The following is a 54762-nucleotide window of genomic DNA, read 5'->3' as shown; positions in this document are numbered from 1 at the left end:
ACCAAACTTCGCCAAAACTTTCTCTTCCACCAAGGTTCCAACTCAATCAGTGCACAGGCTGGATGGTGCCCAGGGAGTGAATCAGGGATGCACAGTGAAAGAGGCTTTTGTCTGTAGGCCTCAGCCTCATTTGTTGCAGCAGCGGCATCACCATGATCAGCAATCCCTCCATTTGAGGATGATCTCTACCATAGGTTTACATATGGGTCCCGAGATGACTCAGGAATCCGATCCTGGAACCATAGATCTGCCTGCAGTTGGTACAGGTGTTTCCTGACGGGTCAGATGCCTGATGGGAGAAAGTTCTTTTTCTTTCCTTCCTTCTCTCTTTTCAACTTCAAGGCAAGACACTTCTCCTCAAAATGGGCCACCGTCTGTTGGAGGATGTGGCATCACTGAGATCAGTTGGTTCCTTGCTCCTCCCAGCTTGTGATGTCCGCATGAGTTTTCTTGAGATATGCTTTCAGTGTGTCTTTGTAGGATTTCCTCTGACTACAACGGGATCTCTGAACATGGGTGAGCTGAGAGTAGAGGGCTTGTTTTGGAGGTGAGAGTTTGGCATCGGCACACAATGTCCAGGCCAGTGGAGTTGGTGAGTGTGGATCATTGCTTTAATGTTGGTGGCATTGGCTTCAATGAGGATGCTGGTGTTACTGGAACAATCTTTCCACTTGGTGCAAAGGATCTTCTGTAGGCATCATTGGTAGTACCTCTCCAGGCTCTTGAGATGCTGTTGATAGGTCACCCAGGTTTTGCATCTATAAAGGAGTGTAGGAATAACAATTGTCTCATAGACCTGGATCTTGGTGTCCTTCCATAGGTCACGGTCTGTGAAAATGCGCAAGAGCAGTTTCGCAAAGGAAACACTTGCACAATGGATCTTGTGCTGGATCTCACTGTGAATGTTTGTATTTTGAGAAAGTTGGCTACTGAGGTAACAGAAGTCCTCAACTCTCTTCAAGGTCTGTCCCTAGATGGTGGTTTCTGGTGGGTCATGTGCAAGGCCTGAAGCAGGCTGATGGAGCACTTTAGTTTAGTTTTCTTGATATTGAGTGAGAATCATAGGTGTCGATAAGCTTGTGCAAAAAAAATGCAGTGTGGACTGAAGGGCATTCTCAGTGTGTGTGACGATGACACAGTCATCAGCGTACTGAAGGTCAGTAATGGACACCTTGAGGACCTTAGACTTAAAGCGGAAACATCAAAGATTAATAAGCCGCCCATCCTTTCTCTACTGAATGTGAACTCCGTTAATAAATTTTGGAGGGCAGCCAAATCTGTCCAGCACCTTCCAAAGAGCTTCGTGATTGATATTATTATATCAAATTTGAAGAAAAATGAAGCTCCCGACAGCATAGCTCTCAGGATCATTGGAGCACACAAGCCCCTTTGTCACAACATGGTGACGGTCCCCAAAGATGGGCTGCAGCAGTGGCAAGATGTGTAACCAATAAAATTATGCTGAAATTATGCTCCTGGCTGCTATGGGCTAGCGAGGCACCAGGCAATAGAACTGAAATGAGGGAGACTGTTTCCACCTATTGGGCTGAGGCAGTGTGGGAAGGAAGCTGCCGGAATTGAACACAGACCGAGGTGAGAGGGGAAAGTAGATGAGGATAAGGATGCAGGGGGAATATTCTGAGCCTGGAATCTGGTGGATGGAGAGAAACTGGAACTGGGAGAGAAAGCGGGAGATGGGGACTGGCTGGGCAAGGAGACTGGGACCAGGAGGAGAGGGAAAGAGGCTCGGACTGGCTATGCAGGGTCATTAGGACAGGGAGTGGGTGGGGAGAGACTGTGACTTGCTGATCAAGGAGATTGGGAGCTGGGGAAACTGGGATTGACTGGGTGAGGAGTCTGGGACTGGGAAGAAGTCGGGAGGAACTGGAGGTGAGTAAGGAAAAACAGATCAGATCAGGAACCAGAGTGTCGGGGGAGTCTAAGAGTAACTGTGCGACAAGATGAATAAGCAGCCAGAGTGACGGGGGAAGACTGAGAGAAGATCTATGTGAACATTTAGTTTGTGGGAAGATGGGGTGTAAATCTACCCTGCACTGTCCTGCCATGCACCAAGTGTCCATGAGGACAGTGTGGCTGCACACTGAGGCCTTGTCTACACTACTTCTTAAGTTGATGTAAGTTACGTGGCTCAGAGTGTGAAAAAAAAACTACCCTACCCGGAGTAATGTAACTTACATTGACTTAAAGCAGTGTCTGCATCACACTATGTCAGCAGAAGACACGCTCCCGCCAGCAGAGCTTCTGCCTCTCAATGAGGTGGACTAATTATGAAGACAGGAGAGCGCTCTCCCATCGACATAATGCGTCTTCACCAGACGTGGTAAATCGGCATCGCTTTATCGATACAGTGACACTGATTTAGTGTGGTAACGAAGAGAAGCCCTAACAGTTCCCTTGTGTGCATTGATCTATCCCATTTCCAAGCACTAGGGAAATGTTAGTGCGCAGCAGCAAGCTCCACATGGACACTCAGTGTGCAGCAGGCTCGTGCAAGGTGAATTTACACCCGTTTGCCACAAACTAAGTGTGTGTAGAGAGAAACCCTGAGACTGGATGAGGCATCCAAGGAGGGAAACTGGGGCTGGGAGCAAACAGGACAACCCAAGGCAAGAGTAAGAGTGAGAAACAGAATAGATGAGGGTCCCAGAGGGGTGGGACAGCACAGAGAACAGGGAGGAAACTGGGACTCCATGAGACCCCTCCCTCATTCAGTGCACAGGATAGATACGATGGGCATGGTTTGGAAGAGTGCAGGGGGGCATTGGCAGAGGCAAGGCATGGGGCGAGCAGGGGGCATGCAGGTTTGGTGTAGGGAGCAGAGGGATCGGGATGGAGTCACTTCTCCTGAGGTTGAGGGTAGCTGCTCCGGTTGCTACCACTGCAGCTGGACACTGCTTCCTGGGTCCTAGTGCCTGCCCATTTCCTGCAGAAGGGTGAGTACCTGCAGGGGGGCAGAGGACACTGGGAGAGCGGGATGGGGCAAGGGACAGGGGCGAGAGGAAGGGGATGGGAGGGGGAATGAGCAGCGGCAGGGGATGGGATGGGGAAGGGAAGGAGATACAGGAATAGGAGGAGGGAGCAGGAGTCCAGCATGTGGTGTCCCCAGCAGGGAGGCGCTGCCAACAGCCCAGCAGGCACCAGAGCAGTAACATCTCTGCAACAGCCAGTGCCAGAGTGGCCGTAGACTCCCAAGCTCTGGTCACTGCAACAGACAGCAGCAGCTGGGGCTCACACATTAAACTATCCCGTCACTGTGTTCCTATGGATACATAAATAATATCACTCTCCTGGACCTGGTACTATTCAATATTTTCCTTATGATTTGGATGATGAAGTAGATGAATAAACTTATAAGATGTGTGGATGATACAGACCTGGAGCGGTTACAAAGCTCTTTGGATGAGAGTATCAGAGTTCATAATGACCTTGACACACTGGAGAATTGGGCTTGAAATCAGTAAATTAAAATTCAGTAAAAAACAAGTACAAAGTACTAAACTTAGGAAGGGAAAATGAAATGCAAAAAATCCAAAACGGGGAAATAACTGACTAGGCAGCAGCACTGCAGAAAATGTTCTGGGGTTATATTGGATCAGAGACAGAAAATGAGTGATAATGCTGTTTTTGAAAACAGGAAATGTCATTCTGATTTTATTAACAGAATTGTCATATGTAAGACAGAGGAAGTAATTGTCCTGCTGTACTCAGCACTGGTGAGATCTCAGCTGGAGCACTGTGTCTTATTTGGGCTTTCTGTCTATGATGGATAGGACAAGGAGTAATCCACTTAGATTGTAGCAAGGGAGAGTCAGGTCAGATATTAGGAAAACCTTCTAAGTATAAGGTAATAAGTGGAATCCCTGTCATCGGTGACTTTTAAGAACAAGTTAGATACTAACGTCTATAGAGATGGACTAGATATATACTTAAACCTGTCATGGCATGGGCTCTATGTTTTTTGCTGCCCCAAGCACAGCAGTCAGTCCATGTTTCCTCGGTCACATGGATTTGGCGGCATTTCTGCAGGAGGTCCACCAGGGTCCCCGCTCCTTCAGTGTCCACCAGATCTTGCGCCGAAATACCGGCGGAACCTCCCACAGACATGCTGCCAAAGGCAGACTGACTGCTGCCCCTCACAGCAACTGGCAGCCACCACTCCCGTGGCTTGCAGCACCCTGGCATGCGCTTGCTGCACTGGTGCCTGGAGCTGCCGTGGTGTGGGGCGATAGTCTAGCTGACTTCGTGAGGTTCCTTCCAGCCTACATTTCATATTATTCCAAGATTTGATAAGCTATTCAGGCCTGCTGATTTTTTAAAAAAATTTATCCCAGTAGATACTGTTAACATCCTCCTTAGATGCCAATGGACTGCAGAGTGGTTCACCCTTTCACATAGTATGAAAACACATCCTGCTTCTATCCAAAACCAGAAATGTTTATTGAACACTTCTGCTTTATTGGCATCCTTATAAATATTTTACCATCTCCATTTGTAATGGGCCTACACCTTTTGTTAGGATTTGTTTGTTTGTTTTGCTTCTAATATATTTTTAAAAATTCTCATTACTGTTCATAGCCCTGCCAAACATGGATTTTTTTCCCTGCTAGCTTTAGCTTCCCTTATCGATTTTCAATAATTTCTAATGTATATTGATTACTATTGAATTCCCCTCTTTCCGTTTTTGTACTTTTTTTTTTTTTTATTTCTAATTGCTGCCTGCACTGCCCCACTGCACCAGGACGGGCTTTTGGCCAAGGTTCTAGGGCAGTGGAACACCTAACTCTGTAAGGCTCCTTTGTATTTTCATCTTCCATTGGCTTTCTAGGACACATTGAGCTCAAGCTGGTTGGAGGGGACAGTGCTTGCTCCGGACGTGTGGAAAGTAAAACATAAAACACACCTGGGCTACAATCTGTGATGCACACTTTGATCTCAAAGCTGCCAGTGTTATCTGTAACGGACTACAGTGTGGAACAGCTCTATCTATCCCAGGAGGAGCTCACTTCGGAAAAGGACGTGGACCATCTGGAGTGAGGAATTTCCAGTGTGTAGGGAATGAGTCACACCACGTGTACTGTCCCAGGGTATCACACAGGAGACCTACATGCTCACATGCAAGTGTCATATGCTCACGTAAGAATTTGGCATGTCTCTAAAATCCCAGTGTTGTGTATTCTAGAGCAGGGTGCAGCAATAAATGATTTAACTCTGTAGGGAGCTGGGATAATAGGGCTGCTACCAGCTTCTAGTAAAACCTAAACAATCCAATATAATGGGAATGGGTTCAATCCCCCCGACTTTCCTTTTCTTTATTATTTAAAATAAAATATCTTAAATGCTCCCTCTCTAAACCCCTTCTCCCTTCTCCCCTGGGCACACAGGTTTCCGGCTGGTGAACGGCAGCACAGCGTGCTCAGGGAGGGTGGAGATCCAGATTCATGGTGCCTGGGGAACCCTCTGTGACTCACGCTGGGATTTATTAGATGCCAACGTTCTCTGTCATCAGCTCGACTGCGGATTTGCTGTATCAGCCCCAGGAGGAGGGTACTTTGGAAAAGGAACCGGCTCTATCTGGACAGACACATTTCACTGTAAAGGGATTGAAACCCATTTGGACCATTGCCCTGTTACTGCCCTGGGAGCTTCCCAGTGCTCACACTACAATGATGCCAGTGTGATTTGTTCAGGTAAGTGCAGGAGAGATGAGGATTAAGGACACCTGCCCCTCAGTGTGTGACGCTGCCCCCGGAGCAAGGGAACCTCAGGGCACAGCAAGGGAAGGGGGAGCTAGATCCTAAACCACGTATAATAATAGTAAATGTATTGAAGATACAATGTAAGTAAATAATATTATCACAAAAGAATAGTTGTGACCTGGGAAAGCCCTGGATTCTCCACTAAAAACATCAACAACTCCATCCTTTACGCAGGGCAGCGGAGCAGGGGCAGCACTTTGTCCTTCAGGTTACATAAATGTCATCATTTCATTGTCCCCAGCCTTCTCCAATAGTAATTAGAGTGGAGCTGGTCATGACTCCTAATATGGAGGTTGCTTCACACTTTCTAGTATAAAATTATTCTCAGCACTTCTTGGTAAGCTCTCACACCTGCCTTGATTGCTGCAGCCTTTGCAATTTGGGAAGGGGTCAGTGCTGGGGCCAGGGAGGTGCCTTCTCCTAGTGCAAGGAGATTCCTTCCAGGTTTGTCTGAATTATAAACTGCTGAAAATCACCATCTCCCTTTTCTCACATGAGTTCCTATAGGTATTTTTGGTAGCACACCACAGAGAAAGAAATGATTTCACTCACTTGTATGGGATTTTTTGCTGGTTTTTCATTTTTTTTTTGTTACTTTCTTCACACCTTTCCAACTGAAAAAAATCCAAAGACTTTCCCCCCTGCGTTCTTACTTTTTTACTTTTTTCTAAATTTTTACAGTGAAAGAAGAGGTAAAAAATAGAAGCAGGGAGGAAGTGGCAAACCTATAAATCCAAAAAGGAAAGGAAAGGAAAGGAAAATGAATTTTGGAAAGGAAAATGAATGTTTCATTTTCCAAAAGCTGAAATGAATCAATATTTTAGTTCAACAAAAATTTTCATTCCATTTCCACGTGCCAGTATCTCAGATCCGTGTAAAAATTGAAATATTGCATTCGAAATACTTCACAGAAAAAAATTTGGATTGTTGACCCACTCTAATATTTACATTTTATTTTTAAAAAATAAAATATTAAACCACACTATTTAGTTTATTTAGTCAAAGCCAAAGGCACAAGAATTAGAAAATACCAGAGTTAAGGTTACCTGTGAAATGTTAATTCAGCCCCCCGCCCTGCCTTGTGCATATACATTATGATAGAGTCTAATTATATGCACACCTCCTATTATTCTCACCCACCCCCTGCTCCTGCCTCCTTCAGTGCACTGGGAGGATGGTGCTCAGGTGATGGGGGAGCTGTTGAATATGTCTTTTTATCCTTATCATTCATCATGTGATCTAGGGCCTTATTCACTCTATATACCATACAAACACTGCACTGAATACAGAATTAACTTCTTCATGGGTTTTTCTATAGTGGTTATCACTGTAATATGAGAATGCTAAACACAAACATTAATGAATTTTTCTTCATAACACCCCAGGAGATAGCAGAATTTTATGATACCTATTTCAAAAGTGATGTAGGCACTTAGAAGCCCAAGAATAACATTTTCAAAAATGCCTAAGTGACTTAGAGACTTAAATCCAGTAACTTAGGAGCCCAAGAACCATGCAGGCTTCTCCCTCTTGCTGCCTAAGTCACTCCTGAAGATGGCCCTTAGGCTCCTACATCATTTAGCTGCTTTTGAAAATTTTACATACAATGATTAAAGCCAAAATTCTAAACTTGGGGTGAGTGGGCAGCAACCTGAGACCCTCAGGGCTTAATTCTTCATAGTACTCACCATTTCTGCAGAGCTTTGTGTGTTCAAAGTATTCTCCAGACATTAATAAAACCTCACCAAACTCCAGGGAAGCAGGTAATAAGTAGTATTATTAACTCCATTTTACAAATGGTGAAACTGAAAGAGAAAAGCGAAGTGATTTGCCCAAGGCCATCCAGTGAGTCAGCAGCAGAGACAGGATAAAACTCGGTGTTTTTACTTGCAGCCCTGTGCTCATTTCCTCCAACCACACTGTCTGGCTTCAGAAGAGCTGAGCAGCCACATCTTGTCTTGACCCTAGCAGCAGTTGAGAGTGCTCAGTACTTCTGCAAATCACACTCCATAAAAACTGGCTTAAGAGACCTGCTCAGCATCACCTGTGAAGTCTGCGGCAGAGGCAGGAACAGAACTGAGCTCTAGAGAATGACGGTCACTGCTCTTAACAGGAGCATCCTAGTTCTTCCTGCGCTCCGCTGCTTATTCTCTACAGGCCTTCCAGTTTCTAAAGTGAATGAGGCAGGGGTCGTATAGGCAACAACCTGATGCTGCACAACCCCAATTTATCCCCTGTGGGAAAAATAATTCACTAGAAAACATAATTTTAATGGCCAGCCAATCTGGTTCTCTTGTGGCTAAATGGAGCCCGTCTTCTGGGTCTATAGATCCACAGACCTGGTAAGACCAAAAGGCCATTGGGATCGTCTGCTTTCCTCACCAAAGGATACCCCCCCTCAGGGGTGGAGTTGAACCTTGGCGAGTAGTAGTTGTGGCGAATTTGTATAATCCAACTGAAATGAAAACTGAAATCTGATGAAGAGGGTTAGAGAGACAGCATTGGGCTGAGGTATATCGTTGATTGGACCAACACCTGTGGTGATAGAGACTAGCTGCTGAGCTTGCACACACCTCTCTCTGTCAGAACAAGGCAGCTCTAGGCACACTAGCTACAGCACCTGCTTGAGGCAGCCCGATCTGCAGGGGCGGCATGAGCTGAGAACCAACAGGGACTCTGGGGAGCTGTAAGTTCTTGTTAGCTCCCATCCCTATAGAGCAGCCCTGGAACAGGGAAAGAACTACATTCTAGCATTCCCTTTGGCCACTAGCAACTGGAAAGGAAGGAGGGGGACCTCATGTGGGAGACTGCTGTGAGTGAAGAGTGGTAGGGAGAGACCCATATTTTAACATCAAAAAACAGACACTCACTCAGGGGAGGGAAGCTCCAGCCTGCCACCATCCATCCCTCTGACTGCCCCCACAGAAACCCAACCCATCAACTCCCCCTGCTCCCTGTCTCCTGATCACCCCTCCCGGGACCCCTGCCCCTAACTTCCCCAAGACCCCACCCTACCTGTCCTCTTGACAAACCCTGGGACTCCCATGCCTATCCAACTGCTGCCTGTCCCCTCTCTGCCCCCCTAATCTCTGCCCCGTTCAACCCCCCCTTCTCCTTGTCCCTTGACTGCCCCCCAGAATCCCCCGTATCCCCAACCCCCAGCCTCCTTATTGTACCACTCAGGCCAGCGTGTTCTGGCTCCGTGCAGCTCCAGAAGCTGCTGCATACATGCTGCTGTGCTCCCCCGCAGAGCCCACAGCCCCTCCTCCGCCACACACACACAGCACTGCCTTCCAGATTTGAACCACTTCAAAATTCAGGAGCGCTCAAGCTCAGTTTTGGCAGCTGTTACGTCATTTCTCCCAAATCAAAGATATCTGATCCACTGTAACTTGCTGTGAAAAAGTAGGAAAAATTGAGCAAGAAATGCTCCCAGTGGTCTATTAGGACTGGAAGGCTATTTTTCAACAGCCATTGCCTTTTGCTTGTTTGTTGTTAAAAGGAAGACAGTGATATTGCTTGGCAAATTCCCCATAAGAAAGAAAGGGTGGAACAAAAGGAATAATAAGGCACCTCACTTTTCCTCATTTATGGAGGACAGTCTTAATAATGCATCCAGATATCCTCCAATCACACAAGCTGAAAATTGCTCCACTTTATTGCAGCTTGTAACACATGGAACTAATCCTGTCTGTGTTCTGTACACATCCAAAAATCCTGCTAAATGACCCTCCTGGAAGCGAGTTACCAGTGACCCAGGGCGGGGCGCAAGAGGTGTGTGGTGTGGGCGCACTGATAGGAGGGGAAGAGGGGAAGCCAAGGGCGGGTGGCAGAGGCCTGGGAGAGGACACTGGTGGGGAGCAAAAGGGGAAAGCCCAGCACGTGGGTGGCAAGGGTTGGTGTGTGGTGAGGGGGGGGGGGGAAGGGGAGAGAAACCCAGGGCTGGTAGAGGGGGCAGCCAAAATTTTTTTGCTTGGGGTGGCAAAAAAGCGAGAGCCAGCCCTGCTTCTGCTGAATGAAGTTGCAAACCCCTTCTGTGCCCCATCTTCAAATCCATGTACAGTATCTCCATAGGGATTTCAACCTTCTTCCTAATGGACACGTAGCTTCCAGGACTGTACCCACAGAGCCCAGAGTCACTGGTTCACACCATGACTAAGCCTATAAGGCCCTGCCCAGTACTCAAAACATACATCTACTCTCCTCTTTACTGCTGATACCTTTGTACCTTGGGAGCAATTCACCTCGCAGTTCTCCTGCTTCTCACAGATGCTGCTACCTGTATTCCTAAGTGAATTCCCTGCAGCCCTGCCCTGCCTCTCCTAACTTGCTACCCAGCCCATACCCTAGTTCTTGGAGGGAACTTCTTAGCACATGAAAATGCTGATTTCTCCCTACATTTGCTGCATGGAAAATCCCTTCTAAGGAAAAACACCTGGTCCCTTCCATACGAGCTCCATCTGCTGTGATCCCATTTGACCTTCCTGATGGGCGGTGGTACCCAGTTATATCCTTGAGCCTTCTCGGAAAGCCCCAAATCTACTCTCTACCCTCACACTACACTAGTGGCACAGCTAGGATAGGAAACCTGGGTGGGCCTCAGCTTTCGGGGGGTGGGTAGTGATGAGAGGGGCAAAGGGAAGGGTGCAGGAGGGATCCAGTGTCCTGGGGAGGGAGCAGGAGAGAGGAGGGGATTGCCTCCCTCCACCCATTCCAGCCGGCCCTTACTGCTCAGCAGGTACTCAAAGCTGAGGCTGCCCAGGCCACACAGGCTGCTGGGTGTGCCTACAGTAACCAGATAGCAAATGTGAAAAATTGGACAGGTTGTGGGAGGTAATAGACACCTATGTAAGAAAAAGCCCCAGGACTGTACTTATAAAATCGGGACATCTGGTCACCTAGGTGTGCCCTTGTGGAGAAGAGGGGTCCCACTGGGGGCTCGAGCTCCATGCTCCCTTCCTGACCCTGGCTTTGTGTCAGTCAGCCCAGCTGCATCCCTTTCTTGCTGATGCTAGGAGCTGCTGCCCTGGTTTCTGGCCCCAGCACTAGCCCTGGATTTCAACCACCTCTGCCCCCACAAGGCACACCCCCCACGGAGCTAGCACTGGGGTCAGAGACCAGGGAAGCAGCACATGGCGCCAGCAGGAGAACCCAGGTTGGTGGACACTGAGCCGGGGATGGGAGTACTAGCCTGTGGATTCGGAGGCTTCGGCCTTGATCTGAGTGGGTCTGAATGCAAACTGGGTGGCTCACGGCCCACCCTTGGCTACATCCTTGCAATACAGGAGCTGCACACAGGCATTCTCCTGCTCCAGTCTTAGGGCGAACTGCTGGCTCTGTTGAAGTCAATGGAGGTTTTACCATTGCCTTAAGTGGGGCCAAGATTTCACTCTTAGCTTTGAAATGTTATTTGGCTACCAAGATCCTTGAGCTGTTTGGATCCAGTGCACACACACTGCACCCGGCAGGTTGTCATACTAGCACATACTGTACCTGACACAGATAGTGAGTGTCCCCTGCACTGACTCTACTGTTGTCTTTTACCATTGTCAGTCTCTCCTGGCTGCACCTGGGTCTGAACTCGGTGAGTAATTCCTAACTTACCACCTTACTCTAGGACTCACTGATTCAGAGACACACACAAACACTGAGATTCACATCCCAAGGAAGTCACAATATTAATCAATAGAGAACAACCCCATCCCTGCCCGCCCCAAGAAAAAAAAACAAAAAACCCCCCTGCTTAGTGTGATGTGAATTGATCAGCTGGAATCTCACATTGGGCTCAGAGATTACACCACACTTCAGAGAACAACTCCAGTCAGAGCAACCAGTGCTGAGAACTATCACACTCTGGGAGCTCCTGCATTGGACCCAGGTGAACCAAGAAGGTTGCCACCTACTGAACAAAGATCAGAGGGAACTAAGAGAATTTACCAACAATAACCTGTTCCTGACCACCATGAGCCCTGCTCTTCCATTGGCCAAACTCCCTCAACGCAAACTTGCCTAAATCACTCACTACCCACCTGCTAAGTGCTTGTGCAGACACCAATCACTGGCTTCCAGGCATTTAAGCCTGGATAAAGTGACTACAAACCTCAGCAGCCATTCCACCACCACACACAGAGACTATTTTCCCAATCAGTAACCTGCAGGAATTCCCTCTCTCCCTCATTTACAGGGGCTGCTAGCAAGCCCTTGTGTCAAGCTCAGAGTGTTACAATCCTTATAGCACCTTCCACTTATAGAGTCAAAAGAATAAGTGTCTTCTGACAGAGGCTGTTCCCTTTAACTCTGTGACACACTCTTATCACTGGCTTATACCTTCTTATTGAGAAACAGTCCATAATTTCATGCACACTCTGTATTATTTCTAGTGTATGACAGGAACGGTTTCAGTGTGTTTCCCATCTCTCCTGAGCCCAGGTCGCTTTGAATCACTCAGACTGCTGAATGGAGAGAGCCGGTGCGATGGGAGAGTTGAGATTTCCCTCCGTGGTGCATGGGGCAGAGTGCTGGATGACCAGTGGGACATGAATGATGCCAGTGTGGTGTGCAGGGAGCTCGAGTGTGGAGTCGCTGAGAAAGTTTATAACCCACCTAAGTCCGAGCAGGGAACGGGCCCTGTGGGGCTGAGAAGGGTCCAGTGTGCAGGAAATGAGACTCATCTGACTCTCTGTGACAACTCCATGTCTGAGACAGCCCAGGCAAGAATTGCTGAGGACGTCGGTGTTGTTTGCTCAGGTGATTTATTTCCAAATCTCACAAACATTCTCTGTTCAATAGGAAAATACATATTAACAGCTGGTATCTATCCCTGCAGGGAGCAGGCAGATCAGACTGGTGAATGGGGCAGGTCGCTGTGCCGGAAGAGTGGAGATTTATTACAATGGCAGCTGGGGGACAGTCTGTGATGATTCCTGGGATCTGTCAGACTCCAATGTCATTTGCAAACAACTGGGATGTGGACATGCCCTCAATGCAACTGTCTCTGCTCATTATGGGCAAGGATCCGGGCAGATCTGGCTGGATGATGTGAACTGCTCTGGGAATGAATCCGATCTCTGGTCATGTCCTTCCAGGAGCTGGGGCCAACACAACTGCAGACACAAAGAGGACGCAGGAGTTCTCTGCTCAGGTCTGTTCTGTGAAGGCTCTGGTGCGCCTGGTTTCCAGGGGATTTAATGGAAGGGTAGATGTTTAAGGTGATCGCTGAGAACGAAACTCTCCCTCACTGTCTGCTTCCCTTTCCCTTGTGTATCTACCTACCAGAGTCACCATTAGAAAGTCCTCAGCTCCCACCCAAAGGTACTGGAGATATTGCAAGATTTCTCTTATATTAGAATGGTGCATCTCAGGTATCCGAAGGAGACAGTATCATGGAAAGCAGTGACTGAAAAGGATGTAGGGTCCTAGTGCAGAAATAACTGAACATGAGCTCCCAGTGGATGTGTGGCAAACGGGCTAATGCAAATCTAGGATGTATAAACAGGGGAGGAATGAGTAAGAGGAGGGACTACATTTTAGTGTTATACCTCGTACTGGTGAGACAGATACTGAAATACTGTGTCCAGTTCTGATGTCCACAAAAATTGGAGAGGGAGCAGAGAAGAGCGACAGAAGCGATCTGAGGGCTTGAATAAAAGACTTACAGTGAGAGATTTAAGATGCTGAATCTGTTTAACTTATCAGAACAATCAAGAGGTGACTTGATTACAGTGCATAAGTTCCTTCATGAGGAGAACATACCACTTACTAAAGGGCTCTTTAATCTAATGGAGAAAGGCAGAACAAGAGTCGATGGCTGGAAGCAGAAACCAGACAAATTCACATCAGAAATAAGGCCCAGGTTTTTAACATGGAGGGTGAGTAACCATTAGAACAAACTACCAGGGAAATGGTGCATTCTGCATCTCTTGAAGTCTTTCTGTCTAGACTGGATGCCATTCTGGAAGCTCTGCTTACATCAGACTCAAGTTATTAGGCTCTATGCAACTGTTTTACAGAAGGTCAAACTGTTTGATCTCATGATCCCGGTCACGCTCTCTGGAGTGGCTCATGGCTCTGAGTGCTCACCTCAGGGCAGATGGTGAGAAACAAGGCAATTCCCTAAACTGGTGGTGTGTCTGTAAGTAGATTTTCACCAAGACAGTAGCAGATGTTAACTCCTGGACCAATGTTCCCTCTAATTTTTTACATCCATGTATGGTATGAATTTTATTATGTGCACCAGCATAGAGGTGATGTGTGGCGGGATTGGGGATGAGAGATTGAGACAGTGGGAGGCAGGTCAGGGCTGATGCAGAGAGTGGCGGTGTGCGGGTTCTGGCTAGGGGTGCAGGCTCTGGGGTGGAGACAAGGATGAGGGGTTTGGGGTCGTGAGGGGGCTCAGGGCTGGGGCAGAGGGTAACAGTGTGGGTCCTAAGGGCTCTGGTTAGGATTGAGGACTCTGGGATATGCCTGGAAATGAAGAGCTCAGGGTGCAGGAATGGGCTCAGGGCTGGGCAGAGAGATGGAGTAAGTGTTGGGTGAGGGCTCTAGCTGGGGCTCTGGGCTATCAGGTAGGGCCATGGATGAATGATTTGGGGTGCAGGCTGCCCTGAGGCTGCAACGGGAAGAGAGGACTCCTCCCAGCCTTCTCCTGCTGCAGCAGCCTGTGGCCAGGTGAGAGGCACTGCTTTCCCCTTGCAGTAAATCCGGGATCAGGGGAGAGGAACCTCTCCCTGGATGTGGCAGATCCAGGGCTGGGGCCAAGGGAGAGGTGCCTGTCCCCAGCTTCAGCAGGTTCGGGGCTGGGAAAGAGGCACCTCTCCAATCCAGGCCCCTGTGGCTCCATGCCTACGTGGCCCTTGATATCCCGCACTGCAGCCATGTGGCCACACAGCTTAAGAGAACGTAGTCCTGGATCAATATACACCTCTACCCCGCTATAACGTGGTTGTGGGGAGCCAAAAATCCCTACCACGTTGTCACGGAGTCCCCGGACAATGCTCTGGAACTGCTCCCCACCAAGCCAGTCAGGAATTTGGGAAGCCTCCTCTCCCTTGGAGCAGATTTGTTCAGGGCAAGAAGCTCACACGTCTTCACCTCCTGGGTCTCTCCTTGGAACATTCAGCATCCTCTGCCCCTCCGTACGCTTCCCGCAGCGAGCCAGCCCCAGCGGGGTCCTGGGTAAGCCACAGGGTCCTGCATCCCCACTTTGTAGTCAGACGTGACTCTTAGCCAGCCAGTAAAACAGAGGTTTATTTGATGACAGGAACAGGGTCTAAAACAGAGCTTGTAGATGCAGCGAACCGCACCCCTCGGCCTGGTCCATTCTGGGGCCCAGCGAGGCAGACCCCTACATCAGCACTTCACCCGTCCACAGCCAGCTCCAGACTAACAACCCCCTCCAGCCCCTCCTCTCTGGCCTTTGTCTCTTTCCCCGGGCCGGGAGGTCACCCGATCTCTTTGTCTCCAACACCTTCAGTTGACACCTTTACAGAGAAGGGGCCCAGGCCATCAGTTGTTAGGAGACAGAGTGCCAGGCATTTAGGTGCACCGGCCCTTTGCTCTGCCAGATACTTCGGAACTGCCTAGGGGACACTGAGGCACCAAAACAGTATTCAGAGAAAACATTAAGAACATTCCTAGTTCATCACACGCGTTATAGGTGAAACCTCGTTATATTGGGGTAGGGGCGGCAGGGCTCCGGTGGTGATTTAAAGAGCTCCAGGCTCCGGCCACTGCGGGGATCCAGTGCCCTTTAAATGGCCAGCAAGCCCTGCTGCTGCAGCCACGGGGTAGTGTTGGCAGGGCTCCAGCGGGATTTAAAGGGCTGCAGCAGCCGAAACCCCGGACCCTTTAAAGCGCAGCCTGAGCCCTGCTGCTACCATGCTATATGCAAACCCGTGTTATATCAGGTCGCGTTATAGTGGAATAGACATGTATCTATTTTCCCAGACAAACTGAACTTAGTGACAATTGGTCACTCGCACCAAAAATCACACCACATTCGGGTTCCTTCCAGTCCCAAGAGACCAGTCACTTATCCCAGATCAGTTGGTACCCTGGATCTTACACCAAGACAATGCCTGTAGCCAATCCTGTAATAAACTATATGCAGGTTTATTGACTAGGAAAAAAAAGTGAAAGGGTTATTTACAGGTTAAAGCAAGCAATCATCTACACAAATGAGTTACCATTTACATCCTAGGAGGAACAGAGTTGTAGTGATCTGTCAATTCCAAATGTCCTTCAGTGCTGACCCAGGGGTAACCTCTTGGGATCTCTGGCTTCAGTTTGGTGTCTCTAGCCTTGTCACTATTCAAACAGCCAAAAAGATGAACAGTCACCACATCTACTATTTTTATTTCCCTCTTCCAGCCTTCAAAGTGGGTGTGATAAGGCCATTAACCAGTCCTGTATATTGTGGTGATCCTTGATGGCCCATCTGATTTTGATAATCCTTCAGGATGGATGGGGGGATGGGTCCCATGCCTGAGTTCACAAGTTGAGAGCAAACATTTTCAAACTTCTAAGGGAAAACTTACATATTTTCTTGTAGGGTGGACCACAGACATTACAAGTGAGATTAATGCCTGCAGCAAATAACAACCATTTCATAGAGGCTAAACACTAAATACATTCTTACAAGACTAATACTTGTTTTGAGCAAAACTAACATACAGGTGACCTGGCCTGATCTTCAGCTACGAGATTGTCAGTTCTCAGCTAATGCCAGTGTCACAATCCTTTCCGGCCTTTATCTGTTACAATCTGTATGTAGCTGCTGGTAAATGGTGGCCTTCCAGAGATGCCCACTGTATTTCTAGGGGGCCTGTGATGTATAAAAGAGTCTCTCATTCTTGGAGTGGTTCTCTAGCAGTTCCTTTAGATTGGTGCACATGATCTTTAGCAATCGCTGGGATTTCACTCTTCACACCCTTGTTCATTTCAGAATCAGATTATTTAAATCCCCTTTTTGTGCATTTCCTTCTAGAATTCACAGATCTGAGGCTGGTGAGCGACCGTGACTGTGCTGGGCGGCTGGAGGTTTTCTACAATGGGACGTGGGGCAGTGTTTGCTCCAATCAGATTTCTGGAGACACCCCAACAATTGTCTGCAAACAGCTGAACTGTGGGGATGGAGGGCAGATTGAAAGAGACTTTGAATATGGAGCAGGTTCTGGTCCCACGTGGCTGGACCACGTAACATGCAGTGAGAAGCACAGCTCCCTCTGGCAGTGCCCATCAGAGCCCTGGGATGCAAAGTCATGTGATAAAGGAGCAAAAGAGACCCATATTTCTTGCACTGGTAATTCTGAAACTACCTGCATGCACGTGTGCAAACACACATATACGTGATATGTTTAATTAATTGAATGGTTAGGATAGAATTTGTTGTTGTTCACATCTCAGTGTAGGCAGATGTAAATTCTCAACACAAGATACAAACGTATTTTCATGATGTTTTATAAGTGTAAACATTTGTCTGATTTACAACAAACATGGAAGTTAATCAATAAATTATAGAATGTGCTAAGGTAGTGTGAGAGCGAAGAAAAGCCTCTCGCTAGAGACCATCATTAGGCAGCTCTGTGGTTATTAATCCTTTTGGGATGAACAATCAGAGATGTGCCCAAGGTGTGCAGTTTTGGTCAAGACTGGAATCCCCCACAAGTCTGGGTGTATGTTGACCTGGAGCAAATTAGTTAGGTATTAAATGACTGAGAGTTCACATTTCTGTTCATACAGTCCTGAAATTATGGGTTTAAACTACAGATAAATTCTACTCCCACGTCACACACACAACCCAGTGCATTCAACTCAGCTTTTTCTCTCCATAGGGAAAAAAGCAAAACCAACTCAGACCCCGTTTACCAAGTGCCCAAATTCTTCAAGCTGCACAGGTATCTCTGCTTCTCACTGTCTCACTCTTGGTCCCTAAGGACTTTCCCAGTTACCCCAGTAACATAAGGTTTCTGCATTTCCAGACCAGGAGAAGTTACGTGTCGTGGGAGGAGAGGACAGATGCTCGGGGAGAGTGGAGGTTTGGTACCGTGGCTCCTGGGGAACAGTTTGTGATGACTCCTGGGACATAGCAGATGCTAACGTTGTGTGTAAATTACTGGGCTGTGGATCTGCTGTATCTGCCCCGGCTGAGGCTGCATTTGGCGAGGGGACTGGTCCCATCTGGGTGGAGAAATTGAATTGCCGAGGGACAGAGTCATCTCTCTGGGACTGTCCTGCTAAACCCTGGGGTGAGAGCAACTGTGGTCATAAGGAAGATGCTGCTGTGAATTGTTCAGGTGAGTGACAGGAAATGTTTCTGCTACATGCTGTAGTTTTCAGGGAGGAGGATGGATCAGCCCAGCCCCCATTCCCTTGGTCCCAGACCAGGCCCTCCCATCTCCTGTGTGCAGGAACATCATGGATGCTGTGGGGTGGGACCTTTGTGGGGTCAGATTGGCTGAGGCATCAGCCCACATAGCCCTTGCATCCCTGTGCTGCTCTGATGGAGCTTGTGGAGGTGACAGCTGGAGACAACCAGGGACTCTCAGTGGTGAGGTTCCCCCCAAGAATTAACACATCACCTTCCCATCGTCCAGGCTCCAGCTCTCCTCCCCTTCCCTTTGCAGTTCTGACAGAGAGGACAGATTCTCCAAATACCCCAGTTAAAGCATCCTCTTCCTCCCATCAAGGGTTAAATTTCCCTGGTGCTGGGTCACAGGGGATGAGCTGCAAGCTGCAGCCTGAGGGAAGGAGCTCCTTTCCATGGCCTGTGAAATCCGAGGGCGAATGACACCTGGGTGGGAGCTGCAGGCGCTGCTGATCCAGAGGATGCCTGTCTGCTAGCTCCAGCAGACAGAGCAGGGCCCATGATTTAAACAGCAGCCTGTGAGCTGCCCCCATGGCACATAGATTGTCCCAGTCCATTACCCTGCTGTCCTGGGCCGTGCAATGAGTGACTGGAGAGCTCCCTGTTCCTCCCCTCCCCACACAACTCTCATAGGATAATCTCTCGTATTGCATGTTTATTTCCATCCAGCTCCCCCGCGCCGCCCTCAGACGGACAGTGGGAGAGTCGTGCCCGTGATCATCTGCATTATCCTGGGGGCCCTGCTCTGCCTGGTCTTAATCATCCTGGGGGCGCAGGTGCGAAATGCCAAGGCACAGCGCAGAGGTGGGTCCTGATTGGTGTCACTAAAGAGAGAAGTGAACCGTTCAACTACAGGCTGACGGTGCCGAATCGAACTGTGGAAGTGTGCTTTGCCGTTTAAAGGGCGCAGGTGAATCTCTGTATGGGAACTAGACTTAGGGGAAAAGCGCATCCCCAACAGGTTTATATCCAACCAGTGCTGTAACCTCACATAATATTTTGTGAAGGGAAAGGTGAAAAGATTCAGTCAGGCATGACCTCTAAGGTTCAATGCCTGGCGAGGCTGAATTTGCACACGCCAGAAGCAGGGCTACAGAGACCCAGCACAGGGCGTCAAGGATTAGAGAGCCTTGAGGGAGGAATTTGAGGCTGAAAACCAACAAGTAATGTTTGCGCCTTGCATGGGAGAAGTGCAGTGTTAAGCATGTTAGGTAGGAATCTTTTCCTAAGCTGATTTGCATGCTTTTCTTCCTGGGCTAAGTTATCTTTGATTGTCTGCATAATAAAGACTGTTTTCAACAGCAAATAATTCATTTTTGAGAAGAAATAACTTGTATTGACACATCACACAAACATTTGGAACTAAAAGGGCAGAGGGATGGGGGGAGGAAGTGTACAGTCCCAGGTTTGAATGTCCTGTCTGAAGTGCTGTGCAATGACTGCTGCACCTTCAGATGCCTATACTCATGGTAGATGGGGGTTGAGTGCAGAGGGTAAGAGTCGTAAGTTCAGGCTGGTTGTGAATGTATCAGGTGTTGAGGCAGCTGGTGGTGGTAAGACGCTGGATAGCTGGGTAGGGGGTTGAGCTGATTTGGGGCCAAGGGAAAGACTGGGGAGAGGGAGGGCGGGCGTCGGTAGTGCTCGGCCTTGCATGCTACAAGCGCCTGGATTAAAAGTCCACCGTGACAGGAAGCTTTTAGCTGCTTTTGCTTTTTCTGGCACTGGCCGTTTTTCTGGCAAGATCCTGCTTTCTCTTTCCCATCAGTCCTGCCTTTAAGATTCCTCTGTGACAGAAGTGATCCATAACTGCTTGCAGCATGTTTTGCCTTTTTTCTGCTTCTTCTCGGAGGTTTTGGAAGTCTTTAGGACTGTTGATAACAGGGGCAGACTGAGATCTCAAGGTTGCTTGTGAATGCAAAAAAAGCCACTAACAGAGGCGCATTTTTATATCGGACAGTTTCCGACCACAGATGAAGGGAATTTACGTCTCACATAGTATAATTTTCCCATACCCAAAGAGAGGCACATAACCACAGGAGCCCCGAAATGGTAAGTAAGGGTGATAGCCTTCAGAATGTACTGTCCTCCGGGTTTCTGTGTGCTGGGGAAAGCAAAGAGCTGCAGGAGGCACCCGTACCTGAACACTCTCCCAAGTTTTCCACGGAGTTGATCCTGGAGATATTCTTGCTGCTGCGAGTCATCTGGAAGAGCAGGAGGATCTTCTACAGCAATGCGATTCTGCCCTGCCCCTATGCAGCTTGCCTGTGGTCTTGCATGAGGTCCCCCACCCTTGAGGCACGTGACGCAGACATGTTAGGCTGACTGGACAAGGACCACAGCGGTTCTTCCAATGAACTTGCAAAAGCGACATTGCTCATGCTCTGGCTAACGTTTGAAGAGATTACAAGGCCGATTACCGACGTGATAAGACCCACATCGCATGCGCTATTTCCACATCTAGAGCAGCATGCATGCAGCCTAACTCCCTCTCTCCCCAAAAATTTCCATCCTGAAATAAAAGCCGTCTAGCCGGAACCCGCTCCTCTGTTTGTCTCCACCAAACCAGCTGCTGTTGACTCGCTACCTCTCCGCTTGAGAAGAGCTCTGCTGCATGCCTCCGGGATCCGGTATCTCCCCCCACCCCAGTACCCCACTCTCGGTTCCTCCTCCTCTCCCTTTCCTCCCCCCCACTCTGAGTGTTGTCCATCGTGGTCGTTGATTGGCGTGGGTCACCCAAGTATCAGCGTCCAGCTCTTTGTAAAAAGGCAGATCATGGGGGCCAGCGCTGGAAGCAGCGGTTTCCCTCGCGGGCTTTTGCAAAGCACTCGCAGCTCCCTCACTTTAACCTGCACTGCAGTGTTCCTGTCATGGATCCTTTCCAGCATGCCCTTGATATCTACCCATAGTATTGTAATTCCTATGGCTGACGCAGCTGTGACTGCACAGCTTCCTCCCCGAAACACGATGAGGTCCAGCACTGGCCATTGCTCCATGCTGGGGCTCGTTTGGCATTGGAGGCATGGTCACTGGAAAGATTCACGTGATTGCACTCCACCACCTGGCTGAGCAAACAGGAGAGGATTTTTAAAATTCTTGGGCATTTAAAGGGCGGCACCTGAGGCAGGGCAGTAGAGTTCGAAACTGATGAGCAGAGTGCTGAACAGGCATTCTGGGATACTCCGATACCTCTGGAGGCCAAAACACCACTTTTGGTGGCCACACTGGCGGAGCGTGCTGCATCACGCAGCCTGCAGTCGTTATTCCCCAGGCTCGAGTGGAGTACACCAGCGTGTAGCCAGGAGATACAGCACTGTATGCCTTGCAATGTGGGACAGTGAGTGAGTTACAGCCTGTAAAGCCACCACCGTGCTGCAACTCTCCATGTAGCCAAGCCTTAGAAAGCTTCAGCTCCACCCAGAGGTATTGGAGATATTGCAAGATTTCCGTAACCCTTGGGTGTCTACGGCTTCAGTTTGGTGCCTCTAGCCCTGTCATACTTCAAATAGCAAAAAGGATGAAATTCTTCACATCTACTATTTTTATCCCCTCTTCCAGCCTTCAAAAGTGATGGAGGAGGCCTTCTGCATGTGCTGCTCCCTGGGTGTGATAAGGCCATTAACCAATCCTTTATATTGTGATGATCCTTGATGGCCCATCTGATTTTGAAAGTCCTTGGGCATGGGGAGGGAGGAAGATGATTCCCATGCCTGAGCCACAAGTTCAGAGACAACATTTTTCAAACTTTAAAGCAAAATTTAATATATTTTCTTGTAGCATGGAGCAGAGACATTACAAGTGAGATTAATGCCTGCAGCAACGAACCACCATTTCATATAGTCTCAACACAAAACACATTCAAAGATGATATCTAGTTTGAGCAAAGCTAACAAGCAGGTGACCTGGCCTGCTCTCCAGCTATGAGATTTCAGTTCTTAGCTAAAGCCTGCAGCCTGGGCAAGAGCTGGCGTCTGACCTGCCAATGTCACATCTTTCTGGTCTTTATCTAGTACAGTCTGTAGGTACTGCTGGTGGCCTCCAAGATGCCACTGTTTTTCTAAGGTGCCTGTGGTGTCTAAGGTGTCTCTGATTCTTGGAGCGATTCTACCTGACACTGTCTCTGCAGAACGATGCACAGAATCATTAGCGATTGCTGGATTTCGCTCTTCACACCCCAGTTCATTTTAGATCAGGTGATTTAAATCCCCCTTTGTGCATTTCCTTCGTAAGTTCACAGATCTGAGGCTGGTGAGCGACAGTGAGTGTGCTGGACGGCTGGAGGTTTTCTACAATGGGACGTGGGGAAGTGTTTGCTCCAATCAGATGTCTGGAGTCACCCCAGCAATTGTCTGCAAACAGCTGAACTGTGGAAATGGAGGCAGATTGCAAGAGACTTTGAATATGGAGCAGGTTTTGTCCCACGTGGCTGGACCACGTTGCATGCAGTGAGCAGCACAGCTCCCTTCTGGCAGTGCCCATCAGACCAATGAATCCAAAGTCATGTGATAACCGAGCAGAAGAGACCATATTTCTTGCTGGTAATTCTGAAACTACCTGCATGTGTATGTGCAAACACATATAAGTGATGTGTTTAATTAATTGAAGGGTTAGGACAGAACATTCTTGTTGTTCACATCTCAGTGTAGGCAGATTTAAATTCTCAGCACAAGATACAAACATGTTTCATGATCTTTTATAGGTATAAGCATTTGTCTGATTAACAGTAAATATGCAAGTTAATCAATTAATTATAAAAGAGACCGTGTTACATAGTGCACTAAGGTAGTGTGAGAGCTGAAGAAACCTCTCCCTAGAGACTGTCATTAGGCAGCTCTGTGGTTATTAATCCTTTTGGGATGACAATCAGAGATGGGCCCAACTGTGCAGTTTGGTCGAGACTGGAATCCCCCACAGTGGTGCATGTCGCCTGTGTGTCTGAGTAACAGCTCAATAGCGAATTATTAGGTATTAAATGACAGAGTTCACATTTGTGTTCATACAGTGCTGAAATTATGAGTTTAAATACAGAAAATTCTACTCCCACGTCACACACAAGCCAGGCATTCACCTCTTTTTTTCTCCATAGGAAAAAAGCAAAACCAACTCAAAACCCGTTCACCGAGTGTCCGAACTCTACGAGCTGCACAGGTATCTCTGCTTCTTATGTCTCACTCTTGGTCCTAAGGACTTTCCCAGCATCCCAGTAACATGTGAGGTTTCTGCATTTCCAGACCAGGAGAAGTTACGCGTCGTGGGAGGAGAGGACAGATGCTCGGGAGAGTGGAGGTTTGGTACCGAGGTTCCTGGGGAACAGTTTGTGATGACTCCTGGGACATGGCAGATGCTAACGTTGTGTGTAAATTACTGGGCTGTGGATTTGCTGTATCTGCCCCGGGGAGGCTGCATTTGGCAGGGGACTGGTCCCATCTGGGTGGAGCTGTTGAACTGCAGAGGGAGGAGTCATCTCTCTGGGACTGTCCTGCCAAGCTCTGGGGTGAGATAACTGCGACCATAAGGAAGATGCTGCTGTGAATTGCTCAGGTGAGTGACAGAGATGTTTCTGCTACATGCTGTAATTTCAGAGAGGAGGAGATCAGACCACTTGGTCCCAGACCAGGCCTCCATCTCCTGTGTGCAGAGCATCATGGATGCTGTGGGTGAGCACTGGAGTCAGATTGCTCAGGCATCAGCCCATAGCCTCTTGCATCCATCACAGGCTCCAGTGTCTGTTTGTTACTAGTGTTCTCATTGCTGCACAGAGCACAAGGGACTTGGTCTTAAATCACTAATAAACAGACCCTGTGCTGCTCTGATGAAGCCTGTGGAGGTGACAGCGAGACAACCAGAGACTCTCAGAGTGTGGTTCCCCCCGGAACAAACACGTCACCTCCCCTCGTCCAGGCTCCAACTCCCCCCTTTCCCTCTGCAGGTCTGACAGAGAGGACAGATTCTCCAAATACCCAGGTAAACCATCCCCTCCTCCCATCAGGGTTAAATTTCCCTGGTCTGGGTCAGAGCGGATGAGCTGCAAGCTGCAGCCTGAGGAAGGAGCTCCTTTCCATGGTCTGTGACACTGAGGGCGAAGACACCTGGGTGGGAGCTGCAGGCCCTGCTGAGCAGGATGATTCCTGTCTGTTGCTCCAGCTGACCGGGGCAGGGCCCAGATTTTAACAGCAGCTGTGAGCTGCCGCCATGACATATAGATTGTCCCAGTCCATTACCCTGCTGTTTGGGCTGTGCAATAAGTGACTGGGAAGCTCCCTGCTCCCCTCTCCCCCCCCGACTCTCACAGAATAATCTCTCCTATTGCATGTTCATTTCCATCCATCCCCACGCCGCCCTCCAACTGACAGTGGGAGAGTCACGGTGCCCGTGATCATCTGCATTATCCTGGGGCCCTGCTCTGCCTGGTCTTAATCATCCGGGCGCAGGTCCAAAGTGCCAGGGCACAGCGCAGAGGTGAGCCCTGATTGGTGTTACTGTGTGAAATGCCCTTATAATAGCAGGGGGACTGCGATTCAGAGTGAGGGGTGATAAGGGCTGAGTGGGTGGCCGAGAGTGCCTGTTAACTTCTCTCTCATTTAATATTTCATTAACTGTCTGGCAGTGAACAGCCCAGCCATGAAATCTGAGATGATACTAGCTAGAATGTCACAGTTTCAGGGAAGCTGCATCTGTATGTAGGGTCCCCTTACTAACATTAAGTGGGGGTGTTTTGGTGGCTAGCTCCCAGTACTAAAGAATGGGAGAGGCCAATGCTCCAGGTCAGCCTGATTGACAGGGCAGGCAGGCTAATCAGGGAGCAGAGAGGCCAGGATGGGCCCTGACGTCCATGTGAGCTGGAACTGCCTAGTTAGACAGAGTGGGGCTGAGCTAAGGAGAAAGCAGAGCCCAAGCTGAGCTGGGACAGAGCTGTGCCAGATCCAGAGGTAGGGGGGCTCCAGGCACCAGTGCAACAAGCAGCTGCCTGGGGCAGCCAACAGAAAGGGGCGCACATCCGGCTCTTCGGTGGAAGTCTCTCACTCCCACTGGAGCGAAGACCTGCTTCCGAATTGCCGCTGAAGAATGAAGCCGATCATGGCTTTTTTTTTTCCGTGCTTGGAGCGGCAAAAATGCTGGAGCCAGCCCTGTCCAGAGGGGCCAGAAAAGCAGCCCAGAGAGAGCAGACCCTGTGCTGGGAGCAGAGCTGCAGCCCCAAAGCCAGAGGCACAGCCCAAAAAGACTGGCTTGCCCTGGGAGGAGAGAGTAGCAACCAGAGCCAGAGGGGCCAGTGAAGCAGCCCAGGAGCTGGAGGAAGAGCAGTAGCTGCAGCTGTCTGAGGTAGAGTGGAGCTGGAGCTGAGACAGTGGCGGAGTTGGGGCTGCAGCAGTTTGGAGGTAGTGCAGTGAGTGCTGGGGAGCGAGGGGGATCGACAGGGCGGAGGCGACAATGGGAAGAGGTCTGGTCACTTAGAGCCTGAGAGCATGTGGCAACCACAGAGCAAGTGTCCACCCGCAGATCCCTGCAGCACAGCCAGGGCCTGAGAAGGACCTGGGAGCTACAAGGAACAGACTGGGAACTGCCCTGATTTCCAGAGACACTGTTTGTGATGTTCCCTGCCACAGAGCGAGTGATGTTTTCCTTTACCTTTCCCATTTTTCCTTATTCCTTTTTAATTAATTGCTGATTAAATAATTGTATTTGCTTAAAACTGTATCTAATGATCAGTAGGTCGGGGAAGCATCCAGTGCAGAGAGAGCACCCGAGTGGGGACACCCTAGCCCCTGACCTAGGTGACCACAGCAAGTTGGAGGTCAACCCCCAGGAATCCTGGACCTAGACTTGTTGGGTTACAGGAACTCTGCAGACAGGAGAGTCCTCAGGCAGGGAGCCTCTGTAAAGGAATGGGAGCGAGGACTCAGATCTTTCCCTACCCACTTCATCAGGGTAGTGCAGAAGTCAGGAAAGTTCCCCACGATAGGGGACCATTCCCTGCTTACATGTATCCCCACAGTGATCCACTCCAGGAGTGCCCATCAGGCCTGAAGCCTCCAGCCATCACCTGTCTCTGGGCAGGATCCATCTGTTCCACCTCCTTCTGAGCAGGGGGTTTTAAGGCTGCACAGCCCCTGCCTTCCACTGTGATACCCCAGCAAACCAGTCTGCCCAAGGCCAGTCTCATGCTGTGCGTTCCTCCAAGGGCTATGAGCAGTGTATTGCCAGCAGTTACAAGTCACCACCCAGCTCTCTCAGCAGCATCACAGAAAAAATAAAAATTCCTCACACTTACTGAACTGTACAGAATCACCTGTCTTCGTCATGGGCAGCCCGCAGACCAACTCCCTCAACCATTCAGTTTGGGATCCCCGTGGACAGAAGGTCCTGTTCTTTTGCTGAATCAAAATGAAGACTCTGAGTATGTTTAAACTCAGCCTTTCTATCAGAAATCTTTCTTTGTCTCTTGGTCTCTGGGAACCCAGTTTATACTAGTCTGTGTAAATGACCCAAAGGCTCTTACCTTTCTGGAGTTTATAATCTTGGTGTCGCTTAATCATCCCTGACTGTTTTAGTCCTGGAGGAGCTGTGGTAACCCTCCCACGTGCAGCAGAACACAATACATAAACCATTCACAGATTTAATGCAGTGGTTCCATACTGCATGGGTTGCAGAATCTGCCACGGGGAGGGTTCTGAATATCATTGAGAGAGACAACATGGAGAGGACCTAGAGAGATTGTAATTATTGACAGGGGAAAAAGTATATAAAAATAGAGCTGTGGTAAATAGTTGTTATCAGAGTACCCAATAGAAAGTAACATCTTAGGAAGGAGAAATGGGAGAAAGGAACATTATACTGTATAATAACCATAGGTGGCACTTATCAAGGATTTATATCTATAACACACTGTACAAACATTAGCTACCAGCTCTATGGAAAGAAAGTAGAGAACGGATTGCCATCAACATACACGTAACATTTACACTTGTAGTAAGACAATGACTATAATCAGATCTCATGTCAGGGCTTCAGCCAGTCACCTGCAGGGGTCAGGGAAATATTCTGGGAAGCCCTTATATTTGTTGTTTGGTTTTTGCCCTCTCTGTGGAGCATAGACATTAGCTAGAGATGAGATGTGACACTGGATGGCTGGACAGTCCTCTGAGGGGTACAGAGAAACCTCTTTCTAAGTGTCTTGCTGGTGTTTTTTTTCACATGCTCATCAAACCATGTCATATTGGGGTCAGAAGGAATTTCCCCACGCAGACTGGGAAAAAGGGACTGGGGGATTTCCATCTTCCTCTGAAGCATGGAGCATGGATCACCTGCCAGGATTATCTAGGCATTTCTCTTAGCCAGTTCCCTGCCATTGCAGGGCCTTCCATGTGTGGTACCTTATTCCTCCTGCTTCTGCCTTGGTCCACAGACTTATCGGAGGACGAAATGCTATTATAGCTAGCTGTAATTGGTTCAAACATGGGAGTATCTGGGTAAATGCAGTGGCCTGTGTTATACAGGAGGTCAACTAGATTTTTAATGCCCTCTGGCCTTAAGTCTATGAAAAAAAGTTCACAATTTTAAGATGGGTGTAAACACCAGTGTAGGGAAGAATTATTAAGCTCAAGGTGCAGTTTGACATGAGATTTACGCCTGCCCCCGGTTGTGGAACGATGTCCTGTCACTCTGACTCGTTTAAATATCCAGCCTGGAATGAGCAGTGGGATTGTGCTGTAGGGTTCAGGCTGCACATGGCCCAGGGGGAGGGCTGATGATCCCATAGTGTTTCCATCTCTGGTTTCAGACCCTGTGCAAACCCTGCTTTTGTTTTCAGGTTCCAGAAGACCCTTGGATCCGTTCTCTGAGGCGTGTACGAAGAGATTGATTATAACTGAGAAGAGAAGCAGGAGATGTTCAGTCGCTCAGGTCTGTGTGTCTCGCTCTATCTAATGCCCTTTCCATCTGAGTCCCTGACCAGCGTTAAATCACTGCAGCTTCAGCCCTGTCAGCTTGTCATTGGAGCTGGGCACGTGTCTTCATTACAAAATGATTTGGGGAAAAATGCAGATTTAGAGACACTGAAACATTTCACAAATTCTTGTCAATTTCACCCACTTTTCCAAACACACACAAAATTTCATCTCATTTCAATATTTCTAAAGACTTTTTAAAATTTGAATTAATTTTCATTAGAAATTTCCTTTATTTTATCTATAAATATTTTTAAAAAGAAAATGTCCAAAAGAACATCAAAAGGTTTCATCAAATGAAACTTTTTTTTTTACTTTGCATTTGCCAGAAATTTCAAAAAGCCATTTTTGTCAGTCCAAACATTTTATTTAGTTAGTTAGGTTATCACTGTATGATGCCTCTGCAATAGCAGGGACAGCGAGGTGTCAGGGTGAGGGCCATATGGGCTGGGTGGGGTGGCCGAGGGTGCCTAACTCCTCTCTTATTTAATATTTTGTTAGTGGAAGCAGTCAGCAATGAAATCTGGAGAATGATACTAGCTGGGATCTTTACAGTTTCAGAAAAGCTACATCTGTATCCCCCACCCCCCCCCCATTCGTGATCCACTCCAGAAGTGCCTACTCGGCTCCAGCCATCACCTGTCTCTAGGGATGACATCTGTCCACCTCTTCTGAGCGGGGGGTTTTTATGCTGCACAACCCCTGCCTTCCACTGTGATACCCCCGCAAACCGTCTGCCCACAGGCCAGCCTTGCTGTGCGTTCCCCAAGGGCTATGGCAGTGTATTGCCGCAGTACAAGTCACCACCCCCAGCTCTTCTTCGAATGACTAGGAGGGAAAGTATCACACAGGACATAAACAAAAAATTCCTCACACTTCGACACGACCAGTAATCACCCGTCTTTCATGGGCAGCCTGGCACGCAACATCCCTCCACCTATTCATTTTGGGATCCCGTGGAAGAGGTCCTGTTCTTTGCTAATCAAAATGAGCTCTGAGTTGTTATTAAACCTCAGCCTTTCAATCAAAATCTTTCTTTGTCTCATGGTCTCTGGACTCCGTTTTAATCAGTCGTGTAACACCCAAGCTCTTACCTTTCTGCGAGTTGTTATCAATCTTGCGTGGACTTGCCTTAAACAACCCCTCACACCCCTGCACACACACACAAGTCTCTCTCTCTCTCTTTCTCTGTTTTTTCTAATCCTGGAGACGCTGGTCAGGGCCAGCTCTAGGTTTTTTTGTCTCCCCCCGCATCCCTGCCGCTCCAGACCTGGACTCTCCCCCTGACCCACACCCCCCTGCCATCCCAGCTCTGGGCTCTCCCCGCCACCTGCACCCCCTGCCAACAGCCCTGATCTCTTCCACAACACACGTGTTGCTGCCCCAGGTCTGGCTTCTCCCTCCCACTGCACCCTGCCGGCCCCAGCCCTTGGCCTTTCGCCCCGCACCACCTGCACCCTTTCTTCCGCTTGCAGCCTGGTGTCATGGTAACTCGCTCCCGCTCCAAATACGGTGGGTCATTCATCAAAGGCATTTTGGAGTGCACAGAACACAGACAGGTTTGGTTACCGTATGGTTATAGAGCTGCAGTAAGTGGAACAATTTTCAGCTTGTGTGATTGGAGGATATCTGGACCTATGCATATTTGATTTGGAGAAACTGAATAGTAACACAGCTGCAAATTGAGCATGAGCACTCGTGAATTTTGAGGTGGTTCAAATGTGGAAGAGGTGCTAGATTTCACTTTCTGAATATATGTGACAGACGCCAGGGCAGTGAGGTACAGGAGTCTGGGTCTATTGGTATCCAGGAGTGGCGGAGTGAAGCCACCACTTCTAAAGGGACCCCCCCAGCCTAAGGGGGAGGATCCACAGGTCTGGACCACCAAGTAATCTGTGGACAGCTAATTGAAAAACAGGATTGGGGAGTGAAGTAATATGGCTAAACGAAGGGAAAGCCTGTTGGGGCACCAAGCAGAGAACCCCAGTCAACGCACTGCTCTCGAAGCATCAAAGGAGCACAGGAGTCTTGGTAGAGGGGAATATACTGGTCACTTGAATGAGAGTTTTCTGTTCCCTGGGTGACCAGAGCAGGGTGCACGAGATTTAATCAGGAACCTGCTAGAACAATTAAGGCAGACAGCTGATTTAGATCACTGCAGGCCAATCAAGGCAGGCAGGCTAATCAGAGCACCTGGGTTTAAAAAGAGTCATTCCAGTTCAGGCAGGGAGGAGCCAGAGGAGAGGAAGTGCGTGTGAGAAGCTGGGAGCAAGAGGCCACAAGAAGCTGAGAGTGAGAGGTTGTGTTGCTGGGGACTAAGGAGTACAGCGTTATCAGACACCAGGAGGACATTGTCCTGTGGTGAAGATAAAAAGGTGTTTGGAGGAGGCCAATGGGAAGTAGCCCAGGGAGCTTTAGCTGTTGTGCAGCTGTTACAAGAGACCTATAGACATCTGCAATCCACAGGGCCCTGGGCTGGGAACCCGGCAGTAGAGGCCGGGCCGGGATTCCCCTCAAACCTCCAAGTCCTGATCAGACACAGGAGGAGAGTTGATCCAGACTCGTGGGGAAGATCCTTGAGTGAGCAATCTGCCAATTAACGCAGGACCACCAAGGTTAGAGGAGGAAACTTTGTCACAATTAGCTAAATCTGGAAGGAAAGTCAATTTCTGCTTTCATGGCTCAGAAGTGGAATCCTCCTTATGTGCTGGGTAAATGTTGCCCGGTTCCGAGCCTCCCTCCTTTTACTTTTATTTTAACTTCTAGTGGAATCCACATATCTGCCTTGCTAGGCTCTATCTCCCTTCATAGGCTTGCTTTAGACCATCAGACCAGGATGATGAGGTGTGGACAAGCTTTCTTCCAGGCAACTAGCAGAAGCTTACTAGATCGCAAGGCCCTGGTTCTCTTGGGAGACTTTAATCACCCTTGATATCCTGATAGAGCAATACAGCGGGTGCATCAGCAATCCAGAGTTTCTGGAAAATGTAGGGACAATTCCTTGGTGCAAGTGCTGGGAAACCAACTAGGGCAGAGCTCTTCAAGACCTGCTGCTCCCAAACCGGAAGAAAATTAGTAGGGAAGCAAAAGGGTGGATGGGAACCTGGGAGGCAGTGACCATGGGATTGGTCAATGTTCAGGATCCTGGACACAAGGAAGAAAGTAGAGCAGCAGAATATGGACCCTGGACTTTTCAGAAAAGCAGACTTGACTCCTCAGGGTACTGATTGGGGCAGGATGCTCTAGGAGATAATGAGGGGGAAGGCGTCCAGGAGAGCTGAATTTATTTAAAGAATCTTATTGAGGTTCGCTGGAAAACATCCCGATGTGTTAGAAAAGATAGTAAATTTATGGCAGGTGCCAGCTTTGGTTAACAGTGAAATCCTTGTAATCTTACACAAAAAGAAGCTTACAAGAAGGTGGAAAGATTTGGACAAATGACAGGGATAGTATAAAATTTTGCGTCAGGCCATTGCAGGAACAAATCAGGAGGTGGCGGGCCCCAATCACATTGAGTTGCAGCTAGCAAGAGATGTTAAGAGTACAAGAAGGTTTCTTCAGGTATGCTAGCACAAGAAGAAAGGTCAAGGAAAGTGGGCCTTTACTGAATGAGCGGAGGGCCACCTAGTGACAGAGGATGTGGAAAAGCTAATGTACTCAATGCTCTTTATTGGCCTTCTGTCTTCGCACACAAGGTCAGCTCCCAGACTTGCTGCACTGGCAGCACGTATGGGTTGAGAAGATGACCAGCCCTTCTGTGGCGAGAGAAGTTGGGTTCGGGTATTTAGAAACTGGTACGAGGCACAAGTCATGCGGGACCGGATGCACTGCATCGAGAGTTGTAAGGAGTTTGGTGGATGTGAACTGCAGAGCCATGAGCATTATCTTTTGAAACTCATGGTGAACAGGGGAGATCCGGATGACTGGAAAAAGCTTACTGTCAGTGCCCATCTTTAAAAGGGAAGAACGAGGTCTGGGGAATTACAGGCCAGTCAGCCTCACCTCAGGTCCCTGGAAAAATCATGGACAGGTCCTCAGGGAATCAATTCTGAAGCACTTAGAGGGAGGAAAGTGATTAGGAAAGTCAGCTGGATTCACAAGGTTTTAAGTGCTGACTACCATTAATTGCCTTCTATGAGGATTATACTGGGTCTGAGGAATGAGGGGAAGCAGTGGTTCCTTAACTTTAGCAAAGCTTTTGATACGGTCTCCCACAGTATCTTGCACCAAGTTAAATAATCATGGGTGATGAATGGACTATAAGGTGTCGTAGACAGCTGGCTAGATCGTCAGGCTCCAACGGGGGTATGATCAATGACTCCATCAAGGCAAAGTGCCCCCAGGTAGTCCTGGTGGGCCAGTTTTTTGTTCAATATCTAATTAATGATCTGAAGGTGGCGTTGGATGCATTCTCAGCAAGTTTGCAGATGACACTAAAGCAGGGAGGAGTTGTAGATATACTGGAGACTAGAATAGGATACAGAGGGACTAGACAAATTAGACGGATGGACCAAAGAAACCTGATGAGATTCAACAAGAATTAAGTGCAGAGTCTGCACTTAGGAACGGAAGAATCCCTTCTTGTTACAGCTAAGGACCGAATGGCTAGGAAGCATGTTTCTGCAGAAAGGCTAGGATGTTACAGTCGGATTGAGAGCTGGATATGAGGCTACAGTGTGCCCTTGTGCCAGGAGGCTAATGGCATTTTGGCTTGTATGAGTTAGGCCATTCGAGCAGCAGATCAGGGTAATGTGTTATTCCCCTCTATTTCGACTTTCGGTGAGGGCCTCAATCTGGCTACGTGTGTCAGTTATGCACCCCACACCTACAAGAGGATGTGAAATGGAAGAGTCCAAGCGCAGGGCAACAAAAATGATTAGGAGCTGGAGCAATGACTTATGAGAGAGGGCTGAGGGAACTGGGCTTGTTCGTCTGAGAAGAGAGAATGAGGGGGGTTTGTAGTTGCTTAAACTACTCTGAAGGGAGTTCCAAGAGGAATAGATCTGGACTGTTCTCAGTTGGTACCTGATGACAGAACAGGAGTAATGGTCTGAAGTTACAGTGGGGGAGCGGTTTAGATTGATTTTAGGAAAAATTTTTCACTCAGAGAGTGGTGAAGCATGTGAATGTGTTACCTAGGGAGGTGGTGGAATTCTATTCCTTAGAGATGTTTAAAGGTAGGCCTTTGACAAAAGCCCTGGCTGGGTATATGATTTATGGAATTTCGTCCTGCTTTTGGCAGGGGGTTGGACTAGATGACCCTGCCTGAAGGTCCCTCTCCACCCTTCATATTCTATTATTCTATGATTCAGATAGAGAGGTGCACTATCATAAGTCTCAAGCCCATTTCCTTCTTTGCGGGACTTGCCAAGGTGAGGTCACACCAAGTATCCCTAATTCAGTTCGGGATGTCCTCTGAAAGGAGAATCGGGCCAGAGCTTTTCGTCCTCTGGTGGCCACTTTAGTTCCCCCATCACAGTGCACATCGCACTCTAGGCAGTCAGCTCTTCCATTCACAGCAAGCTGATCAGCATGAAGTTTTAGCTACCATACATCCCCCTCCCTTTCTGGTTGTAGGATCCAGGAGAAAAAGAAATGCTGGAAAGTAGGTTCTTTTCTGTGCCTGATGGGGCTGGGCTTCTATAAGGGGGAGCTTGGGCTGCTTAGGCACCAGGAAAGCAAAGCCACCTGCTTGGGCAGCCCATTTGCAGGAGCGGCACTGGCAGGGATCAGCTGAGAGCTGAGAACCAACAGGGGCTCTGGGGCTTGTGTTCCTTGGTCTCCCTGCCTATAGGAGTCAGCTGGAGCAGAGAGAACTACATTTCCCAGCATTCCCTTTGGCACTCCAACTGGAAAGGAAGAGAGGGACCTCATTGCGGCAGCTGCTGTGAGTGCTGTAAATGGCAGGGACCATATTTTAACATTTCAAAAAACAGGCATTCCGGGGGGAGGGAGCCCCACCCTGCACCATCCGACTCCCTCTGACTGCCCCCCACAGAACCCCACCATCCACAACCCCTACTCCGGTTATATTCTCTCCCTGTCACCCCCTCGGGCCCCACCCCCTATTCCTAAGCGCCGCTCTCTTATCCCAATTCCCCCCTAGGACCCACTTCCCTCCTGTCCCTGACAACCCCTGCCCCATGCTAGTCAATTGCTGCTGTTCCTGACTGCCCTCGTGAACCTCCGCCCCATCAACCCCCCTTCTTCTGTTGTTGATCTGACCCCCTGAACCCCCTCACTTCTCCAACCCAAGGGGGGAGCCTAAGGCTGGAGCGCAGTGGGTGCAGGGGAGGCACTGGTGGAGAGGAAAGGGGAAGCCCAGTGCTGGAGTGGCAGGGGGTGTGTGGGAGGGGAGCCCAGGGGCCTGGGATTGGGGGGCAGCCAATTTTTGTTTTTGCTTTGGGCCCGCAAAAAGTAGAATTTGGCCCTTCGGGTGCTAACCAATGGAACACAGCTCGACAGGGCGCTGTATGTTTCTTCAGCTCCCAGGCTGGATCCTGCCGCTGGCCGCCCCTGAAATGGGCTGACCTAGCAGCTGCTTGCTTGCTGGTGCCTAGGAGCCTCCTGCCGGGGGTATGCAGTATCTTACCACAAGGATGGATCTGAAATATCCGAGAGAGACATCATGGAGAAGGACCAGAGAGATTGAATATTGTAGGAAAAATATTTTAAAATAGAGCTCTGGTAAATAGTTTGTAGAGAGTATCATAGAAAAGACATTAGGAGGAGAAATGGAAAGAGCATTATACTGTATATTAAACTATGCACTTTAGGATTATACTATATTACACACTACACAACATTAGCTACCAGTCCTATGGAAGAAGAGGAGAAGGATGCCATCAACATACAGAACATTCACACTTTTCAGTAAGACAATGCTATATCAGATCTCATGCTTCAGGGCTTCACGTCACCTGCAGGGGTCAGGGAAGAATTCTGGGAAGCCCTTATATTTGTTTTGGTTTGTCCTCCTCTGAGCATCAGACATTAGCTAAGATGGAATGTGACACTGGATGGGTGGACCGTCCTCTGAGGTGCAGAGAAAAACTCTTTCTAAGATTCTGCTGTTTTTTTTCCACATGCTCAGGGTCAAACATTGTCAATATGGGGTCAGGAAGGAATTTTCCCCAGGCAGATGGCAAAAGGGACGCTTGGGGATTTTCATTTTCCTCTGAAACTGGAGCATGGATCACTGCCAGGATTATCTAGGCATTTACCTTCCAGTTCTGCCATTGCAGGGCTTGGGCATTGTGGTACCTTTATCCTCCTGTTTCTGCCTGTGGCATACAAGCTTATTCTGCTGAGGACTGATGCTTTAGTCTAAGTGCATTTGGGTCAACACTGGGGATCTGGTGGATGCAGTGGCTGTGTACAGAGAGGCAGGATAGTGTTCTAATGGTCCTGTCTGGCCTTAAGTCTATGAAAAAAAGGATCACATTTTCATGAGTGTAACACCAGCGTAGGGGAAGAATTTTTAACTGCTCCAAGGGAAATAGCCCAGGATAATGGATGAGATTTAAAAGGAACATTTAAGATGATGTGAGGAAGCTTCCTGACACGAACTAGCCCTGGAACCATCATCAAAGGCTGTTGTGGAAGAACGTCCCTTCCCTGGCTTCTTTAATCCTAGCAGCTGGGAATGGTGCTGTAGGGTTCAGGCTCGCTGGGCCCAGGGGGGGAGGCTGATGATCCCATAGTGTTTCCCACTCTGGTTTCAGTGACCTGTGCAACATTGCCCTTTGTTTTCAGGCTCCAGAAGACCCTTGGATCCTTCTCTGAGGCTGTGTAGAGGAGATTGATTATAACTGATGAGGAGGAAGCAGGAGATGTTCAGTCGCTCAGGTCTGTGTGTCTCACTTTAACAAAAGAATGCAGTATTTTAGCGCCTTAGAAACTAATAATTAATTTGGCATAGCTTTCGTGGGCTAAAACAGTTCATCAGATGCAATAATTGTTATTAGTCCCAAGGGCCACAGTATCCTCGTTCTTTTTCTTGTACAGACTAAACACTTACCACTCTGAAACTGTCACTTCTTAACAGGGAGCGCTGTCTAATGACCTTTCCTCTGAGGCCTGGCCTAAGTTAAATCACTTGCAGCGCAGCCTGTCAGTCTCGTTGGGCACTGGACCAGTCTTCTTACAAAATGTTTGGTTGAAAAATGCTGGTTCAGAACACAACCTTTCAAATTCCTGTCAATTTCACCCAATTGTTATCTCTCTCTTCCATGATTTAAACAGCAGCCTGTGAGCTGCCCCCATGGCACATAGATTGTCCCAGTCCATTACCCTGCTGTCCTGGGCTGTGCAATGAGTGACTGGAGAGCTCCCTGTTCCTCCCCTCCCCACACAACTCTCATAGGATAATCTCTCGTATTGCATGTTTATTTCCATCCAGCTCCCCCGCGCCGCCCTCAGACGGACAGTGGGAGAGTCGTGCCCGTGATCATCTGCATTATCCTGGGGGCCCTGCTCTGCCTGGTCTTAATCATCCTGGGGGCGCAGGTGCGAAATGCCAAGGCACAGCGCAGAGGTGGGTCCTGATTGGTGTCACTATGTGAAATGCCCCTGTAATAGCAGGGGGACTGCAGGATGTCAGAGTGAGGGGTGATACAGGGCTGCGTGGGGTGGCCAAGAGTGCCTGTTAACTCCTCTCTCATTTAATATTTCATTAACTGTCTGGCAGTAGAACAGCCCAGCCATAAAATCTGGAGATGATGCTAGCTAGGGAGTGTCACAGTTTCAGAGAAGCTGCATCTGTATGTTGGGGTCCCCTTACTAACATTAAGTGGGGGTGTTTTGGTGGGCTAGCTCCCAGTACTAAAAGAATGGGGAGAGGCCAGTGCTCCAGGTCAGCCTGATTGACACGGCAGGCAGGCTAATCAGGGAACCAGGAGGCCAGGGTGGGCCCTGTCCTCCCTGTGAGCTGGAACTGCCTGGGTCAGACAGAGTGAGGCTGAGCTAAGGAGAAGGCAAGAGCCCAGGCTGATCTGGGGAGCAGAGCTGTGCCAGATCCAGAGGTAGGGCGGCTCCAGGCACCAGCACAGCAAGCAGCTGCCTGAAGCAGCCAACAGAAAGGGGTGGCACGTCTGGCTCTTCGGTGGAAGTCTCTCACTCCCTCTCGGAGCGAAGACCTGCCTCCGAATTGCCGCTGAAGAATGAAGCCGATCATGGCTTTTTTTTACCCGCTGCTTGGAGCAGCAAAAATGCTGGAGCCAACCCTGTCCAGAGGGGCCAGAAAAGCAGCCCAGAGAGAGCAGACCCTGTGCTGGGAGTAGAGCTGCAGCCCCAGAGCCAGAGGCACAGCCCAGAAAGAGCAGGCTTGCCCTGGGAGGAGAGCAGTAGCAACCAGAGCCAGAGGGGCCAGTGAAGCATCCCAGGGATTTGGAGGAAGAGCAGTAGCTGCAGCCATCTGAGGTAGAGTGGAGCTGGAGCTGAGACAGTGGCAGAGCTGGGGCTGCAGCAGTTCGGAGGTGGGTGCAGTGAGCAGCTGGGGAGAGCAAGGGGGATCGACAGGGCGAGGGCGACAATGGGAAGAAGGGTCTGGCCACTTAGAGTCTGAGAGCATGTGGCCACCACCAGAGCAAGTGTCCGACTCGCAGCATCCCTGGAGCACAACCAGGGCCTGAGAAGGAGGCCTGGGAGCTACAAGGAACAGATTGGGAACTGCCCTGACATTCCAGAGACACTGTTTGTGATGTTCCCTGCTACAGAGCAGGGTGATGTTTTTCTTTAACTTTCTCATTTTTCCTTATTCCTTTTTAAATTAATTGCTGATTAAATAAATTGTATTTGCTTTAAACCGTATGTAATGATCAGTAGGTTGGGAAGCATCCAGTGCAGAGAGAGCACCTCGGAGTAGGGTCACCCTAGCCCCTGACCTAGGTGACCACAGCAAGGTTGGTGGTCAACCCCCCAGGAATCCTGGGCCCAGCCTTGTTGGGGTTATGAGGACTCTGCAGACATGAGAGTCCTCAAGGGCAGGGAGGCCTCTGAGTAAAGGAAATTGGAGCGAGGACTCAGGTCTTTCCCCTAGCCCACTTCATCAGGGTAGTGCAGAAATCAGGAAAGTTCCCCACGATAGGGGGACCATTCCCCTGCTTACATGTATCCCCACAGTGATCCACTCCAGGAGTGCCCAGTCAGGCCTGAAGCCTCCAGCCATCACCTGTCTCTGGGCAGGATCCATCTGTTCCACCTCCTTCTGACCAGGGGGTTTTAAGGCTGAAAAGCTCCCTGCCTTCCACTGTGATACCCCCAGCAAACCAGTCTGCCTACAGGCCAGCCTCCATGCTGTGCGTTCTCCTCAAAGGCTATGAGCAGTGTATTGCCAGCAGTTACAAGTCACCACCCAGTTCTCTCTTAGCAGCATCACAGAGAAAACAATAAAAATTCCTCCACACTTACTGAAAGTACCAGAAATCACCTGTCTTCATCATGGGCAGCCTGGCAGACCAACATCCCTCCAACCATTCAGTTCTGGGATCCCCGTGGACAGAAGGTCCTGTTCTTTTGCTGAATCAAGATGAAGACTCTGAGTATGTTTAAACTCAGCCTTTCATATCAGAAATCTTTCTTTGTCTCTTGGTCTCTGGGAACTCAGTTTATACTAGTCTGTGTAAATGACCCCAAAGGCTGTTACCTTTCTGGAGTTGTTTATAATCTTGGTGGTTCGCCTTAATCATCCCTGACTGTTTTTAGTTCCTGGAGGAGCTGTGGTAACCCTCCCACATGCAGCAGAACACAGCACATAAACCATTCACAGATTTAATGCAGTGGTTCCATACTGCATGGGGTTGCAGAATCTGCCACAGGGAGGGGTTCTGAATATCATTGAGGAGAGACATCATGGAGAGGGACCTAGAGAGATTGTAATTATTGACAGGGGGGAAAAGTATATAAAAATAGAGCTGTGGTAAATAGTTGTTATCAGAGCTACCCAATAGAAAGTACAGTCTTAGGAAGGAGAAATGCGGGAAAGGAACATTATACTGTATAATAACCATAGGTGGCACTTATCAAGGATTTTATATCTATAACACACTGTACAAACATTAGCTACCAGCTCTATGGAAAGAAAGTAGAGAACGGGATTGCCATCAACATACACGTAACATTCACTACTTTGCAGGAAGACAATGACTATAATCAGATCTCATGCTTCAGGGCTTCAGCCAGTCACCTGCAGGGGTCAGGGAAGAATTCTGGGAAGCCCTTATATTTGTTGTTTGGTTTTTGCCCTCCTGTGGAGCATCAGACATTAGCTAGAGATGGAGATGTGACACTGGATGGACTGGACCAGTCCTCTGAGGTGGTACAGAGAAACCTCTTTCTAAGATGTCTTGCTGGTGTGTCTTTTCCACATGCTCAGCATCAAACCAACTGCCAGATTGGAGTCAAGAAAGAATTTTCCCCAGATCAGACTGGGAAAAAGAGACATTTGGGGATTTTCATCTTTCTCTGAACCATAGCGCATGGATCGCCTGCCAGAATCATCTAGGCATTTTTCACTTAGGCAGTTCCCTGCCATTGCAGGGGCCTAGATCATTGGTGGTACCTTATTCCCTCCTGCTTTCTGCCTGTGGCATACAATAGCTTATTCTCCGGAGGATTGAAATGCTTTAGTCTAGCTGCAACTTTGGGTTCAATCATGGGGGTATCTGGGTGAAATGTAGTGGCCTGTGCAATACAGGAGGTCAGACTAGATCTTCTAATGGTCCCGTCTGGCCTTAAAGTCTATGAAAAAAATATATTACAATTTTCAGATGGGTGTAAACACCAGTGTAGGGGAAAAATTATTTTAACTGCTCCAAAGGGGAATAGCCCGGAATAATGGGATGAGATTAAAAAGGGAACATTTAAGCTAAATGTGAGGAAGCTTCCTGAAAGCGAACTAGCTCTGGGAACCATCATCAAAGGGCTATTGTGGAGAGGGACGTCCCCGTCACCTGGATCATTTCAATCCAGCCTGGACAGAGCAATGGGAATGGGCTGTAGGGTTCAGGCTCGCACAGGGCCCAGGGGGAGGGGCTGGATGATCCCATCGTATTTCCCATCTCTGGTTTCAATGACCCTGTGCAAACCCTGCCCTTTGTTTTCAGGCTCCAGAAGACCCTTGGATCCCTTCTCTGAGGCTGTGTATGAGGAGATTGATTATAACCTGATGAGAGAGAAGCAGGAGATGTTCAGTCGCTCAGGTCTGCGTATCTCACTCTTAACAAAAAGAATGCAGAGTACTTTTAGCGCCTTAGAAACTAATAAATTTATTTGGGCATAAGCTTTCGTGGGCTAAAACCCACTTCATCAGATGCCCAAATACATTTGTTAGTCCCTAAGGTGCCACAAGTACTCCTGTTCTTTTTGCTGATACAGACTAACACAGCTACCACTCTGAAAACTGTCACTCTTAACAGGGAGCAGCTGTCTAATGACCTTTCCCTCTGAGGCCCTGGCCTAGAGTTAAATCACTGCAGCGTCAGCCCTGTCAGCTTCTCGTTGGCACTGGACACAAGTCTTCATTACAAAATGTTTGGTGAAAAATGCGGGTTCAGACACACCAAAACCTTTCACAAATTCCTGTCAATTTCACCCAATTGTTCCAAATACGCACAGAACAATTCATTTCATTTCAACATTTTCTAAAAAAAACATGTTTTTTTTTTCAATTTGATAGTATTTTTCCATTAGAAATTTCCTGTAATTTTATCTATAAAAACAAACAAACAAAAATTAACTAATGTCCAAAAGAACACCAGATGGTTTCACTGAACATTAAACTATTTATCTTACTTTTCAATTTGGCAAAAATTACAAAAAAAAAAGTCATTTTTGTCTCAACTCAAAACAATGTTGTTGGGTTGGGTTGGTTTTGTTTTTTCCGTCCCCATCCCCAATGGCTGAGAACCAAACCATCTATTGTTTGTTTGTTTGTTTGTTTTTTGCCAAGCTTTAGCTGTGGGAGCTGGGTCTGTGGTGAAACTGCAGTTACTCATATAGACGGAGGGAGATGGGCTTCCTTCCCACCATACACTGAGTGTCCCTGTTCTAGGGACAGTTAATGTCACTCTGCCTGTCCTGCAGCCTTGGAGTGTAACCAGTGAGGGGTCAGGAAAACGACTGTCTAGGGCCAGGCTAAACTATCGTTTGAAAATTTTCTGGAGCTTTCGAGCAGGGATGGTTTGTGCCCCCCTCCCACCACAGCCACCGGTTTCCTGGGTCAGCTCCCTGCTGCCCCCAGAGTAGAGAGATCAGCCCAGGAGAGCTTCATGACTTTGAGTCACGGCCCTTTTATCCTTTGTGCCATTTTGTCTCAATGTCCGATGGAACATCCTGCCCAAGGGCTGTGCTGTGATGGGGCTCTGGGAACATGCTCAGGGCATTCCCCAGCACCACCTTCAAGATGGTTACAGTGAATCACAGACTCTGCTCTGGGCATGTCTTGGCCTAATCTGGAAACACCATGGAGACCTGATCGAATGATTCATGTGGGAGGTGGGGATTTACCCTTAAGAAGGAGGAATCCCCTCTGTGGCTGAGGAGGCCAGGACCATTGTGGAACTTCCTGGACCAGCAGCCAGAGACTTGCCCTTCACTCACCCCAGTATATTTCTGGTCAGATTGTAGCATCCCCTCAGTCACATTTACGACAATAAAATGGAGATGTCTCTTGGGGAGTCTGTGTCAGCTTCTCACCACTCAAGAGTCACTGTGATCCAGCATCTTTTTTGGAAGAAGGAGTAGATTGAGACCAGAAATCCTGTTCCATGCCTCAAATGTGTTCCCAGTCCCACAGTCCTGCTGTTCTCATTGTGATGAATTTCTGGTTCTCATCTCTCCAGTCTCCTATTCAGATGACTCAGTGGCGAAGCTGCAGTATTACACCGGGGACAGCGAGGGGGAAAATGATCCTGGATCAGAACAAGGTAACAGGGGATGGGCAGACTCAGTCTGAGAGACCCAAATCTGGGCAGAGAACAGAATTTCTGTGACACTTTCTGCAATCGTAGCTATTTGCCCTCGCACGGTTCCCATTTTACACAATCGGGTGTAATCCCAGTGAACAGAATTTCTGCCAGAATCTCAGGATGGGAACATGTGACCATCTCCTGAGCCCACACCCCTGGGAGTGGCTGCCAGTGACCTCCCCAGGAGGAGCTGGAGGAGATGGGTCAGTCTCTTTGGGTGGAAGGCGTCAGTGTCCAGCAGGGCTCCTCTCTCATCCCTGAGAGAGAGGGGGGGAAGATTGTCCTATGTTATAATCACAGACGGGCTCAACCCAAATCACTGATCCGAACCCACCAGAATTTTAGGGGAAGGGGATTTGCTGATTCTGACTCTAACTCTGGATCTCATTTTTGGGGCTAACACTTGTCACTATAACAGGCTAAAGCAAAACCCTGGCTCTGAACTTCCTGTCCTGGGCCCATCTCTAATTGTAAACGAGGCGGCATTTCTATCCCAGCTGCTCTCAAGAGAGTCCATGAATTTGGGCCCTTTGGGAGTTTAGCCTGTGGCTGGGGGAGGAGACTCTGAGCAGATGAGCCAGTTCTGCTGAGAAGCTGGAGCACTGCCAAGCTGAGCCCTGGACTGCCTGAGAGGCTAGTGGAGAGCAGGAGCTCACAAAGGATCAGAACAGTGATCTCAAAGCAGGAGCTTTAATTCCTGTAGAGGGGAGGTTCCCCCTCCCCAGGGTAACAGGAAAATTCAAACCTGTCTGCAGAGATCAGCTGGATTCATAAGCGCTCTGGCGGCCAGGTGCCTGTGTCCAACCTGTATCTCAGCACAAACCGAATCCTGCCTCCACTGAAACCATACAGAGCGCTGCTGTATTCTGCAGGGAGACAGGATGGCCCTAGTTATTCTGCACACCGTTTTACTGTAGTTCATTTCGACTTGTGCCCTCACCATGGAGCCCCCTATCACTTCCCTCTCATGCCATGATACACAGCTCTAGTTATAAGGCGGCACCTGCACTGAAAAGAGAGTCGCTGGTGCCAGGGCTGAGTGTGTTGTTTGCTTTTCAGAGGAGTCCTCCCACAGGGGTCTCGCCGGGATTACGATACTATGGAGGAGCCTGCTTGAACGACGCCCTCAGACTCCACAACGGGCCCGAGGTGAGCAGTGAATGCTGCTGCCTGGAAGCGGCATCCACGAATGAAAAACTAACTGTATCCCAGTGGGACAAATGGTTTGTTAAGAAAACCACAAAGTTCACCCACAAGTAAGTCATGTTACTAACGTTGGGGGCCGACCAGGCAATACACGAGCCGTGAGGCCCAGGGAGGAACTGTGATGCTTAAGGTTCATGAGAGACCATTGCAGGGTACACGAAGGAAGCGAGTTGCATCAGACGTGCCTCATGCAGTACCGTTTGGCTCAGGCCACTGCTGTGACCTCAACTGCCATGAGCACTAGGGTTACTCACTATTGTAAACAAAATGCCAAAAGCAGAGACCTTTACATAGGGCAATGTTCCTGCCAGCCTTCGTGCCATGCAACTATGGCAGCTTATATACACGTGTCCAGACATGCTGTGCGGAGTGGGCGGACAGAGAGATTTACACCGAGGCCATGTCCTACCCTTATTACTGGCTCAGCTCCCACGGGGATACTGGAGACTGGATGGCAGTTATGGGTACCTTTATCAGGAGAAGAGCATGAAAAAGACATTTAAAAATAATGCAATTTAGAAGCCGAGACAAACTCTGAACAATTCCAGTTATTACATTGTGTAATTATGTAACAAAATGCCTGCGTGGAAATCCCTCGACTAGATTCCATCACCTCTTTCTAGAACTCCCCTTCCCTCTTCCTGGGAGCCTCAGGACCCAACCAGCTACAATGTACAAACTCTGATCTGTAAATTCCCTCAATCTGAAGGGGTTCAGAGAGGGCTTGTTTTACATCCCGGAGGTGGAAGTTAAGTCGCTGAGAGATCCCAGGAACCAGGAGGCTGGTCATCTGCAGCTTGTGTTATTTCTATCTTCACTGGATATTCTCTAATTACTTCACCATCAGACTCCGCCGCCTGGAACGTCAGGAATGGTATGGATGATAGCAGGAGAGTGTCTGACACGAAGGTGACCCTCATTGGAAGAATAATGAGAAGGGCACTGGGGCAAATAGGAGCACAGACAGTGAGTGAGAATGTTTCACTTTCACACTGTCTCTGCAGGTGGAAGGGCGGGAAATGTGTGTAGCAGCAAGGACAGCCTGGCCAACAAGCCTTGTGGAAAAACTCTCCTCTCTCATCTCTCCATTCCTAAAGCAGAGGCTTCAGTGCTGCATGGGAGAGAACAGCAGGGTCCCTGCTGGGGGTACTTCGTGTCAAACCAGCCAAGATACCTAGGATCCATCTCGCCTCTAGATTCCAAACTCTGTGTGTGTGCCCACCCTGGATGTGCTCGATCCCACCCAGTTCACTGCTGTATCTTTTGGCAGACAATACACCAAGTCTGTCACTGCTGTCAACTAGTGTTAAAGAGCCATGACACTCCTTAAAATCTCGATGGCTTTGCCCATTGTCCTTGCCAATATTCTCCCTCTCCCATTTTCATGGAGCAGAGACAAACCATCAGCCACCCCAGAGAGGTGCATGGTGATAGAATCTTATTGAATAGTATGAAAATAACATGCTATGTCATTGGTCAGAGTGAAAGTTTAAGTCCTTAACTAAGCCTCCTTGCTGGTAAAGTGCTTGGTTTGTACATGGGAGGACAAGTTAGCTGCAGCTGGCACTTGGCAACTTTACCTGGTCTGGAAACCAAAGGTTACTCAGACATGTAAAAGATATGGATTAGAACTTGTAATAGACCCAAGAGCTGGAGGGGACAATGCCATCGTACGGTAAACAGAGGTTCTCAACTGGGCACACACAGAATATATTGTAGGCAAGAGTGAGAAGCCAGAGCACGAGAGTGTGGCTCTGTCCTGTGCCCAGTGAAAGGCAGCTTGTCATAAATGAGCACATGTAAGGGTTAACTCGTTCTTTTAACCTTGAAGGTTAAAAGCCAACATAACCTAGCGTGACAGCGACCAAAGGACCAATAACAGATAAGCTTATAAAAAGAGGAGGAGGAACAGTCTTTGTCTGTTCGAGTATAGTTGTGCGGCTGAAAGATCCAGGATCACCAGTTAACTATTCTGAAGTAGTGAGTATTAGAGAAGAAATCCTGAGAGTAATTTTATTATCTGTTTGTACTTCTTTTCTGCCATAAGGCGAATTGCAACATTTGTGATACAAGGTTTTGCCCAGTAGGCCATCCTTGTGTTTTAAAGTCTGTTGTCGTGAGATTTCTTGATGCTAATCTCACAGAGGTATCACGTTCACCTCCTTTCTTTATTAAATCTTTTTTAAAACCTGAAATTAATTTTCCTGTTTTAAGATCATAGACTTGATCGGTATCACGCAAAGAATGGTTGAAAATCCTCTCCAGTCCACCAAGGAAGGGTTATAAGGAACTTGGATGGAGATATTTTGGGGAAGAGGAACTCAAATGGTCCTTCCGTTTATTTTTAAATCATTTGGTGGTGGCAGAGGAGTACCAGGTTTAACCTAAGCTGGTAAATAAGCTTAGGGTATCTCATGCAGGTCCCCACATCTGTACAAATGTCAGAGTGGGGTGACACTTAAGCAGCACTGCCACCGGCAGCAGCGCAGAAATAAAGAGTTATGGCTGGGTTGCTGCTGTTACTTCCTGCTGCTGGCAGCAGTGCTGCCTTTGAGCGGGTGCTGGAGAGTTATATGCTAAAGGCTTTTTTGACTCATGCCCTACTGCTTTTCCTATTAGGAGAGTGCCATGTTGATTTTTTTAAAAAATGGTACAATGTACTTGTGTGGCGGGGAGGGGAGGTGTCAGCTACTATGGATACATGGAAAAGGGCCACAATCAAATAAGTTTGAGAACCACTGCTGTAAAGTGCACTCCACCTTGCTCTGCAGCCGCACATAACAATAGAATGGATCCACTGACTGTATATCTCTCCCTTGGTATTTTCAGGTTGGAGTCGGCACTCGCTAAGGAGTGAAGTTGTCTCTGGGATGGAGAAGGAAACCCCGTCCCTGCCTCCTGGAGACAGAGGTTATGATGATGTGGGACATGGTGACTCTAAGGGTTCAATCATAACAATTTGATTGGACAAAATATCCCAATGTCGATGTAAATGCTTCAACTCTTTCTCTCAGAATGATGCCCAGAGAAAGTCTCTGCCTGGTACATAGACAAAGCAGGTGTTTTTGTAGGATTTGTGTGAATTTGCAGGAAATACAAGAATGAGTGGGAAGGGGTTTATAAGCTTTCTTCGTATAATTTCCCATTGTCTGGAGGGGGTGGAAGTTTCCTGCTTTTTTATGCTTATTATTTCTTCAGCTTGATTTTGTGCCTTTTTCCTATTAAATCCTTACTGAAAGTCTTCCCCTTAGTGGATGGTTTTCTTGCCAGATGATTTGTGCAGTTTCCAGGGCTCACCACAGGGAGAGGCTGAGATTAAACAAACCAAGAGAAAAGGGAAGGCCACCTCTGGGTATGGCTGGCTGTTTGGTAGCAGGCTGGGTTTACACATCAGGCATGTGGTAAAAGTGAAAAACCAGGTAGAGACATTCAGAGATAAGCAACATGATTGTTTCTGAAGTGAATTCAGATTTGAAACTTTTATTGAATCCAAGGAGATAAATGCAACAATTCTTCCTGAGTAATTCATACCTGAAATTAAACAAACTGTGAAAAGATTTCCTGATTAGCAATAAATGCAGAGGATGAATATTTCTGCTAGGACTAGAAATAAATTCTATAGAAAATAATGACAAGAGGAGGGTTAATAAGAATCTGGATTTCCACTGAACCAATAAGGCTACAAAAAGTAACAAGTCACTGAGTTGTTACTTAAAACCCCAGTTAAAATGATCATGTTCACACAGTGGTATGTTTATTTCCATGACAACTTACAAATATAGTTTAAAATTGATACTGAGCTGAGAAATGACCAGTGGGAATAGCTGGAATGTTCTCTGGATAAACCCTCAGGGAAATCAATACCAGAACGCATGCAGAAGACATCGCTATTTCACAGAAATGTCTGTCTTTCCTTTATCACAAATCCTGCATTCAGTTGGCTCTCTTCATCTGTAGAAGGATAGATTGGAAATACAAATGGAGAGAGAAAGTACTTCCAATCATCTGCATTCAGCAGGGCCAGGAGTCATATAAAGAGACAGAAATCCAACAATTTACTTTGGAAAGGAGAAAAATACACATCTTTCTAATGTCTTTTTAATACGGCATAGTGATCCTAGGAGACTGAAGGGGGATAAGGGTATGTCTACACTATGAAATTAGGTCGAGTTTATAGAAGTTGATTTTTTAGAAATCGATTTTATACAGTTGATTGTGTGTGTCCCCACTAAGAGCATTAAGTCGGCAAGTGCGTGTCCACAGTACCGGGCTAGGTGTCAACTTTCAGAGCGTTGCCTTGGGTAGCTATCCCACAATTCCCGCAGTCTCCACCACTCATTGGAATTCTTTTAGAGCTCCCAGTGCCTGATGGGGCAAAAAAATTGTTGTGGCTGGTTTTGGGTACATGTCGTCAGCCCCCCTTCCTCCATAAACAATGGCAAACAATCGTTTCTCCTTTTTTCCTGGTTACCGTCGAGAGACATACCACAGAAGCATGGAGCCCGCTCAGATCACTACGGCAGTTATGAGCACTGTAAACACCACTCACATTATCCTCAGTATATGCAGCACCAGAAACTTCAAAAGCAGGCGAGGAGGGACAGCAGGCGTGACGAGAGTGATGAGGACATGGACCAGGTTCTCTCAAAGCACAGGCCTGGCTTGGACATCATGTGCTAATGGGGCAGGTTCATGCCTGGAACCGATTCTGGCCGGGAAAACAAGCACAGACTGGTGGGACACATGTGTTGCAAGTCTGGGATGATTCCAGTGGCTGTGAAACTTTGCATTCGTAAGGGCACTTCTGGGACTTTGTGACTTGCTTTTTCCTGCTGAAGGCGAGAATACAGATGAAGCAGCCCTCACGTTCACAAGCAGTGGGATAGCCCTGTGGAACTTGCAACCAGACAGCTACGGTCAGTCAGGACATCAATTTGATGGGCAAAATCTACTGTGGGGGCTGCTGATCATCAAGTAGCCACGCAATCAAGAGCTGCTGTATCAAAGTAGTCTCTGGAAATGTGCAGGTAATGCGGATGGCTTTTTGCCATGGGATTCCCTAACATGTGGGCATAGAAAAATGGATAATCCCTTCTTGGGACCAGAGCACCAAGGCTGCCAGTCATAAAGGGTACTTTCTCAATGGTCTGCAGCACTGGTGGTCAAAGGGATGTTTCACAACCTCAGTGGGATGGCGCGGGAATAAAGTACATGATCTCGCAACTTTAGGAACTCCGGTCTTTGTAAAGCTGAGGAAGGGCTTACTTTCCAGACCAGAAAATAACCTTGGATGTTGAAATGCCTATATTATCCTGGGGGCCCACCTACCCCTTAATGCCTGGCTCATTAGCCATACACAGGCACTCTGGGAGTCAGGAGCTGTTTCAACTATAGGCTGAGCAATGCAGAATGGCGTAGAATGTGCCTTTGGGTTTAAAGGCTGGCGCAGTTTACTACTGGTTAGACTCAGCAAACCAATTTTCATCTTATTACTGCTTGCTGTGTGGTCCACAATTCTGTGAGAGCAAGGGGAAGATTTATGGCAGGTGGGAGTTATGGCAAATTCTGGTCCACTATACGTGCAGGAAGACACAGGGCAGTTAGAAGAGCACAGCAGGGTGCGCTATGCATCAGGGAAGCTTTCAAACCAGTTTCATGACTGCCCAGGCTACGGTGTGAAAGTTCTGTTTGTTTCTCCTTCATGAACCCACCCCTTGATTCATTCTACTTTCCCTGTAAGCAAACGCTCTCCCCTCCACTCTTTGATCATCTCATGCAGAGGCAATAAAGTCATTGTTGTTTCAATTCATGCATTCTTATTAGATTCATCACAGAAATGGGGGAGCCCAGGAGGAGTGGGGAGGAGAGAAGGACTGGGTGGGGTGGTGAGGAGGGGAACGAGGAAAGACAGAGGCTACATGTGCACTTGCAACTATTGAATGCCATATTTTCTGTTCCTTGCGCAATACTCTGGTGAAGTGGTTGGGTGCCCAGAGGTCCCCCGATCCGTGATTTGGGTGTCTGGGTAAGGAGGCTTATGAACTTTGGGGGGAGGTGGTTGGTTACACAGGGGCTGCACGGTGTTCTGTGAGCCTGCTGCTTTCCTGATATCTCAACCATAACCGGAGCATATCAGTTTGTCCCTCCAGTAGCTCAGCGATTGCGCTTCCTGCCTCTTCTCATCACATCGATGCCTACCTATCATCTTGTACCCCACCACCTTCCTCTTGTTCCCCATCACATGTCCTCCGTTCATGCATTCCCTCCGTCCGTTGTGACTCACTTTTCTGCTTTCCTGCACTCTGACATTGTCTGTCTCCAGCATTCTGCTGGGCTCTTTCAGTGTGGGATGAGTGCATGAGCTCAGAGACATTTCATTGCGAGTGATGTTTTTTCACCTTCTTATTCCTAACCTCTGGGATGGAGATGATGGGAGCACTGAAACATTTGCAGTGGGAGGAGAAAAGGGAGAGTAGTATTTAAAAGACACATTTCAAGAACAATGGGTAGACCTATAAGGGGGAACTAGCTGTTAACTTTACATAGCATGTTGCTTTCTTTACAAGGTTGCATTTTGCTCTTATATTAGGCTGCCAATTTGGTGTGAGAGATCACAGACACAGTGCTAAGCAGGCAACAGAATTCGGCTTACAGGCATACACGGTAAGCCACGTCTTTGGTCTTTTAACCTTCATAAATGTGGATGGTTTCAAACAGCAATGCCCTCATTTCCATACCAAGACTATTGGGCTTGTCATTTAAAAAAGAGTGTGGTTTTCAGGTTAACTGCAGCACAAAACCAAGTAATCCCCCTGCCACCCCCCTCCATTTTCTGGGATTATCGCTTCACCACTCCCAGCCTATGTGGGTTAACAACGAAGAACATTTCTGTTCAACCACAGGCAAACAGCCCCAGCAGAGGCAACTCTCCATGTCCCTAATAAAATTCCCCTATTTCAACCAGGACCATGCAATGACATCACCTCATGAGGATAACCACAGAGAGATAAAGAACAGACATTGCTTGAATCTGTCAGCAAACTGGACCGTCGCTGCAATGGCTTTTGTATGCATGATGCTAGACTACGTGCTTCGGCCTGGCATGGTAAAATGTCCCTACCATGGAGGACAAAATAAGGCAGCCCTCTCTAGAAACCTTTTGCAAAGGCTTTGGGAGTACAATCCGGAGAGCTTCACTGAGTATGTCCTGGGGATTTCTGCTCCATCCCCAGACATGTTACAGAACTTTTCCAGTACTATTCTGGCCCCAATGCATTCCAGTCTTCTAGGGCTAATTAATCTTAAATCACGCTGCTTTTAAACCATGTATTATATAGTTACAAAAGTGCACTCACCAGAGGTCCCCTCGTCTACGCCTTCAAGTCATAAGTCCGCCTTGGCGGTGGGTTGGGAGGGTACTGGCTCCAGGTTGATAAAGAGTTCTTGGCTGTTGATGAAAACGGTTTCTCCATTTGCTTGCTGTGTGCTATCTTCAACCTCCTTCTTATCATCTTCCTTGTCTCCAAAATCCCCATCCCTGTTGCGTGAGAATCCATTGGTGGAGTCCAAGCACAGGGGTGGGGTATTTATAGGGGCACCCCCTAGAATTACGTGCAGCTCATCATAGAAGTGGCATGTCTGGTGCTCTGACCTGGAGCATCTGTTTGCTTCTCTGGTTCTTTAGTAGACTTACCTGAGCTCCTTAAGTTTCACATGGCACTGCTGTGGATCACTTTTATAGCCTCTGTCCTTCATGCCCTTGGAGATTTTTTCAAATATTTGAGCATTTCGACTTTTGGAGCGGAGTTCTGATAGCACAGATTCCTCTCCCCAAACAGTGATCAGATCTGGTACCTCCCGTTCGGTCCATGCTGGAGCTCTTTTGCGATTCTGGGACTCCATGGTCACCTGTGCTGATGACTCTGTATGGTCACCTGTGCTGATCAGCTTGCCACTCTGGTCAAACAGGAAATGAAATTCAAAAGTTCCCAGGAATTTTCTTGTCTACCTGGCCAGTGCATCTGAGTTGAGAGTGCTGTCCAGAGCGGTCACAGTGGAGCACAATAGCTCCCGGAGGCCAATACCATCAAATTCCATCCACACTAGCCCAAATTCAACCCAGCAGGGTCGATTTCAGAGCTAATCCCCTCGTCAGGGAGGAGCACAGAAATCGATTTTAAGAGCCCTTTAAGTCGACAAACATGTCTTCGTCGTGTGGATGGGTGCAGGGTTAAATCGATCTAAAACTGCTAAATTTGACCTAAACTTGTAGTGTAGACCAGGGCTGAGAGGCTGTACCCACCTGTTCCAAGTGTTGTGTCCTCAAAACAGATTTGTGGGACAAAGGAAGTGACCAGACAGAGAGAAAGTGGGCCCAGTGTGGGTGTTTGTGCTTTGGCAGGGAACCCAGGCTGCTGACGCAGCCTAGGGCCTGGGACTGGAGCCTTGTAGAGGGGGTAGGTGAAGGCTCCTCTCGTCTTTCAGGTTGAAGGAATCCTGGCAAATGTTCCTGGGTTTGGCCAGTGCTTCCAGGGGGGGTCACATCACTCACAGGCAGAAAGAGGAGGAGTAACTCCCCCCAGAATGACACATCTGTCCCTGTTTCCCCACTTTCTTTTTTAAATTCATATGTTCTGCCACCCCTTGCTGGCAATTCAGTGGGTTCAAATTTCATCAAACTTGCAGGGATTTGCACTGAGGGAATAAGGGAGTTCCGTAGCTCATGTTAGATTGTGATTGTGATTTCTACAGAGGACAGCTTGCTTACTTACCAGATCAACAGTCATGGGTCACTGGTGTGGTTAGAGGTTGATCGATGTTTTGGCTGCATCTATTTGTCCTCTCCATGTGCTGCCCCAACCCTGTGCAGACAGTTGAGAGCAGGATGCGATCAGCCAGACTTGTCGAGCAACTGACCACGCCAATTGATCATAGGAACATAGAAGAGTAGAGTGCAGAAAAAGCCGAAGAGGCTATCCTGTAGTCCAACCCCTCGGCTCAAATTGCTGACGCTGACTACCCAACGCTGAGTGGAAAAAATCAGTGCCCAGCCAGGGCTTTGTCAAGCAACGCTGGCGGCCTTACTAAAACCCTCTAAAGGATGGAGTGAGTTTATGCTCCACCGCTCCCCGCAGCAGCCCAATCTCCAGTGCTTCACCACTCTCTAGTGAAATAGTAGTTCAATAATATGCAAACCTAGGACCTCCCTCCCAGACGCAGCAAAGACGCATTGAGACCATTGATGCGTTGTTCTGTCATCTACACCACCGAGAACAGCCGAGAGGCCATGGTCCTCTTTGGAAATTGCCCCTAGGGCGAGCTTCAAAGTCAGTGTGAAAAGGGCTGTCCTCCACATCAAATCGCTCCACCGGAGTGCTGCCCACATTGGTATGTGTGCAGAAAGAGCAACGGTGTCTAAAGCCTCAGTTCTCCCTCGGAGCCTCGTCTCGATAAAGCGATGGTTGCTTGTGCTATTGCTGCCCTAAGTCAATTCTGTGGACCTGTTCTCCGCTGGACTCTCCATAGGCTGCCTTCACACATCTGTTACGTTGTAAGTGGTGGGCCCAAACACGTGGGACACAAAACTTGGCAGAGGAGTATCCACTGAGAGCAGAACCAGGAAATGTAACCCGTCTGCCCCTCTGAGTGGATGGATGACCGGGTCCCGTAGGGGCTCCCCTTTCCGTGATACCTTTCTTTGGGCTGGTCTCCGCCGGGGGGCTGAAGAGTGGACTGCATATACAAGGCGGTTCAGGTATCCAGGGGGTCCGTGGCTCATACCACAATGCAAAAACTGACTCGAAACTTCAGCCACCTGAGTGACCGCGTGACACATTTGCATGTCACTATCAGCCGCGTCCCGTTTTATGCGCTGAGGGTCGCTCTCTCTATGAGCAGACATTTCCCTCCAATCAGCCGCAAGACATGACGTGCCGTGGAGAGGTATGCAAAAATCCCTTAAATAAAGGAGACCCGCAAACTGAGTGTCGGCATCTCATGGTTGGAGAAACACCACACACCAGATTACCATCCCGGACAAACCATCCGAACGCCAAACAACCCCAGCCTCCAAGTGATTCCGTTTTGGCAATGTTCCTTTTCCCCTAAGGGTCTTAAGTCCATCACACCAAAGTCCAAACCAAAGGTCTCTGGCAGTGCCACCTGCGTGGGAAGGTTCAAGACTAAAGATTATCTGTATAGCTTTCGGGAGTCCTCCACAACGCCGGGTGAAGATGAGAGGGAGGGGCGAGTACACAGGAGTTAAGAGGCACCTTTTATGTGGCCAGCGGCTAAGTCTGCAGACTGAAGGTCCGTCTTCTAAAGGAGTTCTGCTGGAGCGCCTTACACACACTGCACCTCGAAAATAGCTTCCAGCTACACAGACACAGATTGAGCACTCCGGTCCATCTCGCCCAACCTGTGGCTGCCACTTTAGCCAGCCCTGCAAAACCACTCCACTCTGCTATGTTCCATGGGCGCTCCAAGACATGCTGCAGACTGCTCCCACTCTTTCAGCGGCTGAACGATAATCTCCAGGCTCCCCACTAGTTAACACAGTAACTTCAGTGATCGCACGTCTCGAGTAAACGTAGCTATCTGTTTGGTAGGTCGGAATCTTCAGCTCCTTATAGACAGGGAAGCCTCGACTGGCTCAGTAGGCACCCCATTGTCGACGCATCCCGGCGAATCAGCTCAGGCGAGGTCCGTCTAGTAATAAGACCCGAACGGAATTCAATAATAGCTCACTCTTCAATGTCAATACAGAGGGAAAGCGAGGATGAGACGAATTTTGGTGCCACCAGCCATCCCTACCAAGGCAGCCCATTAAGCCATCAGGTGCTACAGCATCTGATCATGACCAACGCGCCCCAACCCTCTCGAATTATTTCGAATTGGGGTTTTGTGGCACTCTCATTGGCCCTTGTCCAGGACAGCATACTTGCTGCCACTTGAGAGTGCATGTCCGACAGACATTCCCCGCGTCAGAAAGCAGTACCTCCGTAGGTCCCTTCAATCACCATAGACTACTCAGGGCGAAACATATTCCTTTTCTCTGCCCGTCATATATTACAAACGAAAGTCTGGAATCATCCAGAGCTGTCAAAATAACCAATCGCAGGCTGACCATGGGCGAATGCCTAGGTGGGTGGGACGTGTGCCAATCTCATTCGTGTCTACTAATACCAGCCCCCTATAAAATTCCCTTCCACACGCTACTCTCTCAGAATCATTCCACCATCAGATGCAAGTAGAGTCTGATCCTGACTCTGGGGTAACATCAGAAGAAAATGATCAATCCTTATCTGCTGAGCAATGCTCCACCTATACAGCACAAATTGTGCGCAAATTATTATCCGTATTGGCAACAAAGAGCACCCCGGCTAATTTGGCATAGCCACTTTCTGTCTACTGTTAACCCCTAGGTCGCCTTTCTGCGAGAACTAAGGCTGCCATACGACGCTCATTCAAATCCTTCCCTCTGTAACAGAATGGATTTCTCCTTCCTA

The 54762-nt window shown here is 48.4% G+C and overlaps 1 protein-coding gene across 1 annotated transcript; it reads left to right on the top strand.

Annotated features, from left to right (window-relative positions):
* Nucleotides 1-4846: 4846 nt before the first annotated feature.
* On the top strand, nucleotides 4847-43166 carry LOC116833583 (scavenger receptor cysteine-rich type 1 protein M130-like; the record flags this gene model as incomplete). The annotated part of the gene is given in 13 exon segments (XM_075061433.1): nucleotides 4847-4917; nucleotides 4920-5151; nucleotides 5391-5708; nucleotides 12207-12524; nucleotides 12790-12918; nucleotides 16762-17076; nucleotides 17609-17671; nucleotides 17756-18070; nucleotides 18811-18945; nucleotides 36484-36618; nucleotides 40187-40282; nucleotides 41924-42007; nucleotides 43111-43166. Coding segments are annotated over 13 exon segments (2267 nt in total), but the record flags the coding sequence as incomplete, so codon positions are not given.
* Between the last annotated feature and the right edge of the window lie 11596 nt (nucleotides 43167-54762).

Source organism: Chelonoidis abingdonii, unplaced genomic scaffold, assembly GCF_003597395.2.
Source record: "Chelonoidis abingdonii isolate Lonesome George unplaced genomic scaffold, CheloAbing_2.0 scaffold0733, whole genome shotgun sequence".
Classification (NCBI taxonomy): Eukaryota; Metazoa; Chordata; order Testudines; family Testudinidae; genus Chelonoidis; species Chelonoidis abingdonii.
This window is presented reverse-complemented; position numbering and strand designations above follow the sequence as displayed.